At 32.8% G+C, this 71784-nt stretch overlaps 2 protein-coding genes across 5 annotated transcripts in view; one reads left to right on the top strand and one right to left on the bottom strand.

Moving 5' to 3' along the window:
• The window catches only part of LOC129952106 (vesicular inhibitory amino acid transporter), an 11744-nt gene extending 7170 nt beyond the window's left edge, over nucleotides 1-4574 (top strand). For both annotated transcript variants that reach the window (XM_056064544.1, XM_056064543.1), the window contains exon 4: nucleotides 2048-4574. In XM_056064544.1, coding sequence (XP_055920519.1) covers nucleotides 2048-3344 — 1297 coding nt within the window. In that variant the 3' untranslated portion in view covers nucleotides 3345-4574. The remainder of the gene's footprint in view (nucleotides 1-2047) is intronic.
• Nucleotides 4575-11299: 6725 nt separating this feature from the next.
• On the bottom strand, nucleotides 11300-55577 carry LOC129951445 (putative transcription factor SOX-15). 3 transcript variants are annotated; one of them, XM_056063588.1, is made up of 3 exons: nucleotides 55427-55577; nucleotides 13267-13898; nucleotides 11300-12759 (listed from the first exon to the last, which is right to left on the bottom strand). In XM_056063588.1, exons 2-3 carry the CDS (start codon nucleotides 13685-13687, stop codon nucleotides 11378-11380), a joined length of 1803 nt encoding a protein of 600 aa, XP_055919563.1. In that variant the 5' UTR covers nucleotides 13688-13898; nucleotides 55427-55577; the 3' UTR covers nucleotides 11300-11377. The 3 variants fall into 3 exon arrangements, with proteins under 3 accessions (XP_055919563.1, XP_055919562.1, XP_055919561.1); XM_056063587.1 differs by lacking the exon at nucleotides 55427-55577 and adding an exon at nucleotides 55106-55389; XM_056063586.1 differs by lacking the exon at nucleotides 55427-55577 and adding an exon at nucleotides 54737-55389.
• Between the last annotated feature and the right edge of the window lie 16207 nt (nucleotides 55578-71784).

Raw genomic sequence — 71784 nt, forward strand, 5'->3', positions numbered from 1 at the left:
TAAAACCAGTGCGCATATTGCATATCAAAACTTATCTTCCTTTCCTAATGCTTGCACTGTGTCTTTGGCATCAAAGGGTTCTAATTTAAAAAAAAAATGGCTGCATTCATTATTATTTTTAAAAAAAGCACCAAGATATTGTACTGTCACTTGTACGATACTGTTGCTTGTGCAAAACTGGGATTTAAGGAGTTATTAGTGAAAACTCGAAACCTCTTATTGGTTTGAAGCATGTTAATATGACTGTTGGATTTTTGGAAGGCCCAAGAAACTCCAAACTCCGATTTTAGCTATATATTTACATATGTATGTGCTCAAACTCAAAAAATACCCGTTTTTAATATTATTCTTATACTTTATCAATATACATATGTATGAATTCCAAAAACTTGTTTTTTTTTTAACATTTAAACTACGAATGTGTAATAAGATCAAAAATTGCTTTTATAGTGTTTATGAAATGAAATGCAATTCATGTCAGGAAAAAACTCAAAAAAACATCATACTGAACATTTATAAACAGAATATCGAAGTAAGGGATTGTAGAAATCATTAAGTATTTTAGTGAAAAAATACATAACTACTTTATACAATTATTCGAATTTGAGCTAAAGCAATCAAAAACCTTAGAAAAGACGTATGCATAATTTGATTGCCATCTTTCTTACCTTCATGACCAGGGTTATCAATATATTTATGTACATACACTTCCGGTCAAAAGTTTGAGACCACCTCTAAAAATTGAGAAACATCGAATTTTAACCCCTAAACTGAAGTTTTAAGAAAAATTTAAATCGTGAAAAAAGTGAAGAGCATGTCTATATGTAAATGATGTACTAGTTTGTTAGACCTGTATTGGACCATCATTAAAGTATGCAAAAAAATAAATACAAAATTCAATAAACATCTACAAGTATGCAACATAATTTGACTATGGATAACAGACAGAATAATTATACGATATTTGAGATTTCACCGATATTAGACGAAATTTGTTTTGTGTTAATTACGGTCTTACGAGCATCAAAAAATATGCAACACGATTCAAAACAAATTAAGACTTTCTGAAAGTATGCACTTTGAATACACTGACTAATTAGTTATCAACTTTTAGGAAATACAAATTTGCACTGGAGTTTCTTCTCAATTTGACGATTTTGACCTGATTTAAAAATGGTATAAACGAGAATTTCCAGTCATATTAAAGGAACCCTCTTTGAAAGAGATCAATTAACGTTAATTAAAAAGATTGAACTATTGGAAAATATTTTGTAGTAAAATACTATGGAAAACCATCCGGATCACAGGTTAGGTTTGAGTTCAGGTTTAAAATCCTTTCTCTAAAGTCATAAAATAACAAAAAAGTGTCCCAAACCAAGGTTAGAGAAAATATTCTCGAAAATGACGGAAATAAATCACATGTTCTATTTAAATCTGTAGAATTATGACAGTTATGAGTTGATTTATTGTATTATTAGCGTCAATACTGTAATATTCGGCTTTGTCCGACAATTAAAACTTATTCACACTTGCAAATAAAACACAATTTTACTTTTTGACACAATTAGAAATGTTCCAAAAGGACTTCAAACCGATAAGTTTTTTGCTGACGTTAAGCTTTTGTTAGACTTAGCCTCTCTGTACATTTGCATTAATTCTAAACATATAGTTTCCAACATTACTGATATTCGCATTAATTAAGCAGTTAAAATTATGTACAAAGTAAGGTTGTTTACTTAGTTCCAAAGTAGTCTCGAAAGTAGTCACCGAAAATTGCTTGATAGATAGCTTGTGCTTCCAAAATGTATGTAGCGACCACGAAAATTATTCCAATTAATTTTTCAATTTTATTAACTTTTAATCAAAATATATATCCGGCTCGAAGAACCAACTTTGATCAAGCTCAATAGCAAAAAAAGGCTTTCTTATCTAACGCCATTGAATTATTGGCATCTCAATAATTGGAACACTTTTGTAGCACTTATAGAATTTTTTGTAAAAACAACTTAAAGAAATAAATTTTGTTAATTTGTATTTTTATTTTCAGACAAAGCAGCATTGCTTCTGGAGACAGTTCATTTGTGTGTGAAGGCGAGGGAGGTTCCAGTGCTAAAATAAACGAATTTCAAGCAGCGTGGAATGTAACAAACGCGATTCAGGGCATGTTCATTGTGTCACTGCCTTTTGCTGTCTTACATGGAGGATATTGGGCAATTGTTGCCATGGTAGGCATAGCTCACATATGCTGCTACACCGGAAAAATTCTCGTGCAATGCCTTTACGAACCGGACCCAAACACAGGACAGCTTGTCCGAGTACGTGACAGTTATGTTTCCATTGCAAAAGTATGTTTCGGTCCAAAATACGGGGCGAAGGCCGTCAGTGTTGCTCAGATAATTGAACTTCTCATGACATGTATCTTATATGTCGTTGTGTGTGGTGATCTTTTGGCGGGTACCTATCCACAAGGGTCCTTAGATTCGAGGTCATGGATGATGTTGACTGGCATCTTTCTCCTGCCACTGGGATTTCTCAAATCTCTTAAGATGGTGTCACTTTTATCTTTCTGGTGCACAATGTCACATTTAGTCATCAACGCCGTTATACTTGGATATTGCTTATTGCAAATCGGAGATTGGGGTTGGTCCAAGGTCAGGTGGAGTATTGATATGGAAAAGTTTCCAATTTCTTTGGGTGTAATCGTTTTCTCCTACACTTCACAAATCTTCCTGCCAACCTTGGAGGGAAACATGGTTGACCGATCGAAATTCAACTGGATGTTAGACTGGTCCCACATTGCAGCAGCAATATTTAAGGCCACTTTTGGTTACTTATGTTTTTTGACATTTCAAAATGATACTCAACAAGTTATTACAAATAACTTACATTCGCAGGGCTTCAAAGGAATGGTTAATTTCTTCTTAGTTATCAAGGCTATTCTCAGCTATCCGTTACCATACTATGCCGCATGTGAACTATTAGAAAGAACATTCTTTCGTGGACCTCCAAAAACGAAATTCCCTTCCATTTGGCATTTAGACGGAGAACTTAAAGTATGGGGCCTTGGATTTAGAGTTGGAGTGATATTTGCCACTATTATGATGGCTATATTCATTCCACACTTCTCAATCTTAATGGGATTCATTGGAAGCTTCACAGGAACTATGTTGAGTTTTATTTGGCCTTGCTATTTCCATCTGAAGATCAAAGGACATTTATTAGACCAGAAGACCGTAGCTTATGACTACCTCATTATATTTTTAGGAGTTCTTTTTGGTGTAATTGGGGTCTATGATTCTGGAAATGCACTCATTGAAGCATTTGAAATAGGCTTACCGTTTTAAAAGTATTATCCATTACCTAGTAATAAATTATTTTACATGCCTCATCTTACATGGCGAAAATTGAAAACTTGTACACTAATCCATTCCAAATTGTTTTATTTAAATTTTATAATAGACTTTAACACTAACAAATATTCCATTACCTATATAGCCCGGTTAGTGCAGAGTTTGTATAAGATTTAATCATTAAAAACCTTCTTTTGTAGATATTTAGAAAATTTTCTTAATTTGAGTCAATATTTTACACTCTTAGTTGTTTTAAAAATACCAGGCTATTTGGCCACGAATGAACGAAATTTCCAAAAACTGGAAAATAAATACAAATTAATTTAGTTTTACTTTAAAAGACGCCCTTATGTATTTATCCTTAGTTTCGTTTAAGGTGTAGGCAGAATCAGAGGCCTGGATTGGACAGTTCCTTTCCTCTGTATTTGTTCATACATTAATATTTTAAAGATGACTTATGTATGTTTAGTTCGAAAACTTTTTATGGGAAAATAATTTTGTTTTATTTTTTAGAAAATGTGACTGATTTAATTACTTTTAAAACAGATTTTTAATGATTAGATGATAAACTATTGATCATCTTACTGGGCTACTTTGTTTTTAGTCCATTATTAAACTCATATTAAACATTTAAATAATATATGTATATATCTAAAATTAAAGTATCTATATGTTTTCAGTTTTTCGAACTGAGTTAAAATTTAAAAAAATGTTCGATTTTTTTGTCGATGTTATTCAAAATATGAATGTAAAGTTACTGCAAGTTCAAATTATTATATACAGATACAGAGTTTTAAAATGTATATCGTTGAATTAATAGTTAATTATTGTTTTTGTTTTTTTGACAGCCAATTTTTTATTTAGAATAATATTTTAAAATAATGTTAATTATATATAAAGAAAAAGATACATTTTTATTTTGGCTTTAAATTCCAAAATTTTAAATAATATACACAAATAATTATAGTTAATTTCAAAAAATAAATCAAAAAGCCAAATTTACATAATATATTATATGACGTAGCAAGCAATTAATATTAATGTTAAAAATTAACTTAAGATCAATAAGTGATATATTGATATCGATGTCTTCCAAAAAAGAAACAAGTCTTCCAATGTTTTTCTTCAAAACATATTATATCATAATATTAATAATTAAAAAAAAAACACTATAGTAACTTATGTCTTCCAACATATATTTAAATATAAACATTATATAAGCTTAAGATATACAACAGAATTAAATAATTAATATAGTTAGATAAACTATATAAAAAATAACATGTTTAGTTAAATATTATAATTTTAAATAAAGAAAACACATAAAATTTATTCTTTGTGTTTAACTCTTCAAACCATAATTTTTTGTAAAAACTACATTTATTTGATTTAGTTTTTGGTTTTCAAAACAAGAAAAAGAAAAAAGTAAGATAGTTAGAAGTAAGTGATACTTTGGGTTTTAATAATCTCATGAGTCATAGTTTTAAAATCATTAAAATATTTTCAATTTCATTAAGTTTAACGGTCTAAAGCCGCAAATTTGACTTATTAACTTACCATAAGATGGTTCCGATTTGTCAAATTAAAAATGTTGACATTTCTCGACGTTTCAAGGTCCTTAGAGTCGAAATAAAAGATTTGTAGAAAGATGTTTGTGCTTGCGTGTTTACGCGACTTGATTATTTATTCTTTATAAAAATAATCTGTTTTTAAAATTTAGTATTTCAACATGCTGTAAATAGGCTGAAAAAAAATGTATTTATTTTTATTTGTCAGCCTATTTACAGCATCTTAAAATACAGAATTTAAGTATACACAATTTTAAGATACAGAATTTTGAGCTACAGTATTTTAATCATACAGTATTTTGTACATACAGTACTTTGAAATACAGTATTTTAAGACACATTATTTTAAATACAGTATTATAACAATACAGGATTTCGAACCCAACCTCAAATACATTTCTCTTGTTTCAAAAATGATTACATTACATTTATGAAATTGATGTCAATTCCTGTTGTAAGATGATATTTATATTGAATACAATTTTGGTCGATTTTTGATAATTCGGAACTTTTCTGTGGATCAGAAAAGAATGTCCGAGCAGTTTTACTATCGTTTGATGACCCAAAGCCTTGCTTCGGTTGTTCAAAAGTTAGTCCCATTTTTGATTTGAATTTGGCTTGTATACGCTTCTTTCCAATCTGGAAAAGATTTTGTTTTCTTTTCCTTGAACCCTCCATTTTCTGAAGGGCAGCCTATAAGAGATGTGCAATAAACATTCAAATGATCTTATCCAAAGATGCAGCGTCGATAGACCGAAACGATAGTTTTCTTCATAGGGTTTTTTCTCAAAGCAATTGGCTGTGTTCATTTCACTAGGAAGTGTACCACAGATATAAAATTCAATGGACGAATTTGTTTCTGATCAAACATTACACACGCCTTTATCAAACATGGTAATGTGGAACTCATATGAAATAATGCAACTTAGGCCTGCTATGATTTCAGTATGGTCAGAAAGTCTCATAATTTTTCTTGAATAATAGTCTCCTTCCATCTTACAAGATTCGGACATTTTTTTTAAATATATATTTGATATATTAATTTTTGGCACAACAATTTTTATTATTCGTGTATTGAAAATAATGTTCTTGTTTTAAATATAAAAGTTATTAAATTTTGAGAACTTTATTTTTGGTTTTAAAATAAAAGTTTTCAAGACTTAAATAACACTTTACTCTCTTAAGTTAAAATAAAAAGTTGTTGGGCAGATTTTAACCTACATATTTTCTTGAGACAAAGTATAAAACTTTTGTCATAACAAGTTTTTTCTCTGAGTGTAGGCATACAATAAAATATAGATTTAGGACGATCACTTACCCAAAGAGAAGCGCCGGAATTAATATCAATTAATTTTAAAGGAAAAGGTACAAATGCTATTACAAATAAATATCCATCGATGTTTTCGGTATTTTCAAATCTGGGCTTGTACGCACTATGGTTACCACTGCGAACCCGAATCCCTATTTACAAATTAAATAAGCTTTTGTGTCTTTACTTATTATGACAGATTTGCAAATGCTTGTAGTTTTTCCCACAATATCCTCACTGACTTCCGCTGATGATTCAGTAGGCTTCGCATTTTGGAAGAATACCTGCCTTATAGTTTGCCGTAGTGCATAAAAACTTGGGAAGCAGTCCTTGTGCAGAAAGTTCACTTTTTTTCTTAATATTTCATATTTTCGTTCCGTTAGATCAAGGTCGAGGTATAATGCAAGGACTCCTTCCGGTGTCAAAATCTGTTTTTGTTTCTCTGAATTTAAATAACTGGATGAATTCAGTATTGACAGATCTGTAGCATATCTTAGCTCCTCAAGTGATCTTGTCCTAACCAAATCGTCAAATCTCTGTTTTCTAGTTTTTTTTTTGCAACACACTACAAATTCTTTTTTGGATCTTCCACTCTTATTTGTGACATCTTGGCTTCTAGATGCACTAATCACACTTTTTATGCTTTCGGGAATAGAGTGAAAACTGTCAAGCCAGTCCTTGTTTCTGCTCAAAAATCAATCGCGATTTCTATAGCAATATTGCCAACATTAATTAATTTCTGAGCAAATTGTTGAAGCATGTCTCGTAAATATTTTTTTATCTTCAGGTTACAAAAAAAGTACACTGTTTGAAAACATTCTGAAAAAAAATTATTCGCACAAAAAACTTACTTTGTTTAGAAGATACGACCGAGTTCTTTGTAAAAAGAAATATTTTCCTATATAGCTTACTTACTTAAGGTGGCGCTACAGTCCGGGGCGGGCCTGGGCCTCAGCTATCATGCGTCTCCAGCCAGCTCGGTCCCTAGCTAGCTGTCTCCAGTTTCGCACGCCAAGTTGGTTGAGGTCCTCTCCCACCTGGGTGCGCCACCTGAGTCGCGGTCTTCCTCTACTGCGCCGTCCCTCGGGATTGGATTTGAAGACCTTCCGGGCTGGAGCGGTTGATTTCCCTTCCTATATAGCATCACACAAAATAAATAGCTTAACACATTCAGCACTTACAGTGTAAAATGAAGCTTAGCTTTGATCTCTCCTAAATCCTAAAAACTGGCATGTAACAAACATAAAAAGCCATACAAATAACCGTATTTTCCATGCAGATAATTTTTACAAAAAAAAAAATTAAAACAAATTTTTTGATTTTTTTTTTCTTTCCACAACTAAAAAGCTACAATTAACTGCATATTCAGTTTTTTTTTTCAATTTCGAAAAATGTAGTGCTAATTTGACCGTCGTGTAATTTGCAAAATGTACGCTGTTTCTTTCCACAAAATTTTGATTAGTTTATCAAAAGTTTGCAAAGAATACGATCACCTTGCCAATTCATATTGTTATTGCTATTCTGATTGAAATCGAACGTTTTTGGTTAGAGTTAATCATTGAAAGCAAAACTGACAGATGTGGATCCCAAGAAAATAGAACGACTTTGTGGCTATGTATTAAATCAAAATTCCGCTGTTAATTGAAAAAGTAAGAATTTGGAGTTTAATTATTTTTAATATAAAAAAATGGTATACGAATAATTTCAAACATAATAAGGCCAATGTTTTTTGGGCCGAGGACGACGTTAGTTAGAGAGATTGGAATTTTTTTAAACGTTTATTTAGTCACCAATATCGCGCCGAATATTCTTTTTGAAAGTGTCAATCCTCTCGGGCTGCCTAGACAAGCGAATTCAGATAACCCCACAAAAAAAACAGAGTTGTTAAATCGAACGATCTTGGAACCCACGCCACGCGCTCTGCAAAAGTGTTCTTCAATAAATTGACTGTTTCGTTGGCATAAAGTGACAGATGTTAAAAATCACTTTCAAATTGAAAACCACACGCCTAAGAAAACACGCGTTATATCTTTTAAAACTCATTTAAAATTAAGTTAATTTACATCTTGACATTGCTACTTACGGGTGAATTTCTCTTTAACTCATGATTTTTGATCCCATAATTTTATTGGTAATACATTTTTAAACTCAGGAAAACAAATTGTTTTATTCTTTGTTTTAATTGTTAAGTATTCATTATTGGTTTAAAATTTGTCTTGCTGTCAAAAGAATTTATTATCAGCCTATTTACTATGATTCCTTATTTCTTTAAAATAAGTAAGTATTCAGGTAACAGATTAAAACGTTACTTTTTTCGAAATTAACACTCAAACTTTCAATATTTACACAAAAACTTAAAACAACTATAATTTTTATTTTTTATCCACGTTGAAAGTAATAATTATCAAATTTAATTTAACAAGAATCCCCCGAATATAGCGGTGATACACAATCCCGCTTGTTTTATTATACTTAAGGGACAATGTAAGGAAAGCGTTTAAACAAAAATGGTTTGATAACGAGTGCATGAGAGCAAGACAAAAATCATTTGCTCTTTTAAAAGCATTTAAGAGATTCGACAATTTAGAATTACGTAAATGGTACATGCAGTCGAATTCTCAGTATAAACGTCTATGCTATGAAAAGAAACTTGGTTTTAAAAATGAACAAGCACATTCACTTGGCAAAACAAAGAATACAAAGGAATTTTGGAAACTTGCAAAAAATATCAATGGTACTCAAAATATAATTGGCACAGGTGTATCCGCCGCTAATCTTTCTTCTCATTTCTCGAACCTTCTTCACACAAACTCTAACTTAATGTTTACTTATGCTGAACCTCTCATCACCAATGATATATTAGAAAATGATATATCTTTGATTGAAATATAAACAGTTTTACGAAAAGTTAAAAATAATAAAGCACCAGGTGAAGATGGTGTACCGTACGATTTTTTTAAAAATTCATCGCAAAGTTTTAAGCTGCAACTTGTTGTGCTTTTTAACAAAATTCTTACGAAAGCGGAAGTTCCTTCCTCGTACAAAAAATCGGTTATCCTCCCAATACATTAAAAAGGTTCCTTAAATGACGTCTCAAACTACAGAGGTTTATCTTTAATGAATATTAAAGCTAATGTATTTTGCGGAGTTCTTGTCGATCGTTTGGAAAAGTGGGTAGAAGAGAAAAAGATATTATCAGGCTTCCAGGCTGGATTTAGGAAAAATTACTCCACTGTTGACCAAATCTTTACTCTGTCATCGATAGTAAAAGCATTTGAGGCAAGAAATAAAAAGGTTTACTCGATGTTTGTTGACTTCAAAGCAGCGTTTGATTTGGTAAATCGCAATGCTTTAATATACAAACTTTCGCAGATGGGTGTTTCAACCAGATTTGTACATATCATCAAGAATATGTATACAAACACAGAAGCTAACGTCTGGGATGGAGCGCATTTTTCTGAATGGTTTAGTACTGATTCTGGGGTCAAACAAGGATGTCCGCTTAGTGCACTTTTATTTCCACTATTCATTAATGACATAGTTAACGACTTACCTGGAGGAATTAGAATGGCCGGAATCCGGATAAATGCTTTACTTTATGCTGACGACATGGTCATACTATCGGAATTGAAAGAAAATCTTCAATTGATGATAAACCGACTGTCTGCATACTGCGATAAATGGTTATTAGAAATCAATACAGAAAAATCAAAAATAATGATCTTTTCGCGATCCAATCGGACTGAAGTTGGAAGTAATTGGAAGTACAACGGAAGAAGTTTGGAGGTGACAAACGAATATAAATATCTTGGAGTGAACCTCAACCCACGACTGAATTTTAGTAAGCACCTTGACATTAAAGCCAAAGCATCACAAAGTCTAATAAACTTAACATGGAGAAAGATCTTTTCAAACAACCTTGTATATTTGTCTACCAAATACCAAATTTTTAATTCAGTTGTGAAGTCCACTTTATGTTATGCATCTCAAGTTTGGGGAATGGAAGAGTATGAGGAAAATGAGAAATTTCAGAGGAGTTTCATCAAAAAAATTTTCAACCTTCCAATCAACGCGCCGAACTATGCGATCTACTTGGAAACTGGCTTACCAAAATTATTTACAAGCACATTGAAACTACAAGCGGATTATATTATTAAAGTCTTAGGCTTTCCAGATGAGGCACTGACCAAAATAATGCTGCTTTACGAAATAAGGAACAAAAACTGGTGGTATGACAAATGGCAACGAATTACCACTTCATTTGGTGAAGATATGCAAATTAATACAAGTAACATTCTTGATGTTAAGGAAAAAATTTATAAAATTATCCAGCTTAATGAAGACTCTGTTCGGAATCAATTTATAAAAACAGCTATTGAATCAGAAAGTCGAATATTATATAGCCAGTTACAATTTAATCTAAATAACAATAACTATTTCAATGAATCTTTAAGCTACAAAGATATTTCTTTGATTTTCAAAGCTAGATGCGAAGTCTTATGTCTCAACGGTAGACCATACAATGGGAGTTTCAACCAGTTCTGTACACTCTGCAATCATAAATCCAAAGAAAACTGCTTCCATTTTATAAGCGTATGTCCAATTTTCAGATACAAGAGATTCTCATATTTTAAAAAATTCTCTCTCACTCTGCAAGAGGCAATTTTAATATTGAATGGACCAGATTGGAAAAATCTTGTCAACTATCTGAAGAAAATTTGCAGATTTAGAAAATTGATTATGAGTGAATATGATTAAACTAGTAGATGTATATATGTATGTAAAAATCAATATATAATTAAAACTGAAATTTAAAACAAAGTTTACCAATGTTATAAAAATTTAAGTTGCTAGTCGAGCTGACGGCAAAGCCAAAGCTTTTAAATTCAAAAACAAATGTTTATGTATTTATTTTAAAAAACTGTTAATAAATGAATTACTTACTTACTTACTTACTTAAGGGAAGCGGATATGACGCTTCATTGCGCGTTTTGTAAAAAAGGCACCTTTTTCCACAAAAATAAATTTTTTAGTAAACATTTTTTTACTTAAGTCCAAATGAAAACAAGATGTTGCTTTCGAAATGTTTGAATGGTTTTGTTTTTATTATTACTTCTGTACATTTTTACATAACCTTAAAGTACATTGGCTTAGTTACTGTAGCAGGTTTTTCTTACACCTGCCAAAATATTGCTTATTTCATCGTCCTTTCGCACTTCGAATGTTTCACCTGTTGTGGCGCTAGGGTACACTAACGATGCAATTGCTTGGGGCGCTATATTTGCCGGTGGGGGTTCCCCATTACTGCTCATAAAATAATTCGATGGCAATCCGTTGAGGCAAATTTGTTCTGGCTGATGATATGGAAAATAGTTGCACTCTACATTGTTTTGATAAGATGGTGGCGTGTGATTTAACGGTGAGCAGTTGTTCGATGGAATGTAGGTGACTTGCGGGTAATAATTGCCACCGGGACTGGAATAAACTTCATAGTTATCGTAGTTGTGATTTGTGTCGGGATATTTTGAAAATTTGTTGTCGGTATTCTGGTCTTGAATTTCCTCAGGGCTGCATTGGCCGTGAGAATTGATGTAGCGGGAATAGTTCTTTTCATGCTGAGTCATTTGCGGATGGAATCCAGTGGCTGAATCGTGCATTGGGCTGGCATTAACGGAGTACGGACTCGTTAACATTTCATTAATATTATTTTTGGTTTGTGTCCGAGTATTTGGCGAGCTATAATGCGGGGAAGAGCCAGCTTGTGTGGTGCAATGTACACTTGCGTTAATGTTGCATTGTTGAGTCTGAGAAAGATCCGTGGGATCGCTTCTTTGGTTTTCTTCCAAAGCTGACATTGGTGGAAAATAAGTTCCCTTAACTGTATGCGGTTGATCCAACATTCCTCGATTGCTGCAAGTCACATATATTCCTTTACTGGTGAGCAAAGTTGAGGAAGACAACGCTAGTGATGTATTCTGGTGAAATGGGGACTTTTTACCCGCCAAAGTGTTATCGTCGTCGAGATTATTGCAGACCCGGGATTTAGTTTTTGATTTATACATAAGTTGTTTTGTCGGTTTCTGTTTATCGCAATGGTTGCTGCTAATGTTACTCTGGACTTGTTGCTGGAATGATTGGTGTTTTTTCTCATAGTTGGGAACATTGCCATCTGCTGTGGAGCGAAAGTTACCATCATCGGAACTCCGGCTTGGATTGGAGTTTGGCGAGAAGGACATTTTTGATGGCCGATAGAAGTTCTGGGATTTTGATTGACATTGGTTTGAAATTTCACCTTGAGGCATGTTGTAGCTTGGTATCTGTGATGACTTAAGTTTTGGAAGTGGTTTGCCACTTGCCTGCATTGGAGCATGATCTTTGGCACTGCTTTGAATTGCCCTCGGTTTTGAGTGCTTTCGACGTCGCGGACGATACTTGTAGTTGGGATGCTCGGTCATGTGGATGACTCTTAAGCGTTCAGCTTCTTCGACAAAGGGTCTTCTATCCAAAGGCGTTAAGGACCTCCACTTTTTGCCTATAAATGTAAAAAACGTTTTATTTTGTGAGCCGCTTTATTTTTTTTATCTAAAAAAGATTATACTTGAAAATAAAGTTTTTAACATATGAAGATTTAGAATCATAATAAGATGAAAAGAACGTAAAAACAAAATGCAAGTTACGCTCCGTGGAGGTAAATTTGTTTCTATTTAAAATATCCAAAAGCATTGTTCCTTCTATTCAAAAGTAATTGATGAAATTTTCATACATTAATATTTATATTAGACTTTAAAGAAAAGCTGACTTCACATAAAACTAATATTTGTTTGGTAATGGTTAAAAAATATCCCAAACCAATGTGGATTATGGAACATTTTGAACAGCAGCTGTAAACTGTTATCTGTCAAAATAAAATTAAAAATGGCGATGGCTTATTGCGAAGTTTTAAGTTTATAATGAGGATATTGATATTAAATGCTTCCTTTTGATCCAGATTGTTAGTTTATTTTTATTTTCTTTGTTAATTTTTTTTTTGAATGCTTACCTAACATTTTGCTAAGATCCGCATTGTGTAAATCTGGGTTTTCATCAGCTAGCTTCTTCCTTTCTATCTTGGCCCATACCATAAAAGCGTTCATTGGTCGTCGAATTCTTGTCTCTTTGGCACATTTGGCAGAGTTGTTAACAGGTCGGAACTTAACGTCATTTCCAAGTACGTGTCGCTCCAAAAAAGCACAATTCGAAGCACACACCTCATTTTGATATTCGTATCCCCATAATGAAGCTTCTAAATGTGATGATTCTTCAACATCTGGTGACAATGACATTGGCAACATATTTGGATGTGATAAAAACTTTGTGGCCAAAAGTGGAAGATTTGAATTTAACAATGAGGAATGAGACGTTAGAAAAGGATTTCCCAACATTGAATTATGCGTTAGAATTTGCCCGCCACTGCAACGCATCGAATCACTTTCATAGCAAGACGAGTGCACTATTGGTGAATGTATTCTGGATGTCAAATTATCGTTAGGTTGTTGCCTAATATGGGATATTGTCGTATGAGTTTGATGGACATTGTTGTTAAGAGATGATGGGGCGTAAGCTTGATTTTCTGAGGTGCTATAATCATCAGTATTTATTGTGTGGTTTTGTTGAATCTGTTGCTTCTGTGAACTAAAATTAAAACAAAAAATAGGTCATTAGTGTTTTTTTAATAAAATCTACGAAGATTTAATTTATTTAACTACAATTATAATAATATTAAACGATTAGTGAAGTTTTTACAATTGTATGCATTTGACTTTAACCATAAAAGTTAAAAAAGGTATAAGTTAATGAAAACGTAATGAGAAAACAAAGTGCGTCTTGTTTAATTCGTTACTATTCAATCTCGAATATCTTTAAAAAAATGATTTAATAAAAATTAAAATACAAGACTACCAATATATTTAATTTAATACTTTTTTAATTTAATATTTAGCAGAATTTATTTCCACCTAGATATAGATACACTTATACAATTTATAAAACCTAATTTAGCTTTGGCATTTGAATAATAACGCGTATTATGTATGCCAACAGGTACGACCCTTTTTTCGGAAATTACTGAAGCACAAGTTCAAAAGTTCCGGCGGAAGTAGAAAAATTGTGTTGCTGTAAACTAAAGGATGGTATAAACCTAAAACGTCTTCAAAATTTCATAGTCTTTTTCGAGATAGAATGAAAATTGAAAATAATAGAGGAATTTGGAATTCCTTAACTGCTCGAAATTTTAGTAAAAAGAAAACTCGAATTTTTTTTATAAAAAAAAAAAAACATTTAAATAACTGCCAACATAGATTTATTTCGGGTATAGGTCTACTGTCACTAATCTGGCATGTTTTTCCTATTTTGTTATTAATTGTATCGAAAGTCAAAGTCAAGTATGTATGTTATTTACATGTTTTAGGTAAAGCTTTTAACTCAGTAAGCAACGGGTAGGTTCCAAAAGATTTAACTAGACACACTTACCCCAGGATTTAATAAATGTGCATCAGGATTTTCTTGGTCCGCTTTTTTGTATAATATTTGTGGAAACATAAAGTTCAAGTAATCCCGAACGTTTGCAACGTTTTTTTGTCGTCCATAGCTTAAGAACCAGACAAGATTTCGACTTCAAATACATTTTGTTATACAGATAATAAGGCAGAAAGATGCAGAAAGCGCATAGCAGTTTGAAAAAAAATACAAAATGATCTTATCTCTAAACAATTTTGTGCATCGAAAAATAACGTTTTTAACATGTGGTAAGATTTTGAGAAAAATTGAATTAAATTTTTTTTACAAAAAATTTGGCGGAGCAAAATCGCATCGTCACCTCCAAGTGGTGCCCGCTGGATAACCGTAAGGTGAACTAACGACGAGCGTTGGATCTATTGAATCCAAGAGCTGAGACACCTGAGCTACTTTCTCAGGAATTAGGAGCAAAAGATAAGATAATCGCTCTGAAGAACCAGTTCTGCAAGAAACCTAAATAGAAGAGGTAACTGAGCTATTTATGGAACTAAACAAAAGTTACAAAAAACAAAAACAAATATGGCAATGAGTAAAACAAATAGATATAATACCCCAGGTGGCAATCCAGATAAACTGGTAAATCCACTCTCTTCGGAGATCGGTCCTATGGATTCTGGGGAGGACCAATTATTGCTTCTAGGAAATAGACGGAGTTCAAAAACACTAAGAACTCCACCAAAAATATCACCAAGGGTTACTCTATCGAAACCCCCAACGCAAAAATCAAATGACATAGAAGTCATTAACGAAAAAGGAACCATCCATGAAAAGATCGAAACAAAAGATCAGCAGTGTTTCACAAAAAACAACGAGATCCACCAAGTTGAATCCGAAAATTATTTCGATAAATGGCAAATAGAAATCTTAGCCAGAAAACAACTTGAAGCCCTTGTTGAAAGTCTTCAGCAACAAGTGAAGAGACTCGAAGAAAAAGTCAGCTTGCTCGATAAAAAGTCCGTGAAAGACAACATATCAAGTCAAAAGTCACCAGTAGTGAAAAACCCACAAAAAACTGCTAATGAGTTTCATACTGATGAGGAAGAGCTCCTCCTTGAAACTGAAGGAAACCGAAATAAACGTAAGTCAAAGAAACGAAAAGCAGAGAGTAGCCCAGAGGCTGTTATAAAATGTCAGCAAACAGGTTCAAAATCAGATACTGCTACAAAAATGAGAGCATCCAATAAAGAAATAAGAGATTTAACCCAAACTAAGTCTCACGTTAAAGGTACCAGGCAAACTGCCCCACCCCCAATTATGATCTCCGGATTGGCAATGTTTGGCGAGCTAAAGAGCATAGTAGAAAAATGCACGAATAAGGCATGTAAATATACATCATACAATAAAGACAATTGGAAAGTCATTGTTGAAGACGCCGATGCGTATAGATCTGTCACTGAAGAATTGAACAAAAAGAAAATTCAGTGGCACTCGTACGAAAATAAAGCTACAAGATCGATAAAAGTAGTAGCAAGAGGCCTTCACTCTTCATGTGTTGCCAAAGAAATTGTCGAAGACCTTATACAAAAAGGCTTTCAAGCTCTCGATGCCAATAATCTTATTAAAAATGAGATAGTAAAAGACTCCACTGGGGTATCAACGACAAAAAAGAGATCTCTACCTTTATTTATGCTCACGTTTGAAAATAAAGAAAGTCTCGATAAGATTTACAGTATTAAATCAATTATGGGCATAGTTGTCAAAATTGAACCACTGCGAAAGTCGAAAAATGTTCCACAATGTAAGCGCTGTCAAGCCTTTGGGCATACACAAAAATACTGCAATCGCGAGTTCGCTTGTGTTAAATGTGAAGGCAGACATGCAACCAAAAACTGTCCCATGGGCAGAGAACAGAAAGCGAAATGTGTTAATTGTCAAGGCAATCATCCTGCAAGTTACAGAGGATGTCCAGTAGCAAAAAAGTTCCAAGACACAAAAAGAAAAAACAAAACTGGGAACAAGTTTAGAAACTCAACCAACACAAAACCAGTAGTTGAAAGCAAAAAAGTAACGGTCGATAACATTACTAAAAATCAACCGGGAAAAGCAATTGCACTAAGCAAAAGTGATGAAAATAAATCCTATTCCCAGATTGTAAAAAATGTGCGGAAGAATGAGGAAACTTCTATAAAAGAAATGCTGGAACTCATCCTGAAAAGGATTGACCAACAAGATTTAAACATAAAACAGCTAAGAAGAAGTCGCTCTTAAAAAACAATGATGGACAGAACACTCAAAATCGCAACATGGAATGCAAACGGTCTCTTACAGCATGTATCAGAACTAAACATCTTTTTAGACATAGAGCATATAGACATTTGTTTGGTGTCCGAAACCCACCTCGCTATTGAACAAAATCTTGATAATAAATTACCAAACTACACATGTTATCACGCTCCGCACCCAGCTGACAAAGCTAGGGGAGGATCAGCAATACTTATAAAAAAGTGCTTAACACACTTTGAAGAACCAAAGTTTACTAAAGAAAACATGCAAGTAACAACAATTAGTATTGGTATAAAAAAGAAAGAATTCAAAATAGCAGCTATATACTGCCCTCCGAGGCGCTCTCCAACTGAAGAAGACTATGCAGAACTCCTACATTTGTTAGGACATAACTTCCTTGTTGGTGGCGACTTCAATGCTAAACACACCCAATGGGGATCTAGGCTCATAACAACAAAAGGTAAACGGCTATACCAAGCAGGCCGAAAATACAACTGCGAATTTTATTCTTCTGGTTCGCCAACATATTGGCCATCTGATACTAACAAAATACCAGACCTTATAGACTTTTTCGTAGTTAAAGGTATTAAACGAAATCATATAAGTGTCGAAGGTAATTACGATTTATCATCAGATCATACTCCAGTAATTTTATCACTGAGCGAAACAGAAATAATAGAAAAAAGTAATCCCAATCTCGTGAATAACAGAACAAACTGGAACGAATTCAGAGACAAACTTGAAAATTTTATAAACCTAAGATCCCCTATGCAAACAATTGAACAAATTGATCATGAAGTAGAACAATTTATTGCTGATGTGCAGCAGGCTGCAGAAGAAAGTACTCAAACTATTTCGAATGCGAGAGAAAAAGAAATAAAATATCCTATCGAAATAAAGGAGTTGATATTGGAAAAAAGAAGAGCTAGAAGAAAATGGCAATCCACGAGATTCCCAGATGATAAGGTAGTTTTTAACCGTCTTAACAACGAATTAAAAAAAAGAATCTGTGAGTTTAAAAATGATTCACTAAGTAGATTCCTGAAAAGTCTGACGACGGATGCTTCTACAGAATACTCCTTATGGAAAGCAACTAAGCGCCTAAAAAGACCTCAGACACAAAACCCGCCGATAAAATCTCAAGATGGTAAATGGATCGGAAACCCGAAACAAAAGGCTGATCTCTTTGCTGAACATCTCGCGAATGTTTTCAAGCCATTCCCAGCAAGTACAGCTACAGATCCCTTACAGTTTGTTGACAGAAACGACGAATGTGAAATTTCTTTTGTCACGCTCAAAGAAGTAAGAAGCATGTGTCAACATAAGCTGTCAAACAAAAAATCACCAGGGTACGATCTTATAACTGCTCAGGTTCTGAAAGAAATGCCTCTTATAGCCTTCAAGAAACTCCAATTTATAATAAACGCATGCCTTAAACTAAGATATGTGCCACATCATTGGAAAATTGCGGAAGTCATTGTTATACCTAAACAAGGAAAGCCACCAACAGAAGTTACATCTTACTTATACCAATCATGGCAAAAGTTTTTGAAAAACTGCTACTTAAAAGGCTTAACAAAATAATTGAAGAAAGAAGACTAATTCCGAGCCATCAGTTTGGATTTAGAAATAAACATTCCACGTTAGACCAAGTGCATCGAATTACGGATGTTGTGGAAAAGGCACTTGAAGAAAAACAAGTATGCTCGTCTGTATTCTTAGATGTTGCTCAAGCTTTTGACAAGGTTTGGCACTTGGGACTTGAGTACAAACTGCATAGGGACTTCCCCAGGCAGTACTACGAAATACTGAAATCCTACATTACGAACCGACTCTTTAGAGTACGGTACGACCAAAATTACTCGGAACTTAAGAAAATTGAAGCCGGTGTACCACAAGGAAGTGTCCTAGGACCAACCCTGTATCTGTTATATACAAGGGATATTCCAGTGGACATCAACGCTATCACGGCCACCTTTGCTGATGATACTGCAATATTGGTGCCAGATAAATCCGTTACGAAGGCTACACAAAAATTGCAAAATGCAGTCGATAAAGTTAGTGATTGGACGCACAAATGGCGTATCAAATTAAACGAAACAAAATCGACGCATATAAACTTTACAAACAAAAACATAAACAATGTTCCAATTTTTATAAACAGTACAGAAGTACCTTACTCCAATACCGCCAAATACCTTGGAATGAATTTGGATGCAAAGCTTAAATGGAAAGAACACATCAAAAAGAAAAGAGAAGAACTAAACTTGAAGTACAGAAAAATGTACTGGTTAATAGGAAAGAACTCTGACCTATCTATCCAGAATAAACTAATGTTATATAAGCAAGTATTGAAACCCGTTTGGACATATGGCATCCAACTATGGGGCTGTACAAAGAAAACAAATGCTGAACCCATCCAAAAATTCCAAAGCAAGGTCCTTCGTGGAATAATAAATGCCCCTTGGTATATAAGAAATAGCGATCTACATCGTGACCTTCAAATTGAAATGGTTACAGAAGTGGTTAAGAAACACGCTGTATCACACAATCAGCGACTGCAAAGTCATACTAACTCTGAAATGGAGACCGTATTAAATGTACGAGACAATGTTCGGAGATTAAGAAGAACCAAGCCTCATGAGCTGATGGGCTAAAAGCTACGGGAAAGTGTTATAACCTTAAACTTCCCCCAATGCGATTTTAAAAATTAAGAAATAAAAATCATTTGTCGATCTTTCATAGATTGGTCCTGATTCACCGGTGGTTTTAGTGCGGTAAGAGTCCCACACTACTCGGTACCAATTCTTACCGAGTGTCTTTTGAAGATTTCCATCGGATATAAAAAAAAAAAAAAAAAAAAAATTAATAAAAGTTGTCAAAAATTGATTTTCGAATCAAATATCTTTTAAATACTTTGAGACTTTAGTCAACATTTTTGTACGACTCAAAAACCCTTTAAAGTTAAAAATATTGTCTTCAAACTCTTTTTATTTCACAGAAAAAAATCCAACAGTCGGTTTTTTCATAAAAAAAGTAAAATCTACAGAAAATTGTACGCAAATTTGGTAAAAATCGATGTTATGTTCTTGATATCTCTCAAATTAATTTCATTCATCCAATTTGTAGAAATTTAAGAAATGCTACTTACATGTTAACATTTGTTTTCGACTAAAAGTGAATTTAACAGAACTAGATATTCAAACTAAACTATTTCTTTATATGAAAAATATTGTTGGTAATTTAAAAATTTTTAAGAATAATTCAACTAACAAGTTTTTTAACCTGACACGGAAACCTACAAACTTTTAAGCAAGACAAATCGACAGACGGGATAGGAAGTTATCAGTGTTGGTCGCATCCTAGCCTCCTTTCTTTCTAACTAAGATATTGAGGAGCGGAGTTTTGGAAAGCAGTTGGGCTTGTAAGTGGTAAAAAAACTCATGATCTGCACATCAGTTATAAATATAGAGGAGTTAAAAATGCATTTCATGAATCTTCTCAACACAGCACAAATATCACCATCGCATACATATTTGAGGAATTATTAGATGCTCCTATCACGCTCTCTGAGGTAGAATTATTTATAGAGAAATCAAAAAATTGGAAAGTTTCGGGAGAGGATAGAATACCCTTTGAATATTTTAAAAATCTAAAACCCGAATTTTTAAACTTTCTAACCGTGTAGTACAACAGAATTTTTGAGACAGGTGATGTTCCGGGAAGTTTTCGAAGAGCAATCATTTTTCCACTACACAAGAAAGGAGACCCTGAAGATCCGAAAAGTTATTTGGAGCAATACTGTTCAAACGTTTAAGCGAGTGGGTCGAAAACAAGCAGATTTAGCATAAATTTCAAGCGGGTTTCAGGAAAAACCATTCAACGATACATCAAATTTTCTCTTTTGTAAATATTGGCGATATCTATAAAAAGAGAGGGTAATAGCTGTATGCCTTTTTCGTAGATTTCCTTGCAGCTATCGACTCAATTCCCAGAGAAGCACTTTTCTACAAACTCTACGGATACGAAATCTCTACAAAAGTGATTACTGTTATCAGAGCAATCTACAAAGATAATGTTGCAAGGGTATGGGATTGTAAACTCCTCTCAGACGAGTTTGAAACGTCAATGGGTGTTTAACAAGGTTGTGTTCTTAGTTCTATGTTTTGTTTTGTACATAAACGACATTATCGATAGTGTAAAAGGGGGAATTGTTATGAGGGGAAAAAACATCCCTGACAATATGTTTGCAGATGATTTAGTCTTCCTATCAGAGATTATAAACGGTATGCAGCTAATGATAAACCGATTCGAACGCTACTGCAGAACTTGAAATTTATCGGTTACTCTTGCCAATTCGAAAAAAATGATTATGAGAAGGGGGTGGCGGGTTTTCGAGGAGTGAAAAGTGGCCGTTTGAGGAGGAACCAACAGAGATTGTGAAAGAGTACAATTACCTAGGAGTCTTAATTGCTTCTAATCTAAACCTAAATAAGCATTTGCAATACAAACTATCTGAAGCTAAACGAACTTTGTATTCTGTGTGGAGAAGTTGTGTTGAAAGGAAAAACATATCGCATGCATTTTTTTTCGTACAGCTGAATTATCAATTCTCTTCTACGGAGCCCAAGTTTGGGGATATATTTCCTTTGAGGCTGTGGAAAAATGTCTTTGTTTTTTTATATGGAATACTTTCAAACTGCCTGGTTATACTTAGAAATAGGTATACCACCGCTATTTTTGGATACGCTAAAAATACATTTCGATTATGTGACAAGAGTAATGGCGATGGGAAAAGAAATGATTCCAAGACTGGTTCTAACGCAGCCGATACATTCTGGGGAAACTTGCGTTACTGAGTGGAGCAAATTGGTCAACGAATCTTCAGCAGATTTTACAGTATCAACCACAGATAATAATGAAGCCATAAAGTTAAAATTCAAAGATTTGCTAAGGTGAAGTTATTGGTTTGAATTATATTTCGCATCGAACAGAACTACCATTATTGTGCGATCTATGCAATTTGAAAGTGCACGAAGATGTTTTTCACTTTGTGGAAATCTGTCCAATACTCAAGGAATTTCGAAGGCGTTTCTTTGCAGTGTATAGTCTCTTGGTCTAGACGAAGTAATCAAAATTTTGAATGGAGAGAGCGGATGGGACCCTCTAGTTGGGTATATTACGAAAGCTTTTAGTTACAGAAGCCAAATTATGCAAGACAATTTCTAATAATAATGATAGATGTACATATTTAAATAAGAAAAGAGGCTGGGATGCGACCCACACTGATAACTTCCCATCCCGTCTGTCGATTTGTCTTGCTTAAAACTTTGTCTATATGTACTAGTATCAATTTTACAAATTTGCGTACTATTTTTTATAGATTTTATTTTTTATTGAAAAACGGACTGTTGGATTTTTATAAAAAGTTACTGAATATCGAAAACAATATTTTCTGTAAAATAAAATAAGTTTGAAGCCAATATTTTTAATTTTTGAAAAGCTATTTGAGTCGAAAGTAAATTTTTACCAAGTTTTAGTACCTATTGTTTTTTTTAGAGTTTTATTTTTTGTAAAAAACCGTCAATTCGATTTTCTTCAAAATTCTATCGAATGTTGAAAACAATATTTTCTATAAGATAAAATTAGTTTGAAGACAATATTTTATAGTTTTGAAAAGATATTTGAGTCGAAAATCAATTTTTACCAACTTTTGTTAATTTTTTTTTAATTTTTATTTTTTGTAAAAAAACTGTCAATTCGATTTTTCTCAAAATTTTACTGAATGTTGAAAACAATATTTCTTATAAGATAAAATAAGTTTGAAGCCTAAATTTCAAGTTTTTGAAAAGATATTTGAATCGATATTTAATTTTTACGAATTTTGAGTAATGTTTTTTTTAGATTTTTATTTTTTATAAAAAAACTGTCAATTTGATTTTTCTCAAAATTTTATCAGATTTCAAAAACATTATTCTCCGTTGCTCAAAATAGTTTTGGAGATGAAATCATATGTTAGTCGTTAAATTTAGGAGGTGACAAAATTTTTTTTTCAGTTTTTTTGATTTAGAAAAAAAACCGTTAGATAGATTTTTTTTTCAAAAAATATACTTCTTTGAGATCACGTTACAGTTTATTATATAAAATTTAATTCATGTCTCTAGCGTTTTTGGTTCGTAAGATATTTAGGGTTAACCAAAATTTTCACCTTTTTTTTAAACTGCTATGGTAAAAAAACCACCCAGGCAATTTTCTTGAGAGCCCTTTCTGCATCTTTCTGCCTTGTTACCTGTATAACAAAATTTATTTGAAGTCGATATCTCTTCTGGTTCTTGAGCTACGGACGACGAAAAAAACGTCGCGAACGTACGGACGTACGGACGTACGAACGTACGTACACACGCACGCACAGCCATCTTTCTAAAAATCTTTTATTTCGACTCTAGGGACCTTGAAACGTCGAGAAATTTCAAAATTTTCAATTTGACAAATCGGACCCATTACAATAACTTCCTATGGGAAGTTAAAAATAATAATAATAATGTAATGCTTTTTGAAAATGTACAAATTAAATTGAAATGTCCCTCTGGTAGACTGCCTTCGGCCAAACCATAAAAGACTTAGTTATATCAAAACACTGAAATGTAAATTTGTATATATTTATGAAGTCAATAAAACTAAACTAACTAACTATTGAGCAGCAAAATATTTCTTATAATTATAGATTCTAATGTGATGAACATTTGAGGTTAATCATTTTTAAAACACTTCAACAAAGAGACATAAAAGGTATCTCAATTCTTTTCGGTGGGTGGATTTATAGCTGCATCAGAGACTTCTGCACGAGAAAGCTGGATTATTACTTGCAGATTCTCAACATTTATTTTCAGCCAAAATATATTTAGATTTATAATAAGTAACCGACTTTTAAGACTTTTCCACGAAATACTGTGTAGCATGTAGCTAAAGCGCGCATTTGATTATTATAATATTTTTATTTTCATTTTGCTCTACGAAACTGGTGCATATAGCCAAGATCGGACGCTCTTTTTAGTTGTTTAACAACAGTTTTGATACAGTGACTACCGCCATTGGTTTGGCGACCGAAACCGAAACCGAAGTCGAAGTCGAACATTTATCGATTTATAAGTCTGCACAATTTATTCAGACATATTGACAGTTTCTTCTTATTCCCTTTGAAAGTTTCAAGCAACAGCTATTCACATAAAGTAGCATATGTGAAGTAAGGAGTTTGCGAATATCGATAGACATAAATGTAAATTGGGCGCGTGCAGCTATTTCGATATCAAAGCACACCGCATTCAAGGATACGACATGCACAAGTTTATGCTTATGCCACCACATTTCAAAGCAATGTGCTACCTCGTATGTCCGCGCGAAAAAAATGCTTAAAAAGGTTCGCCGAGGATGCCATACGTAAACGTAAACCTTAAATATGTCTATACCAGAGATAGACGGACAAAATGTGAAATAACTCCCAATATTCAAATTCCTTACAGTTTATAGATGAAAGGTAGCGAATGCGAATGAAACTCTATTACCTATACTATCTTGAGCTAAAAACATGATTTTAATAAGTTAAATTTAGCTTGGGAAGGATTTAGATTTAGATTTACTAAAGCTAAAGCCTCATCCTAGCACCTTATAGTCGGTTTTATATGTGCTTATGGTAATATCGTCTTAAATGTGTTCTCACATCCCTGCTGCGGATCTGAAAGTGATCTTTTTCTTTTCTTTTATGTTTTTTTTTTTTGTTTGTTAAAGTTTGTCGCAAACGGGAACGGTGGACCTTACCTTGTTCTTGGTTCGGTGGTGCATTGAGAAGAGCCGAGAACTTGATAATTTATTGGGGAACCTATATGACATTTTGTTTTCCTTTACTACGTTAAATGGGGGCCCTTTGGCAGATAAAATTTTTTCGGAGCCTGCTACACAATCGCTTTAGTTTTGATTATAAAATAGGTAGGTAAGGTTGGTATACTCGCGTAGCTAGCGTTGTTATTTTTATTTATTTATATTTGCAACACATAACGTCCAAAAGTTTATAGAGCAGAGCCCAGACACAAACGGTTCGGTGTGTCGCTACCTTTTACATAAAATATGTACATTTAAATATGTGCACTGTGCACTACCAAACTCGAGCATCATCAGAGCTCAGGAAATTCGAGTGTTTTTTTACTGTATTGTACCTACCTACTGTAACAGAGGGAAATTCGATGAATTGATGCTTTCCATTTGTAAAAGGAATTATTTTCAGCAGATAGAAATTAGCTTCAAGCTACCTCAAAACTTTTAATGTAAAATTATATTTATCACTTTCTTTAAAACAGAATTGAAAACTTTAAAAGGTATCTATTAATATTTACCTTACAAATGCTAAGAAACTTTTTTATGAAGAAGGATAATGTGTCTGTATAGGTTGTATGCATGTATACATATGTAAAGGTTGGTTAAATTTTAAGGGCCGATATTGATTTTGAATGAAACAAAAGTTATTAAGGAAATTAGTTTGGATTCTTTTTATTATGATAAAATTGTTTTGGTTCAGTTATGTGTATGGAACAAAATATTGGCCAAATAGCCGTCGCGACCTCGGCGGCACACTTTCATCCGATGTTCCAAATTTTTAGATATGATATGAAGATAGCGAACACCATTCACAGTCTTCACAGGGGACTTCGTAGCAAGACTACTGACATTTTTCGTAACTCCCAATCATTTCCACACGACGTATTCGTTTTGACAGAAACGTGACTTAATTCAAGCTTTTCCGACACAGAACTTTTTAGTCAGGAGTTCGAAGTTTACAGAAACGATCGTCATGTTGGTAATGCAAAGGTTTTAGGTGGAGGTGTTCTCATAGCGGTAAAAAATACATATTTCTCTTCTTCTGTATCTTTTCCATTTGTATTATCAATTGAACTTGTATGTGTAAAGATAATGGTACAGACTAAGACTTTTTTCATTTTAAACGTTTACATTCCTCCAAAAAGTTTGGAGTCTGTTTATAACGATATCTCCTTGGCATTAGATTATCTTATAAATTTGTCCAGCTCTGACACCAATATCTTACTTTTAGGTGATTTTAATTTACCACACATTGACTGGATTCCATCCGAAGACGAATCCTGCCTTGAAGCCTCTCCTTCTACTTCACAAATGGAACTTTCTCTTCTCGATAAAGTCCTTCTTACTGACTTACAGCAAACAAGCTGTATTAAACACTCAAAAAATCGAATTCTCGATTTAGTCTTTTCTTCTGACGCTATTAGTACTCTTGTTCTAGAATCTAGATCAGGAATCACTAATATTGAAATTTTTTTTGACTTAAGTAATCACCTTACTAATCACAGTAATTCTTTTGATTGCTTATATAATTTTGATTTCAGAAGAGCTAATTTCCAGCAGTTGTCTGAAGATTTAACCATTTCTGGAATTGCTGATACACTAGCATTTTCTAACATTGACGAAGCAGTTTCAACTTTTTATAGGATCCTTAATTGTTGTTTTGAAAAAAATGTACCGATAAAGAAATCAAGAAATACAAACTTTAGCCATCCTTGGTACACGAAAGAATTGCGTTTACTGCGTAACAAAAGAAATAAGGCATGGAAAACGTATCTCAAAACTCTGTCTCCAGTCAACTTCTCTTTTTATGTTGAACTCTTTAACCAATTTAAATCTCTTTCTAATTATTTATATGCTTGTTATGTTACTGATATGGGCTCCTCTTTGAAAGAGAATCCTAAAAAAATTTGAAATTTTGTAAACTCAAAGAAAAAATCCGATATGGCTTTCCAGTTATCTTCAATTACAAGAACCTTTCGTTAGATAAAAATTTTGATATCTGTAACGCTTTCGCGACGAATTTCCGTGAGTCATTTGTTAATAGCCCTCAAGAAGTTGATGAAGTATATTTTCATAATAATCACACTTTTTCGCAAACTAGCTGTAGTCACATACCTGTGCTACAGAGTACGGTCCTTGATCTTTTATCTGCGTTGAATGATGACTGCTCAGCCGGTTCTGATGGTATTCCTCCAATAGTACTAAAAAAGTGTTGTAATGCTTTAGTTGAACCCCTTACGTATTTATTCAAACTTTCTCTAAAACAGGCAAATTTCCCAGTATATGGAAGAAGTCATTTCTAACACCAATTTTCAAGAAAGGTAACAAGTCGGATATAAGCAACTACAGGCCCATTGCAAAGCTTTCTTGCATTCCTAAAGTATTTGAACAAGTTGTTTGTGAAAGCGTAGCATATTTTAGTAAAAATATCATTTGCGAACAGCAACATGGTTTTGTGAAAAAAAGATCAACCGTTACTAATCTCCTCACATTCTCAAACATATGTTCAAACACTTTAGAACAAGGTTATGAAGTTGACTGTGTATACATACACTGACTTTTCTGAAGCTTTTGACTAGCTTAGCCACGGAATTATTTTATTTAAACTTAAGGCTCTTGGTTTTCCACCATTTTTCTTAACTTGGATTAAGTCATACCTTGAATACAGATCCTACGAGGTTTAATTTAGAAATTGTCATTCTGAACCTTTTGTTCCTCAATCTGGTGTTCCCCAGGGAAGCCTCTTGGCCCTTTTTTGTTCATCCTGTCTATGTATCGTCATGTCTACGCTCAAGTGAACTTCTCATTTTTGCTGACGATATGAAGATTTTCAAAATAATAAAGTCCAACCATGATCGTATTCTTTTACAAGCCGACATTGATAGTTTCACATTTTGGTGTGGGAAAAATAGCCTTTTACTCAACCCTTTAAAATGCCAGACTATAACTTTCACTAAAAAACTAATCAGTAACGTATTTGACTACTGTATATCACAGCAAAAACTCTGTCGTGTCTCCACATTTAAAGATTTAGGTGTACATTTCTGTTCCAACTTAGAGTTTACACATCACATTAATGTTATTGTTAATAAGGCAAGTTCTAGGCTTGGTTTTATAAAACGCTGGGCAAAGGAGTTCAATGATCCCTATGTTACTCTTTCTTTATACAATTGCCATGTTCGTCCTCATCTTGAATATGCTTCGCAGGTATGGACTCCCTATTACGAAATTCATAGAAAACGTATTGAATCAATTCAACATAATTTCATTCGCTTTGCCCTAAAAGGTCTTCCTTGGGAAGATCCCTATGATCTGCCTCCCTATGAACATCGTATTCTACTTCTTCAAATACAATCTCTCCATCAAAGGCGTGTTAATAATGACTTAGTATTTTTTCATCAACTCATTAATGGTGAAATTGATGCACCTTATTTGCTATCTTGTGTACATTTGAATTAGGGGGGAGGAACTCATCACCTTTGATTTTATACATATTGACTTCCATAGAACTAACTATGGCAAAAATGAAGCTTTAAGTCGAATGAGCATTTTATATAACTTAAACTGTTCATCGATAGATTTAAATTTAAATAAGGTGGGATTAAAATCATTGTTTAGAACCAGTGCTCCACTATCGTAAACGTTCTTATTTTATTTTTTGTTCTGTAATAGTTAAATGCTAATTTTGTTTTGTATTTTGTGCGTGTGTTAGGCTATATTTGTATTATATTTTACTAACAACTAACACATGCACTAGCCTCTGATCGTAGTTTGACGCTTGCTATAAGCTTACTATTTTCTGAAATTCTGAAGTGTAATAAAAAAAAGTCTGCTTTACCGGCCTCATTTTAGAAAAAAAACGGCTAGATGAACCCGCCAGCCCAAAAACCGCACCAAACTCTCTTAAACTGTCATTCGACCAAATGCCACAATTCTGCCTATTGATTATTATTATTTTATCTTATTATTCAAAGGTATCTTTTTTACTAAATTTTTCTAATTTAAAATCAATAAAAAAGCGAAACTCAGGCCAAAATGTGGCGCTTATATAGTTCCTCATCAAAAAGTCATTTTCGAAAAAATGTCGCTCAATACATTCTTCCGCATTCTTCCGGGAAAGCATCGATATGTATTTATCAAAGACAGGGTAAAACAAGATGTGTGTTCATAAATGTAAATACACTGCATTACTGCTGTCGGTAATTCTGTTCAAAAAAACAGTCTGACTGTTGAAATGCGATCGAACCAGCAGTCATTTTATTTCTGGTGCCACTCTTCAGGAAAATGTCAGATCAAGATGAATAGGTAAAATAATTGAATATTTACTAAATTTTTGGCCAAAAAATAAAATGATTTCTTATTAATAAGGTTAAATATAATATTTATACTTCATAGAAATGAATGAATTAATCTATTTGTTCCATTCCAAACATTTCAAATTAGTCCTAATAAAACGATTTTATTGGACATTTTGAAAGAATTTTGTTAAGACACTAAAAAACCAAAACCCGCGTAACTCAAAGAAAAAACTTAATTATTTCTGTCATACTTTTCTATAGGCTCCTAATTTGATGACATTTATGAACTGGTTGTATATCTGCATCATTCTTGCAGTAGTTTTTCTGTTCATAAATGCATTCCATGAATTTTGTCGGTATGGCTTGTGCAACTAGTTACATTTTTGAACTCAGCCACACTCTATATAAAGACCGAAAACCAATTCACCACTGCTAAAGTCAATTCACCACGAATTGATGAGAAAATTGTATAGTGCTTACCTGACCTTAAATGGACAATTTTGTTTTCTTAAATCTAATGCAGAATATAGGGATAATAAATTAAATCGGGTGGGCTGAAAACTGTGTTGTATTTTGTAATATGTATGTTTTTTGTAGGTAATAAACTTGAAAAAAAATCTGATGTAATGCTTATAAGACTAAATGAGTCACTAAAATATCATGTTTTTAAATTGTTTCAAAATGTATAATTATATAATGTTAACTTATAAAAATAAATAGTCTGCCTTTCTTATTCTTTTTAATTTGTTTAAATTTATTCTTTAGTTAAAAGAAGAATAAAATAATATTGGCGAATTATTTCGGACGCCGTTATAGCTACCATACGTTTTTAAAAAAATTAATTTTTAGCGTAAAATAACCTTACAAGTAAACTTCTTTCCGATACAAAAATGCTTGTTGGGAATAAAAAACAAGGGATGGCGTTTAAAAAATAAATAAAATTTGTTCCACCAAACCAAGCATACATACTTTATAAGGTGGAATCTTTGGATATAAAACCTATAGTACTATTTTCGTGTTTCTTAAGGGAGTGGCACCTAGTGGCCTAGAGGTCTTTATGAGTGTCAAGAAATTGTTAATTAGTAACTTCACTACATTTAAAAGTAGAATACACTTTAAAATTCAATAAAAAGTAAAGAAAACTTGAACGAATGTAAAACATTGTTTTTTTTTAATTTTATAAGTACATAATATAAAAAAATGAAGTTGGGATCTAGGTAAAATTATAAGTTCCAAAAATTATCTTTTTGAATGTTCTAATAATTCTTTTTTTTTAAATTAAAAACGATAACTACTTCATAAAATTATTTTGATAATTATAAAAAAAGTGAACAAGTTTTAACAATTTCACTATAATTTAAGTTTTTCAAACTAAAAGTTAATACATAAAAGTGTGACATCACCTAAATTAAGAAAATCTAAAATCCTCACCACACAACTTAATTAAAACAACAACAACATCTGTCAAAACAAGTAAATACACCGCATCGAATTGTTGTTGAACTTTCATTATTCATGGACCTAATGTAAAAATTACAAATACAGCAATCTAAACAAATGGGTGTTCGAGGGTAAAACGTATGAAAGATTCCGGTATATTATGTTCGTTGGCGAACGTTACCTTTTTAAAATTTAGAGTACACCAACAGCGCTGGTGAAATCTGACTAGTTGCAATTAAATCATTTGCAAAAATCATAAAATTTTTTTTAAAACATTTGGTTGACCCCAAATATCACACAAACCAATAACGATATCAACTGTGAAAGATGAGGTCAAAGGTCCAATATTTATTTCCTGAAATTTTATGATTGGAAAGGTAGACAAAATCCCCCTATTGCCTTTTTGTAAAATGACATTGAAACATTTTTCAAAAGTTATAGCCCTTTTTATAAAACAACAAGTTGACCTGAAATGTAAATCACTTCCCAATCATAATTAAATTTCTAGGCCTCACAGCCCCGTCCAGGATTCAACTCGGGTTTTGGGGGACTTTTGACATTTTCCTTAGGATTGCGCCGATTGCGTCTATTGAAATCATAAAATATCATGGATTAATTATTTGGAGATTTCAGTTATACTTAAGCTAGAAATCCAACACTACATATATTGAAAATTGGTCATAATTGACTTACGCTTCAAATATCTTATATGAGAAGAAAGAAAGTTATTAAATTTTGTTGTAAAAATAAAAGTCCTAATAAAAGTTTGGCTTTTGATGTGCGCTTTACAAACTTTTCACTTAACATTTTCTAAACGAATCTTTGTTTAAAGTTATAAATAATAATTATAATTAATAATATTAAGATTAAAAGACAACTCAAAGATTCAAAATAAATGAAGGTTTGTATATTGTTTTTTAAGGTAATTCATAATTGAATAAAAACGTTAAATGTTTAAATGAAAATTGAATTTTAAGCTGATTTTTGTATTTTTTTTTTCTTAAAATCCCTCATTTCTTCATTGAAATGCACACTCCGAGAATTGAAAAGTTCTTTTTTTGGTCAAAAATACACTTCTTTCTTACCCTTCATATTCTATCTTCGTTTGTCTGGCACTAAACGGTCGTATCAATTTTACTAGTCAACAATTATAGAAGTCTGTTAGCCGTCGGCATCATCTGCTTATGATCGATTATAGTATAGTATAGTAGGATTTTTCACGAATAACAAAAACAATACATACCGATAAAAGTTAAAGTAGAATCCTACAACGGACGGGTTTTTCACATTTATACGAGTCTCGAATGGATCTTATGTGATTTCGTTCTCAAATGTTGGTACGATTGATATTGCATTTTTATCTCGATGGCAGTATTCGTTAAGTAGTTGTGCATTTAGGATCTTGTGTTTTCCATTTGCAAACAAATCAATCTGTTACTTTTGATATTATTTAGGTCTGTTAATGAAAATGGACTAAATGGAATTATTTTGCAAGAGAAAACAATAGAAAAGATAATTAAGTCTTGCTATGTTTCCACCACAATTTTGAAACGCTTAAGTTTGACAGCACTTTCTAAAATGCAAATGGTGTTTGTTCCTTATGCAGTGCAAGTGGGAAAGGTTGATTCGTGCTTAAGCAATGAAGAACTGAATAGTTCAGCATGTTCAATTTTTTTTTATTTGATTAAAGCAAAACTATATTTTTTGTACACAAACATGCAAATAAGCAGACCATAATGCATTATCTGTAAAACCAACTCCTCCACACATTATTTTCTTTACAAATTTTGACTCGATTCCGGTCGAGGAAACAAGCTCATTTCAACTCGATTTAGGTATATAAAGAATTTAGGAGAGCTTCAAGCTCGCTTCAGCACCACATGTTAATGTAGTAGTCTACGAAGAAACCCCCTTCTTAAAGTTTTTATTTTATATCAAATTGTTTCGTTAAAACTCTGAAATCGACTATTACCTTACACATACGTATTTTCTTGATTTTGATATTTTTTTGAATGTTTTTTATAAATTATTCTGGAAAATATTTAATTGTATCCACTTTCAAATATAAAAACTGGACTACTTCTGACCATTTTTTGGCAATTTCTCACTGTACTATATATGGAATACCAAAAAAAAACACGGCTGTTAATTGCTAGGTACTTCTTAAAACGTCAATTTCAGATGTCAAACTCAACTCGAAACTACATTTTCCTTATAGAAATTGGACTTTCACCACCGTACCTTTCATCTCTAAACCTTGATTTTAAGCTGGAAGGATTGCAGTCTCGATATAAAAACCTAGAACATTGCGGTTTAAATAATGGATGAGTTTAGCTGAAAAGCGTGACCTTCGTTTCAACCTTACTTTGCAAAACCAGGCAGAGTTGAAACCAATTTAAACAACCTAATTGAAAAGCTAGATTATAAGCTCAGACATAATTATGTGGAAAAGCAAGGAACTCACTTTACACAGAGACACATTAAAATCTTCCGCATGATCTAGGCGAAAACAATTACTTCAAAGACAGTTTCAAAATGGACACAATATCTATAATTTTAAAAACATATAATTTTTAAACCGCATCTTAACACTAGAGAAAGAGAAATCTTGACATACTCGTATTTCATTGCACGATGCCCAATCCTGGCAGAGATACGGCCACAAATTTGGCCATAAAACACTTTGGAGCAAAACGAAAAAACATCAATCTTGAACGGAAAGGATTGGCTAAATTTGGAACATTTTATCAAACTATCCCTTGCATATAGAAACAAAATTACACGTGAAGACTTTTAATCTTAAAATAAATAAAAAAATAATATAATACAAAAAATTAAAAAGAAAACCAAAAATATTTCAAACTCAATTTATCTAACAATCTGAAAAATGTAAATTACTCAAGCTGGGCTATCAAGTGGCTGACAGCCTTAAAAGATTTATGTTAAAAAGTTGTACACACGTTACAGTTTGAAAAGTTTAATAAATCTTTTTATATATTAATCTTATTAATTGGTTTGAATGATATAAATATTGATCGCTGAGGGCTTGTGTTTTCTCAAGGACGGGCTACCGGCGGCTATTAAATATAAATAAATTAGGTGGCGCACAGTCCGTAGACAACTAAGGCCTAGTGACTTACAACTCTAGACCATTCCTGTGTGCCAGGGATGGAGGGGACATACACCGTCCATATTCGATGGACCAAATTTTTACATGACCTAAAATTACGGCAAAAAATACTGAAGTGTCCCAAAGGCAGTAAAAATGTTTGGTCATTTAAAAAATAAAAAAATATTAGGAATTCTCTCAAAATCATATACGTCGCTTGAACATCGTCGAAATGTTTCTTGTCTCCCCCTTTTTTACCGTTATTTCAACGGTTTATGTTCTAGAGAAATAGCCAGTTGAATTCTTCCTCTTTAAACAGTTCAACCGTAATACTCGCGCTTCTAAGAATGTTCATCAATATACCCTCGAGCCCAACATCGGTCGTACTGTCAAGTACAGAGATTCGTTCTTTAGCCATACTACGCGAATGTGGAATGCCTTACCACACTCTATTTTTCCTAGTCATTGCAATATTCAGGAATTCAAAACCAATGTGCACCGACATCTCCTATCAAACTTACTCTCCTTTTCCTAGTACTCACACTGTGTCTGCATAATAAGCGTAGTAATATCCACTTGAGTGTAGCTTATTATAAACAAAAAGGATTTGTCAATTCCTTGGAAAAGAAACTTTAGGGGGTAGACAAAGATTTAACACAAGACCTCTGGCAAGACAGTCTTGCTTTATCTCAAGGGCGTTTTCAGTGAGCGATTCGGAAAAACTACGTGATTATGCATACAAATCACTTTTATCCTTATTTTTTTTCAGTGGTCAATTCATTCCTCAAGAAATGTAAAGGATTTAAAATTTCTGGTAAGGATTTTCTTAACTTTCGTAGTTTTTTTTTAGAAACCTCGAATTCTTAAATTAAAGAACGACTTTGAACTAAAAATCATCACAAAAATGCACAGAATATAACATAAATTCTGAGTAAACGAACAACCCTAATTAATTTTCCTTTTTAGGAGATAATGGCAGTTATTCGAAATGCAAACATTTTTGAACATCAAGGAATATGTATTAAATTTATTTATTTATTTATTTATCAAGCAGACTAATATGATATAATTAACAAATAAAATATAATCTTACAGACGACAGAAAAAAGGTTTATAAATTTAGCAATGAAAAAGTGAAATATAAATAAATATACCTAATTATGTAAGGATAAACCTTGAACCACCAGTGTAGGAGTTAAGTAATAAATATAATACATGTTTTTTTTAAAGTTTTTCGACTTTGGTAGGAAAAGAGGTCAACATGATAACAAATGATATCAGATTCACTAATACATCTAGTTAGAGGCTCCTTGAAACCATAGTTTACTCTATGATAGGATTCATGAAATAGAATGCAAGACTGCAAGAGAAAGATAAAGATTGGCATTTAGCAACATTTAAGAAAAGCTGTTTAGCAATGCACCATACAGATAAGCACTGAAAGTCACTTTGAAGTAACAGTGATATGTCATTGATTAATATCAGGAATAGAAGGGGTCCCAAATGACTTCCTTGAGGAACACCAGAGGTTACTTCAGAAAATAAATCATTAACACGGACAAACTGTGTTTTACCTGTAAGATAGGACGCAAACCATTTTAAACTATTTAAATTTAATCCGATAGATTCCATGTTTTTTAATAATATTAAATAGTTGACCCTATCGAAAGTCTTAGAAAAGCCCGTAAAGACTACATTAGTTTGAAAACCGTTTTCGAGATTTCTAGTGATTTGGTTACAAAAAATAGCTAGGTTTGCTGTAGTGGATCTTCCAATAAATCCATGCTGAGATGGTGCAATTGTTTCTTTAAAAATAAAGGTTAGTTTTTCATAAACTATTTTCTCGAAAAATTTTGGAATTCGTAGACAACTTACTTATAGGACGGTAATTAGACACATCTTGTTTAGAGCCAGATTTATGTATAGGAATTATAAAGGAAAATTTCCAATCGTCAAGAAAAAGGCCCTTTTCGAGAGAAACATTGAACAGTAGAGTTAATGGCCCTGAAAGAGCAACAACACAGGTCCCATTGAGATCCCTTAGAGCTGACTCAACATCTTTGCAGCTTAAGTTTAAGCTTACTATATTGATGGAATTGTCACTTATAACTGATGAATAATTTTGAGGAACACATTGAGGAAAGTTAACCGATTGAAAAAATTTGCAAAGAGGTTGCATATGGTATTTATGTTAGTTGATGTAGTCCCTAAATACTTCATGCAATTTGGTATCCCGTTAGAGCATTTTTTGTTGTTTATGTACAACCAAAAATGTTTCCTATTTTGTTTCAAAGAAGATTCAGTACAACACAGATAATCCTTGTACAAAAATGTATGTACAAAATCAAATTCTTTTTGAAGAAGTACATAGATAGTTACTGCGGAGTGAAATCTCGATATAATTTATACGATTTATTCTTATGGTTTTTAAGTTTGATAAACGTTTATTCCACCAATGAGGCTTTGAATTATTAAAGACAACAAGTTAAGGTACAAACAAGTTTATTGTTTATTCAATTGTTGCAATAAATTATACGCATCCGCGACCTAATAATTATGAACGATATAGTTCCAAGAAACCGAATTTAAATGATTAATTAATCCTTCAAAATTAGATTTTTTGAAATCATATTTGACTACTTTTCCCATTACAGGTCGTTCAGTCATCTTTTTCAAAAACGATTCTGTGGGTCCCCGTTAATTTGAAGCATTTTTAAAAGGAATTAACCGAAAAATTCAAATTTTCAATCAGTAGTAGAACAAACTGAAATATGTACATATGTATATATTCAAATCACAAATTGTTTAACTTTTTTATATTCATCTGAATTTACTGTATACATATGTAACTCTCAATAAAAGAAACATAACTTTTTATTATACATATACGATAATATCCTTCTATATGTCAACATGTATGTACATACATATGTAAATAGGTAAAGTTCAACATCTAAACGCCTTTATATGTAGCCTGATTCTTGAAAGTTAAATAAAATATTTCTGACGCGAACATCTCACGTTATGAACAACATTTAAAAACACAGATTATAACGTTGTACACAGAAAACAAAGGTTATCAAAAAATATAGAAAAATTGAAGATTCTTAATTCCAAATTGTGAACCCCAATAATTAACGACCATTTTTTCAAACGCTACTTGATATAAACTAAATTAACAAAATTAAAGTACACATACGCCACCGTGTACAAATTTGAAAGTTTGTTTTTTTGTTTGTATGCATTTTTATTATAAATGCATGAGATCGAAAAATGTTCAGTCATTGAAAATTATTATAAGTAACCTCATTGCAATTAACATGTTGCCTTGAATTGTTATTTCCCAAGGCACAATGATCCTTATTCTATGCATTCACCATTGACACATCTTTAATTGAATTATTACTGAAGAATTTTTCATGGACGATTGATGCTGCTATGGAGCTATGAGTAGTGCTATTAATCAATTCGAATTGAAATACCATTGCACTTTTGAAGAATAAAGACGATTAAATGCCGCCGGCTAATATAACACACTAAAAAATGACTTCTTTTAGTAATCCATGTCCTTATATTATCATAAGACACCATACAACTTTGTAACTTCACTGTGAAATGTTTTGATATGGAAAATTTAAACTTGTGACCCGAATAAGAATATATTAACAATACTCTTGTAAATTATTGTAAATTCTCAATCCTGCTTCATTGAAATATTATAGAGTGGTCAGGGGTAAAATAGTTCTTAATTTAAATATTAGGTTATTTTTTTTTAAAGAATGCTGGACCAAATTATTTATTTCTCTTGCTTAATTTTAAAACATAGTAATTATTTATTTATTTATAATTCGTTAAACACTAACGTTTACAATTCTTTATATATACTTAAATTCTAAAAACTTAAACTAGTGTCGAAAAATATTAATTTGCAATTTTTACTTTTTATATTATCATTTGATGAATTAATACAGGAGTAAAATTATTATAGATTTTAATTAATTGATTTAAGGGATTTATGTACACCATAGTTTAATCTGATAAAATTAACATTCAATGGTTTCTGGAGTCTTATACTTGAATGACTAAAACTAAAGTCTTAACTACCAAGAACTGATGGTGATGAAATTCGTCCGTTTATTATTCCAACAATAAAACAAAACTGCAAGTACATCCTATGATTTGTCAAAGAAGAAAGATTTATGAGAAAAAGTCTTTGTGAATAAGGCTGTATTGTATGAATACATGGAAGGGATCGTAGACAAAAATTCAAAAATATTGTCTGAATGGCTTCGAGTTTTGTGACGTGTAAGGTGACCATACTGTACAAGCATATTGAAGGACTGGTCTCTCAAACGAAACAAAAAGTAATTTTAAAACACATGGGTCACGAAAATCACGACCAAATCTCTTAATGAAACCCAGAACTCTATTTACTTTTTTAGCTATGAAGTTTATATGTTCATTAAATTTTAGTTTAGAATCTAAGACAACACCCAAGTCAGAAAATACATATTCTCTACCTTAAGGACAAGAATCAAACATGTAACTAAAAACCATACGAACTATTTTACGTTTAAAACTCATGGTTTTACATTTAAGATTTATATTCAATATTAAGTCTTCTTGCAAGAGAAGACAGTCAGATGTAGAGGTAATTTTTTTGTATTTGAATGTCATCAGCATATATTAGGATGGACGAATTTTGTATAGTCGAAACCAAGTCATTTACAAATAAAACAAATAGAATAAGACCAAGGTGGCTACTCTGGAGGACACCAGAATTCACAACAAATGAACTTAAACACTCAGTACGAAATTTAACACTATAACGTATATCTTGCAAATATGAGGAGATCCAGTTTATGAAACAGTCGTTAAAACCTTGCTGTGATAGTTTTAAAAGTAATGTTTTATGACACAATTTGTCAAAGGCCTTGCTGAAATCAGTAAAGATACAATCTACTTGTTAAAGTTTTTCAAAAATATCTAAACAAAAGGACGCAAAGTGAAACAGATTAGTAACAGTTGAACAATTTTTAACAAAACCATGCTGGTTATCACAGATAATTGAACTGCAGTGAAAAGAAAGGACTCTACGTACGATTGACTCAAACAGTTTAGGTATAAAAGATATTTTAGCAATAGGTCGGTAGTTATTTAGTTTTTAGGACCCTTTTTGTGTACTGGTATTATGAAGGAGCTCTTCTAGATCTAGGAAACAGCAAGTTACTCAAAGACGTGTTGAAAAGAACACATAACGGGTGTGCTTAATACGCAGCACAGTACAGGGTTTCGGTGAAAAATACCAGATGGAGTGTTTTTTCAAAATGGTTCTTCACACCGTTGAGTTGACTTAAGCCACATGTAGACATACCAACTGTTGATAAAAGCTCATAAGAAGATGACGTGTTTATTGGAACGTAAAAGTTATCGTCGTCAATTTGAATCCAATTGAGATTAGGTAAATTAAAATCTGAGTTATTACGATAACGGCTTAAGATTTGATAAGAAGAGTCAAAAAGCTCCGAGTCCGAGAAAGAGTTGTTCAGCCATGTTTCCGTCAATATTATGACATCGTGTGGATGATTATTAATGTTTTTGTAAACCATGTTTACCTTTTAAGCTACTTTCACGGTGGTTGTCCGATACTGACGAAAAGACTTGTTCGACTTATTCATAAATTCACGAACTATTACTCCTATAGGACAAAACGATGGTGAATTTAAAACATGGAAAATTGAGTCAGGTGCACGTATTTTAAAGGACAAATACTTATTATGGTTACGATGTAAAATTTTCTCAATATTAAACCTAAATTTTCATTTAATTACAAATTGTATTTATAATAATAAATAATTTTTTCAACGAAAAGGCCATTATTTTAAACTAATATTTAAGTTATAAAAAAAAAACAAAATGTTAAAATATAAAGTATTTTGTATAGTTTTTATTTGCGTATCGGTTTGTTAATAACATATTTTGCAAACCATAATATATATTAAAATAAATAAATTGGGTGGCGCAACAGTCCGTTGGGAACCAGGGCCTAGTGACTTACAACTCTCAACCATTCCTGTTTGCAAGTACTATTGTCAGGAATGGAAGGGACCTACAATTTTAGGCCGAATCCGAACGGCTAGTTTGAGAAAGCATTTTTTCATGACAAGAATTACTCTTGAAGGATTTGTCAATTCCTCGCAAGAGGCAGTACCCACGAAAATTATTAAATTAAATTATTTTTTTTAAATTAAGGTGGCACAGGCAGGCATTGAACCCAAGCGACCCATTGCATGACAGTCCAACGCACTAACCATCATACCACGGGTACTATATTTATTTATTACCCATCATGAAAATTATAGCATTGATTTTAACATCCATAATATTAATGTTCTAATAAAATTAATGAAAGGAGTTACAAATTATAATTAAAAAAAAAAAAAACAAGTATACGCATTAGTGCACCAAATAATATTCACTATTTTATAATAATCAAGTTATTATAATGACTGATTTTAAAACTATTATGACACTTTAAACGGTTGTGTTACCAAATGAAGTATAAGTTCCAAATAAATAAATAAAGGTGTATATAAATGACTCCTCTTTCACATACATTTCATTAACTTTTTCAGTTAAATAAAAGTAAATATAAGTAATTTTATGATAACGAAAAACAACAAGTTGAAGCTTATTATACCGTCTTTATCGGTTCATACGCTTAAGTTGTAAGCGTCTGAATACAGGATATTTTTTTGTGAGATCGTATAAAACTGTCGGTTTAGTGACAATTTATTTATACAATTTCTTATCATGGCTTAACAAGTTTTATTGAAATATTACACCATTATTTTCTTTTAATTTATTAATTTTATTTTAATTTTTCCTCTTTCACAATAGATGAAAATATACTTAAAAAAAAGAATTAATTTTTTGATTTATTTAATTAATAAACACAAAAAAGGTGCAAGTATTTGCTATGAGAACCCTAAACAAACTAAATCTTAGTTAAATAGTTTTATTGACTTCAAAAAATACAAAAATAAAACATTATATTCTTAATTGTAAGATTACACAAGTCTTTAAATGGTTTGGCTGAAGGCCTTCTACCAGATGGACCAGACCAAACGTATATTTTATATATACGAAAAAAAGCTAATTAGATACAATTCAATAAAATAATCTTTATAATTTTCAAACTTTAAAACCTTACACATTTTCCTCTACTATTCTGGTTCTATAGCGAAGAGCGTTCAATGAGTATCCATGCAGAACCTATTTCTCCATTCAAGATGTTGATCGTTTCTTCTAAACCGAGTATATCTATCCCAAAATAGCGCTTTCAGAACTTCTTGAGTATTGGACAAACTCCCAGGAAATAAAATACATATCCGCGTTCTTTTAGAATGCATAAATCGCACAATATTGGCAATTCTGGACGGTGAAGAATGTAGTTCAAATTGATGAGTTCACCTCTTACTTTAAATAACAAGCTGATTTTTGTGTACTGTTTTGGCCAAGTTGTAGTTCAAGAAATAGTTGACTTTAGTGTAGTAAGATCTGTAAATAGATGCTTTAGCTTTACTCATAAACTTATCGTACATGATGTTGCCGACTTTCTTCAGCAATTCATCAAAATTAAACTCAAGCACCTCCATACTTTCGTCTGCTGATATTGAAAAAGTATTTGAGCATTCACTTGCTGTTTCTTCCTCTCTTTAACACACGAAACTTCAGAATTGATAGCGAAATTCTTTCATCACACATCGCTTAAACTCTTAACACGTAGTTGAAATGTAGTTTAAGTGTGTCAAAAAAGTGGGGTCCTATTTCTGTTTCAAGATGTAAAATTTAGTTGGGCGTCATACTTGGCAACTTAAAAGTACTTTTAATAAAAAAAAACGGAGGAACTTTTCCACAGCTTCAAACGATTGATTCCCACATACTTGCGCTCCGTAAAACAGTTTGCAATTGCGGTAGCTCGAAATACTTTGTGTTTAGCTATGTGCGAAACGCTATTTCTTAGAATGCAACTTCTCTACCCAGAACACTTAGCACGCTTTGTTTTTGATAATTTGGATTGTTAATGTTTTTCTAGATTCAAGTTAGATGCAATCAAAACTCCCAGATACTTGTATTCTTTTACTATTTCTATCGGTTCCTCGTCAAACGTCCACATCTCCCTCCTGGAATATCTCCCACCACCGTTTTTGAATATCATCATTTTTGATTTAGAATGATTAACTTCCACATTCCGTGTTTTGCAATAAAGTTGACGCCTATTTATCATTAGCTGCATCCCCTCTATAGTTTCAGCTAAGAAAACTATATCGTCTGCGAACATCAGTCCTGGAATATTCTTTCCTCTTATATCAATACCACCTTTTACCGAATCAGTTATGTTATTTATGTATAAGATACAGAGAAGAGTACTTAAAACGCATTCCTGCTTAAAGCCCATTGACGTACCAAACTCATCTGAAAGAGAATTTCCATCCCAAACTCGTGCGACATTTTCTTCGTACATGGTTCAAATGACAGATATAAGTTTAGTTGAGATTCCATATTTATAAAGCTTGTAAAAACGTGCTTCCCGGGGAATTGAATCGAAAGCTGCTCGAAAATCCACAAAAAAGTTTTTTCCTTTACTTTTATAAATATCAGCAATATTTATTTATTTACAATTAGGTCAATTGTGGAGTAATTTTTCCTACAGCCAGCTCGAAATTAGTTTAATATTTACTCAGATTCAAGTCAAGGATCTTTACTGCTGTATTTAAAAATGATATGCCTCTATAATTTGATGAATCTTCAAAATTTCCTTTTTTATGTAGCGGAAAAATAATTGCTATTCGAAAACAAAAATCTGTAGCTTGACGATTTTATAAAAAAGTGGTATGTAGTGTTGGGTTGATGTCAAGTTAGCACTTCACTTTTTGCTTTTATTAAAACTAAGTACGCATTTAGTTGACATTTATTTGTTGTAAATTAGTTATGGAAAGAAAAAAATTCCAAACATTTTTTAAAAAAGGGGGTATGTAGTGCTAACTTGACATCGTGGGTCCAGGCATAAAACAAGGATATTTGAAAATGTAACGAAGCATTAATTGTAGATTTCTTGTTTTAAATTAGTTAAGGATAGAAAAAAAAATCCAAACTTTTGTTTTACTTTCATTTTTTTAAAAAAGGAGTAGGTAGTGAGTGCGTCAATTTAGCCCCCTTTTTCGATTTTCCTATTTTAGAAAGGTGTTCCGATTGGTTCCAAAGTTTCAAAAAATGAGGGTCTTAGATCCAAAAAACAGTTTTTGATCTAGCCCCTTTTTTCCCAAATCGTTCTTCTGACAGTTATTCTAATTTGTTTTGAACATTGTTCCAAAATTTGACCTCTATGATCAAAGTTTTAAAAGATAAAGGCAAAATTTGAAAACAAAATTCTAGCCCTCCTTTTTTCGAAATTCTAACTTGTAAAACGTCTAAAGTTTCTGACATTATTGAAGAACTTGCTGAGTGTTTCTCAACACAAGCAACGAAGATTGTACACGTATGCAATGCTAAAACATCAAGACAGCCTTGTCAACAACGACTTCAATCAATATTATGTAGAAGAAGCTGATGAAATCGAATTAAATTAAACAAGTTTATTGAAAAACACTGCTTGCTGCAATCCAATCAATATGGTTTTCAAAAAGGTAAAAATACGGGAAGACTTCTTGGCGAATTCTGTAATACTATTAACATGAGTCTCAATAAAAACCATCACGTATTGCTTATGTTCGTCGACTTCAGCAAGGCATTTGACACGTTGAGTCACACTAAGCTTTTGGATGTCCTTTACAGAATTGGCTTTAGGGGAACTCTTTATAAATGGATGGAGAGCTATCTCATAGGAAAAACATTTAGAGTAAAAGTTGGAAGTTCATGGAGCAAAGAAAGAAGTTGCGCACATGGTGTACCACAAGGGTCAAAACTGGGTCCGGTCCTTTTTATACTTTTTACGGATGCACTCCTACGGATTTTTAAGAAAAGCACAGCATTCGCTTATGCAGACGATATAGCTATTGTTGTCAGACACATGTGTCTTGAAACCGCGATTTCTACGATGCAACAGGAGTTTGATGAAGTCACGCGATGGTGCCAAGATTTTGGATTAGTCATCAACGCAACCAAAATGAAAATTATGCACATTTGTGCACCAAGCAAACGAAAAGAGATAGTCAACATTTTTTTTCAAAACCCTGAATGTCCGACTTCAAGAAAAAGTGATGCCATTGAATTAGTTCAATCAATCAAATACCTCGGAGTTACAATAGATGACCACTTTCTGTGGCACGAGCATATTACAATTGTAAGGAAAAGTATGAGGAGTACTATGTTTGCGTTATTTCATCTGGAAAGATATTCAACAAAAGATGTTCAAAAACAGGTTTACTATTCATTTGTTGAATCTCGATTAAGATATGGAGTATTAGCTTGGGGAAATGCCGTAAAAACTCATACAGATAAACTTCTTAATCTACAGAGGAGAATTGTAAACATGATTAATAAAAACCATCTACATTTGAAGTGCCTGAATATCGAAAATATATTTAGGATGACAGCAGTTCTTGAATACTACGATGATTTAAGATTCCAGCGACCTATTTCACATGGTGTAAACACGAGAAGACGAGCGCAAGGTCTGCTTGAAATACCGATGATATACAACAACCATGGAAAACGACAACTTAACTATACGATACCATCAATTATGAACCAACTTCCTACAAATCTTAAAAATATTCGTGACTTTAAAAAACGTAAAAAAAAATTAAAATGTTTCTATTTAAATTAAATTTTAAACACCATGCACTGATAAAAGTAAATTAAAAATTAGTTATGTATCTTTTGTAAACTAAACCACTAATGAATTTATATATTTTTTTCTTTTTTCTTTAATTAATATAAATTATGTTTAATATTCAAATCCAATCAATTCAAATACTTTGTAACTTCAACCACCTACAGATAAGCAAAAGCGTCGTGGGTAACACAACTAATATTGTTAAACTTTTGAAATATGATCAAATAAAAATCTAAATCTAAAAATGTGTTCCCTCCTTAGTGCCCCCCTTGAAAGAATTTAAAATTGTAAGCCAAAGCTAAGTATTCTTTCAGCAAAACCAAAAGGTCTTTCAGATTCCGACTCTATGAAATAAATAACGATTATGCCTATATTCAAAAACCCACATAAAACAATATTTGTATATGCATAATCACTCAGATCAAATTGTTCCAAGGATTCATTCAAACATGTTCAAAAGAAGAAAGGCTTTAAGCTATATGCACATTGTATCTTACATCATCCTGGAAAAACATTCTTATCAGAGCAGCGGATGAAATTGTCAAGTCTGTATTGAGAACATCAATTAATATAGGTCCGTTTCAGATTAGTTAGTTTGTTTATTATCACAAACTGTCACAGTTTATACAAAAGTTTACTAGCTATCAAACCGAAAATAAAGGTTAATTTAATATATTGGATTTGCTAGTAAATTGCTTAATATTTACCAAAATTCTAGTTAGTAAAATGGTAAGCCTTTAAAAAAGGTTGTTTGAAAAGGTGCCGTGAAATAAGGCCAAGTGAATTAAGGCTTTAAGGGCAATATAACCAACTGCTGAGAATTGGCCTTATTTGACTTTTGTGGTATGCAGGTATTAATTAAGAGGTTTGCACATCAATTCTCGAAGTGATATCCTGGCAAAACTTTCTAAGACTTTATGTTGGATTTTATTTAGATATACATCTTGTTGATGTACCTTGGGTTGAAACAAACCACAAAATAATTTGTTTTCAGGCTCTCTACAGTTGATCAAATTTTTACTCTAACTAATGTCGCTAAACGTTTTTTGAATAATGAAACTAATCTGTATGCTTTTTGGTAGATTTCAAACCTGCCTTTCGTACTATAAAAAGAAAACTCAAACTAGCAGGTGTTGCATTATCAACAAAATTTTTAAAAATATATGAGAACTTTCTTTCAAATACAACAAAGGTAATTTCTAATGGTATAACCTCTTCGCAGCAATTTAAGACAGAAATGGGTATCGCGTAATGTTGTATTTTGAGTCCTTTGCTCTTCTCAATTTTTATTTACAACATTGGAGACGCTGCTTATTAAGGTGCTTTTATATGCGGATGACCTTGTCATTCTTACTGATGACCCTTAATCAGTATTGTAACTTTTGGGATCTTCAAATAAATACTTCAAAGTCGAAGATTATGGTTTTTAAATCTCATAATCATAATGTCAGAAATTACCGTTCTTGGAATATTAATGGTGAAAGAGGAGAGATAGTTAAAAAATTTAAATACTTAGGTTTTACAATAACACAAAATTCAAACATCGGATCTCATGTAAAAGATAAAACATCAGTTGCGAAATCTGCCATTTACTGCATTTGGTCAAGTTTTTTTTTTAATAACAAATGTATCGAACCGATAGTAAAATTCAAAGTATTTGATGCAACAATTAAAAGTACACTCTGTTATGCTAATAAAGTGTATGGTTACGAAGTATGTGAAGACTTTGAAACTATCCAGAGATATTTCTTCAAACATGTATTTAAGGTCCCTTTAAACACATCTAACTATGCAATATATGTCGAATCTAGACTACCTCCAATTTTCTTAAAAAAGCTTAAGGCAAATGCGGACTATATTGTCAAAGTTTTAAAGAGATGTGATAATAATCTTCAAAGAAAAGTACTCATGGTTGCATTTCAGCGTTTGTTACACGCCGTTCAAAGATTGGCAAGAATTGGCTGCTAAATATAAAACGACATTGAATTTAGCCTTGAATAACTTTGGTTCATGGAAGGATATTTTAAGATTCTCTGAACCATGCTTAAGAGTCCATGTCAAGAACGATATGCAGCAAACTGAATCACTGTTTGGCGGAATCTAATTATTTTCGAAAAGAATTCGCAGTTAATGAGATGAGTTTAATTTTAAAGATTCAAAAGAAATGCTAGAGCTAAATTGCAGACCCCATAGGGTTGATATAAATCTTATTTGTAATCCTTGCAACCTTAAACAAGATGTCCAATACTCCAAGAAATTCGACGTTTATACTTTAGAAAAAGCTTTCTTTCGAGAGAAGAGAGTAACTCAAACAATTTTAAATGGTGATTGTGGTTGGAAAGTTCTTATCCGGTTTGTTACTGAAGCTATCACTTGCAGAAACACTTATGTAAATCTCTTTTAGAATCAATCTTTTATTTTGCTTTAGCTAAACTAAAAGCGCATCTTTCAGTTAATATTAAATCCCATATGCCTAATTTCATAAACAACATTTAAACATTTAACAGGATTTTAAATTGTAAGATGGGCTATTTTGGTTTCTCCAAGCGTTTTTAAAGTAAACAAGCTTTTAAACACCTTTTAAAACTAAATGCCCATTTTTGGCTCACTAAAAAGTGTCATTAAAAAATGAATATGACAGATTGAATGCTCAATATTTGAAGATACAGAATGAATAGGTAAAAAAATCAATTCATTACTATTTGTAATATCATTTTTATGATTTTAATTTTTAATTAGAATATTAGATTAGTCAAGAGTTCAAGAGTATTCCGCGTTCACAAGAATCCATTTTCAGACTATGACTTCAAAATGAGGTTTCGAATTTCCAAAGCATCTGTGGATCAGTTATTAAGTTTGTTTGGTCATCATTTGGAGCATAAAACTAAATGAAATAAACCCGTCAGTGCATTAAATCAAGTGCTTATTACTTTAAGATTTTATGCCACGGGATCTTTCCAAATCTGCGTCGGAGATATGTTTAATATCTCAAAATCAACTGTTTGCCGCATCGTGTGAAAAGGACCCACTGTATAGCATTAATGAGATCGCAATTTATCACACTTCCTACCGATCGTCATGATATGATGAACGTTCAAAACAAATTCTACGGCTTGGCTAGATTTCCGAAAGCTCTTGGTGCAATCGATTGCACACGCATTAGGTTAGGAAAGGTTGGGTTGAGGGGCTGACAGTTGATGCCTTTACCGTCACACTTAGATCAATACAGATCCATTGTGATACCGGTGAGTACTGCTACTCAAACTAATAAGAAAAACCTAAGTGTTCAGTTAGTCAAGCCATTTAGAGGCTTTCACGAAGAATGTTAGTACCTGGCGTACTAGAGAGTTCTTCTAAATACCTGAAGGAATAGTTGCCAAGCAGTTTTTTTCTTGGTGAGAGAGTGCCCGACAGTGACACAGAAAGTGTGGAGTGTCTTCATGCACCTCCTCGTCACCGCATCCTGTGTATAGATCGTTTGAACTAATTCATGGGCTTTCCCGTTGCCTAGTATATCGCTGTGGCCTGGGATCCATCAGAGTCTGAAGTTGTGTTGTGCGCCAAGAACATTAAGCTCTTCGCGGCAGCATGAAACAAGCTTTGATTTTACCTCAGTTGCAGTAATCGCTTTTATTGCCGCTTGGCTATCAATGTAAAAGGTGATATCAGCTCGTGGTATCGCCATCATTGATACCTTTTTAGCAGGTGTTGTCACTGCCAGGACCTCCGCTTGGAAGACCCTACTGTAGTTTGGAAGCCTAAGCAATGCGGTTAACTGGAGAGCTTCAGAATAGAAGCCTGCTCCTACACCAGTGTCTATTTTAGAGCTATCAGTATAGATAGCTATTGACGACTCACTGCAGTATGGTATATTATCTAACCATTCCTCTCTGCTTAAGATGGCAGCCTGGAATGGCTTATGAAAATCAAGTTCGGGTATTTTTTAGTCTGTTGTAGTACTATGACCCATAACTTTATGAAGGATCTGGGCATGTCCTATGGAACTGTTTATCCAGACTTTAGTTTGACTAAGTCTCAGGGCACTTTTGGCCGCAGATTCTTGAACAAGGAGGTCTAGGGGAATTAGATTGAGCATAACTTCCAATCCCGCAGTTGGAGTGGATCTCATTGCTCCCGTAATGGCAGTGCACGCAATTCTTTGATTTTTTGTCAAAGTTTTCAGGTTTGTGCACACGCATTAGAATTCAGTCACCTGGTGGAGCAGAAGCAGAAGTTTATAAGAACAGAAAAGGAAGGTTTTCAGTTAACGTGTAAAAATTACTTATAGACCCCAATGCGAAATCCTAATACTACAGCTTAGATTGCCTACAAAAAATCTTAAATAAAAACTAGAAATGTAATTGAAAGAGTTTTTGGGGTTTGGAAAAAGCGTTTCCTTGCCTTTTTATCGGTATGCTCAAGTTTGGCTCAAGTTTCGAGAGTTGAATTTCTTTTGGTTCTTACATTATGAGTGAACACTTTTTTCTTGGTCTTATGTTTCAAGGACCCATACATGCTTCTTAACTGCACAAAACTCCTTTCGCCCGAGGTTAAAGTGGAGTTAAAGATATTTCCTGCCAAGATTTTTTTTTATCCACAGTCACCCTATCTGTGGCTTTATTTTCCAATATATATTTAAATTGGGCAAGAATATCTATTAACCAATTTTGATTTTTTTAAGTTCTCTTTTTTATAAAAATTGGTTTTCATATTTTATTTTTGAACGACACGATAACTGATACGGTTTTGAAGAAGTTTACACTATTGTATATTGCGATTCTTGTCATTTATTGCAACATATAATGCTTTCTCATTTTTTACATATAATTCGCTTAATAGAAAGAAAAAAGGGGTTATATTTTTACAGGGATGTGAAGAGGGCTCTATTTTAACTAAAATATCCATGAAATTTGCCATTTTAAGCTTAGCGAAACTGACAAAATTTAAAGGCCTGATAAAATTTAAAAGGCTTTGTTGTGTTTGTGTTTGTTTATGAAATCGGGCATTAGTCTACTATTTCTCTTTAATCGATTAATTCATCAATCTTTTAAATTTAAATACACTAGTTTAAATGTTTTCCTTTTATTTAATGCAACTTTTGCAATGTTACAGTAAAAACGGTTTTTTTAAATACATGGCTGTTCATAAAAATAGCAATGCATGACAAGTTATATGAAAGTATACAAATAATGTTAGCTTACAATTAGTTCTTTGTTGCATAACCATTGTTTTTTTATGCTTCGCATCTACGTGGCTCCGAGACCACTAAAACCTGACACCTCCCGACTGATGGCATTGCGTTCCACGAATCACGCACTCGGTTGCATCCATTATACCCCCGAGGGGATAAATAAGCCCGACCCCGTAATATTTATTTATTTATTATTATTATCATTTTTATTTTTCGTTTCAAAAATTTACAAACTTAAAACTAAAGATTACAAGCATGGCGCATGGGCCGTCTGCCGGTATATTTTTATAAACTAAACATTTTTTGAGAGAAAGTACAAACATTTGGTTATATAAAGAAAATAGCAATTGAAAAAAGAAAAAGAATAATGCCAGAGGGAAAAAAATATTCGTTTTAATGGTGTACCTAATTTAATAGATAAATAAATTTATAAAAAAAAATATAAACAAAATCTGATTCGGGCTTTTAGTTCAGCTAAAACAAAATTATTAAGTTTTTCAAAAACAGCAATCATTTAATTATGGCAATATGTGTTAAACAATTGATTAGAATGTTCTAAGGGCTTTTAGTTTGGCTAAAACAAAAGAAAGGATACATAGATCATAAAGAATTTTCAATTTCAAATGCGGTTTGGGCTTTTAGCTTGGCGAAAACGAAAAAAAAAGAAAGATATCTCAAGGAATTTAATGATTAGCAATTTTTCAAATGTGATTTAGGCTTTTAGTTTAGCTAAAACAAAATTGTAATAGAATTATTATTATATTAATGTACATGTTTCTATATGAAACTGCATCTAATAAAAACTGAATGAGTAGACGCCAACCGTTATCTCCATTCAGAACACCTAGACATTCTTCAAGTGACAGAAAACTCTTGTTAAAATAAAGCCGACGAATTTCCTGCAAGATTGGCCACAATGCAACAAAGTGGAAAATGTTTTCAACTTGATTAAGGTTGCACAAAGTGCAGTTTGGGTTGTTACCAGTTCTGTGCGGTCTGTGATTAAGCTCTAACATCTCTGTGCGTGCTTTAAATATGATGCTCATTTCTATTACAGTAAATTTATCACTGAAGTAATTAGAAGACCCGAGTCTGAAGTTAAGTTTACTGTAAATTGATCTCGACACAGACTCCCTCGCCCTATCTATATAGCTTTGGAATGAGTGATCATCAATGGTAGATATACAGTCGTAGAGAGCGCTTCTCCACGTATCTAAACTATCAACAGATAGAGATAGAGGAAAGTTGTGTGCCGAGGCCAAATCATTCCAGTCTTTAAATGGAGTATACCGGCATCTAAAACACACTGATAGGACCCTCTTTTGCAAATTGTTGGCCGACCTTTGCATTACCCTCAATATATAATCAGTGTTTGCTTTTAAATTCATAATAAATATTGGAGCAAGTCCCGATTCGATATGTATAGCATAATTGGGCGTGTTAGTTGGGAGTCTAAAGAAACGCTTGAAAAAATTACTCATATCATAATTTTTCCTCCACCATGCTTCACTGTTTTTAAAGTGTACCGTGGATAGTATGCTGCATTTTAGGGTCTTCTCACATATTCCCAAAAAGGACGACTTTGCTTTCATCGCTTCACAGAACATTCCTCCATGCCTTTTTGTCAAGAATGGTACCTTGCGGGACTTCGGGCTGGTAACTTAGCTTCTAAAAGTCGTCTTCGTATTGTGACAGCGCTAACAGACAGTTGTAGTCCATTTCTTATTTTTCTGGAGCCTATGAAAGGGTTCTGTTTTGCTAACTGAACAATTTTTCTGTCACTTCTTTCAGTAGTCATCCTTCTTGGGCCTCGCGTTTTCGGTAACCATTGTAAGGCGTTACGGACCATTTTAGCAGAGCAGCCTTGGATGTGTTGAATATTTTGGTAGGTTTTTCCCTCCAAACGCAGTTTTCTAATAAGTTTTCGATTTTCTTCGGCGCAGTGTCTTGATAGTCTGATTGTTTATTTTTGAGAAATACTTAAAACTTTATGTAGTAAAATATTTATTTACCGAAAAATAAAAAAAAATAATTTTTAACACTTTTAAATTATAACATCAAAACCACTGCTATTTTTTTGAACACTCTGTATCCAGAGAGTTTGAAATAGTGATTGTTCACCGTCAAAAGTAGAGTATACCTTGGAGCTAAAAGTCTGTAATATGAAAACGAAAAACCGTTAGATGCAAGTAACATGTTAATTTTTTGTAAGAATTTTCGTTCTCTAAATAATAATTGCCAATCTAATAAAATGTGACCAGCACTGCTAATTTTATGAAAACAACTGTATGTACATTAGCTTCTTTTAGTTATAATTAGATCTGGTTAAAATAAAGTCTTAAACTTTAATGGTATTTTGTTAAAATATGTCTATGTTAAAATTATATTTAATGTTAAAATGCTCTACACTTTTCCATTTTCAATTTTCTTGCTGTGTTTTAAATTTATAAATGTACATTTTAATGTTATAATTTTAGATATAATCGGCAGGAAAAATAAATATAATAATAGTTATAATTTGATAGACAAATCAAATTCCTTGTTTTTTACTTACTAAAAAGGTTACCTACATTTTATCAAAAATAAGTCAAATCAAAAAATATTCCTAGATTTTTTATCTTGTGCAGAGATATTGTAGAAACTTTAAAAAAAATTTACTACAAACTTTTAGTTTATTGATTAATCCTTACTCCGATCAAAATCAATTCAATTTATTTTTCAATCTTCTCTGCACGGGACTAAAAATGAGTGAGTATAACTGATGTTGTCCATATTTGCTAATAAAAATTAGATCATGTAAGATCAATTTAAAACCAGAACTACTTTCTCCTTTTTGGAATAACTAAATGCTTTGCTATAATTGAAATTATGTCTTTTATAATATTCAAGTCGATATCAGTATTTAAATTAAGATACATAAGATAAGTGGGTGTGTCCAAATATGTCGGCCACAATAATGGTGACATCCCCAGAATTATATTCATACACGGTGTCTTATAGGCAGGTAGGTATACAGGGTATGGTATACCTAATTTGTTGACCAATAGACTCTTAATATAGCCATCAATCAAATAAATCTCTGAACTGAAATCTCTAGTGATGCCAAGATGATTTATTTTTTTGAATTTATAATCTTTTTAATTTAATCTTAAAATAAAAAAAAAAACAAAATGTAACACACACACACACATACAAATAAAATAATCCGAAATAAATAGATACGCAATGCTACAACAGTATACTGTATTATGTATCTAGAGATTACAATTTGTTACTTTTTTCGCCATTCTGTTGACCTAAAATTCCTCTTCACATCACTTTAGACCTAATTCACATAGTTAATGATTGTATATATCCACTTAGAAGGTAGAATACAGTTAAGAGTTAATTATATGTACATGCATTTTCGAGCTTAAACTATAGATACATTGGAGCTTAAACTATAGATACATAACCGCAAACACACACACACTAACACTCGTGCAATTGGCCTATATGTTAACGTTTTTATTCTCTTACTTCTTCTTAGTATACAGTAGGGTGGATCAAATGTCAGTTTTTTTTCTAGATTTTTAAAAAAGCTCAATGATAAAATGGGTTTTAATGAGACATTACGTATAAGTTGTACATTTTTATTAGATAATTTTTAGTTAAAAAATAAACTGATGTTTTCGGTTACAATAAACATACATTCTTTAGGAAAGTTTTAGTTTTAAATTGTCAATGAGGACAAATAACAAAAAAAGTGTAAAAAAAATAGTGCTCGTATTTCAAAAACTGAATAAAAGGTATTAATGTTAAAATAATAAGAATGTTATATTCCTGAAATTAGTCGGCACAACAGTCCGTTTAGAACAAGAACCCAGTGCCTTACAACTCTCAACCATTCCTGTGTGTAAGTTGGTTCGGATATGGGGGGACCTACAGTTTTATGCCGATTGCGAAACGCTTATTCAAAAAGCATTTTTCATATGAAAAGAATTACTCATGAAGGATTAGTCAATTCCTCGCAAGAAGCGATACCCGTGAAAAAGGAACATTAGGTGGTACAGGTAGAGATTAAACCCAAGGGATCTATAGTATAACAGTCCTACTTACTAACCATCACGCTACGGGTACTACTATTCCTGATTAAATACATGACCAACAAAAATCTTGGAGTGCTTTAATTTAATAAGATGGCAGACAGCTCGTAGAGAGTCTGGGTCTAGTGACTTCCAACTCTTAAGTGTGCGAGTAATGTTAGGGACGGAGGGGACCTACAGTTTTATTCCGAATTCAAACGACTAATTTGAGAAAGCACTTTTCATGAGAAGAATTACTTTTGGACGATTTGTCAAATCGCAAGAGGCAGTACTCGTGGAAAAACTTTATGATTGAAGCCAAGACCTCTAGCATGATAATACGCACTAAACATCACAACACCGCGGTTACAACGTGGAGTGCTTGATGTTACTAAAAAGGAGACTTTTATTTGTCACGCCTTTCTTTTTAGACTCAAATTGTTGGAGAGGTAGTGAAAGCTGTGTCTGAAGCTACAGTTACAGGATTCAAAAACCCAGATAAAAATAAGAAATGTCAAACTACATTAATTCAAAACTATTCTTAGTTATTTTTTTGTTATAATATATTATTTTAAATGTTAGTTTAAATAAAATAAATATTTTTAACGATGTTGCTCAACCTATCTGTCCTGATGTAACTGTAGTTTTTGCACGATTCTGGAAAATTTTAACATAAAATTGGAACCAGAAAATAAAGTCTGATTACTATAAATCTTTAGAAAAAAAGTAGTTTTGTATCCATTCATATTATGTGATCCACCCTACTTTATACAACCACTAGCACTATGACTATTATATTAGGTAGGAGGTTTGGGTAAACTTAAGTAGATAGTCTCTACAGACAAATACTAAAGTAAGCTTTATCTTAGTTGATGAATCTCGACTTGAAAAATATAATTAAAATGTGTGAGAAAAATATTACTTGTAATTTGTCAGAAGATTTTCGTGATCATATGAGGGTTCCATCTTTGGTTGCGTGGCTTAATAAAACCATTTTTTTCTTTATCCAGTATAAATATGATGATGGGTTCGAATCCCGTATACACGGGTAGTCACAGGTAAGTATATATTAAGCTTAAAACTTAGTTTTATTATTACACATAAATCGATGCAATCTTAAGCAATATCCAACTTAAAAAAAACCTTGAGAATAGGCTTGAATTAAATTTGTCGGTATGATGTTAAATTTATTCACTTTCAAGATATAGTATTAAAAACTTAATTTAATCAAAATGTTGCATTATTGTATAACTTTGATGGCTTTTTATTCAAGCCGTAAGCTTATTTTAACCTTTTCATTCAAAGTTGAATTAGATTTAGCACAATTTTTTTAAGAATTTTTAGCACATCCGTTCATGAAAAATCTTAAAAAATTACAAAATACGTATTTTTAAAAATATTGATGCATCACAAACTTTTGAATACAAGAAAACACACACATAACACAAAGAAAGGTTAACCAAAAAGACAAGACCATAAACGAGTAAAAACAACAAAGGTGTTCGAATTAGATTACCGCGGTTTAACTACGCGTGAACGATCGCGGAATGCCTTCCCATGACTAAAGTTTTTTCCCGATGGACGAAATCAAGGGCTATTAGAATTTACATACCATCATCTATCTACCTGAAGAAAGAGTGTCTAGCGAATAAACGAATACCTGCGATGCATAATAAGAAAAGGAATAAAAAAGCAGTGCCTTTGGTCAACGTAGGTGGAAGGGAAAGAAGCGACAGTGACAGCGACAGCAACAGCAACACCAAGACAGCAACGGCTATACACAGGGCTATACAGAAAACAGAACAAGCACTTGCTTCAGCTTGCCGCTTGCCGCTTGGGCCAACTCCGCTCCGATCCGATCCGACTGTGAGATCAGTTCACATGGCCGAACCCGAACCCGAACGACAAACATAAGATGCAAACTGTATATGTACTGAAATGGTGTTTTGTGTACCTACTCAGGCGCATAGGAGGTGCATCTAGAAGAAGATAGATAGTGTTTCTTACAGATTTGCCATTCCATCTGACTGAGAGAGTTAATCTCGGGCGTCTTTGTGACATCAGTTGGAGTGAACAGATAAAAGTTCGACTCGCATCTGGTAGGGGAAAACATATTAAGGCTCCCAATTGGCCGTGGTGTGTTATGTAGAGATAAGAAATAAAAGCAAACAACTAACGAACTCGTTTGGCTCAAGGCAGTATTAGTATGATAATTTCAAGTACCTAATTAATACAACGGGTGCATAAGACTGTTTAAGTTAGGTTTTTTTTTTTAATTTTGTCCTATATAATTCATCTAACGTATGCTGCGAGTCTCAAGCCATAAAAGCATAATAGGTAGGTATGAAACATTTCTAGGAAAAGCTTATATAGATAGGTAGATCTGAACTAGTTTTGTTTTTAGTTTATCACCTTCCTGGCACAAATGAAAAGCGTTTATTAACATTGCTTCGACTTCGAAGTCCCACTATTTTTGTTCGAATAAATTTGCAAACATAGACGTTACACTTTCAATTAGTCATATGATTTTTGTTATGAGGTTTTTCGATCAATTCTACTTAGAAATGCATACATGTTGACATTTAATATATCTCAGAACATGAAATGGTAAGAAAGTGTTTTGATTGCGAGTGTTCTATGATCTTCAGAACCTCCGAATCGGTTAAGCTAAAAAAAATTAGAACACTGTTGATTTCTAAACTGGGCGTTGAGAACTAGGGCTTAGTGTCTTATAACTTTCAACCATTCCTGTGTGCGAGTACTTTTGTCAGGGATGGAGGATACCTAGAATTTTATAGGCTTTTCACACCAAGTCCAAAACCCGGTTGGCAGAAAACCTACATCAAAAACTCAAGTTTTCCCGTACATTTTTGGTAAACCACGAGTTTTATATAAAACCTCTCAAAACTAGAAGCAATTCAAAGTTGAACTAAACAAACAAACCTTTCGAAACATTCAGCGCTCAAATTAATGTAAACAAAACAGCTGATGGTTGCTGTCAAAACAAATATTTCATTTTGAAATAAGTTTGGTCGTGCTAAGTAATATTATTTATACAATTTTCTTACAAAATAAGAATTATTGCGTGTTTTTATTATTTACAGAATATGGAAGAGACAAAAAAGGAAACTTTGGGAAGCTGCGTGGCAACAAAAAAGTCGAGAATAAAAACCCGGTGACCTTTTTGGCGCATTGGCGGTTCTTTTATGATCCTCAAGAGTTTCAAACGCTCTTTGTTAAGCGAAGAACCGGAATTCACTATATGGTTACTGGCGTGACGACCCCGAGGACGAGGAAGATTTGGTCATAGTTCCTAATAACGTTGCCAAGGGATACGTCTTGGAACTCATCGCCACAAATATGTTCGACTTTCCGGACTCCGTTCAATTACAAGGGTTTGGGAGATATGAGAAAGGCGATAAGTTAATTTGTTGAGGAGAATAACTATATGAAGAAAATCTCTGATGGTGGCTATGTCGCAGCGGGCTAGGAAAATGTACGCCACAATGTGGGAATCGTTGTTCCAGTAAATCGTTGTTGTTTCAATGATATATTTCCTAGACCATTGGCTTCTCCTTAGTGAATTGTTCGTCCCCAGAACATCAGTTGAAACTCTTCTTCGAGTTAAAATCAATTTGAATTATCTGGAATTAGTTTTATTTTCACAAATAGTTTGAGAAGAACAAAACTTTTTACTCACAAATTGTTTCATCAATACAAAATTTGACAGTCCCTGTTAAATGAATTTATATTTCAAATGAAAATGTGTAAATGTTGGGTGTGAACGATTTTCGGGTTTCCGTAAACTTTTTGCCAAAAACCCGGTTTGAGGTTTGGTGTGAAAAGAATATTAAGCCGAATCCAAACGGATAATTTGAGAAAATGCAAGAATTACTATTGAATAATTTGTCAAGAGGCAATACCCCTGAAAAAAAAAACTTTAGATGGCGCAGGAAGGGATTGCACTCAAGACCTCTGGCATGACTGTCTTACGCACTAACCATCATGCCACGGGTACTACTGGGCCTTGTCAATAAACAAAATCTTAGATAAGTAAACTCTTTGATTAAAAAAAAAACAGTATTCTATAGCCAAAGCTTTTTCAAAATAGTTTGATCTTATTTTTCAGCTTAAAGCTTGGATTTATGTCAATAAAAAAAACTTCAGTTTGAATAATTAATTAAATGCTACCAAAATATCAAGAGTCTGTCTTATAATGCATTGACTGTAGTTCTCAGTTTTGAATTATAATTACGAGTACGTTCATTGGAGCGTAGAAAAGGTGCACTGTTCTATGAGCAGAAGATACAAATGTGTTTGAGATATCTGAGTGAATGTGAATTTAAGTTCGGGATAAGACAAGGTTTTGGTTTAGGTACAAGGTACTACAGTGTGCTTAAAACATTGCCAACTCTCAATATGGAATCATAATTAACCTAGATTAAATGTAGTTTTTCAAATCAAGGGGTGGAATCGGCTAAGGTGATTTTTGATTGTTGACAGTCAAAATAATCGAATTTGATCTGTGCAAGGTGATAGTCAAATTGATACCTTAATAGCTGTCACTAGAAATATTTGATAGTCGTTTTCATACAAATATTTCTTTTCTGAATAAGGCTACCAGGCGCTTACAAAAAACGAATGGAAATTTTTTTCAGCTACTCTTTTAGGTACAAAAACGCATTCTTTTGACCGACGAAGCTTACGTAATTCGAAAAAACACAAGAAAAGTAAGAATGTTATTTAAACACAGCCAATTTGATACTTTTATTTAGATATTTTAAAGAAATCATTTTAAAACTTCACCATAGCAACAATGAATTGTGACAATTATATTCTGAAATTGTTCAATCGAATTGAATTAAATTGAATCAGCTTACACAGACGGAAAAGTAGGTGATAGTAAATTTGACTATCAAAAATTTGATAGTCAACTATCACTTTAGCCGATTCCGCCCAAGGCTTCACTGGTACAGATTGTTTACATTACCCGTGTTTTGTTGGAAAATCTATCAATAGTATAGTAGGATTTTACACGAATAACAAAAACAATATCCGGTAGTATGAATACTACCGATAAAAGTTAAAGTAGAATCTTACAACAAATGGATTTTTGACATTTATACGAGTCTCAAATGTTGGTACGATTGATATTGCATTTGTATCTAGATGGCAGAGTTCGTTGAGTAGTTGTGCATTTGGAATCATGTGTTTTCTATTGGGGAAAAAATCAATCTTTTACTGTTGATAATATTTAGTTTCGTTTATTAAAATGGACTAACTGGGCTTATTTTGCAAGAGAAAACAGTAGAAAAGGAAATTAAGTTTTGCTATGTTTCCGCAAAAGGTTTATCTCAGACTAGATTAAATAAATCTTTTTGGTGTTTTCACCGCACAAGAAAATTTAAAAATGATTAAGTTAGACAGCACATTCTTAAATTCAAATGGTGTTTCAATATTTCTTATGAAGTGCAAGTGAGATAGTTTGATTCTAGTTAAACAATGAAGAACTGAATCGTTGAGCACCATATAAGAATATGCGCCAACCCCATGTGCAATTTTTTTTAATTTGATTAAAACAAAACTATATTTTTTGTACACAAAAATGCAAAAAAAAAACAGACCATAATCTAAACTCCTCTACACAGGTTTTTCTTCACAAATTTTGATTCGATTCCGGTCGTAGAATGAAGCTCGTTTCAACTCAATTCAGATATATATAGAATTTAGGCGAGCTCCAAGCTCGTTTCATGTTATTGTAATAGTCTACAAACAAACCCCCTTCTTGAAGTTTTTATTTTATGTCAAATAAATACACAGACGTATTTTCTTGATTTTGATAATCAACTTTGACAATTCTGCTTACACAATTTTACATCTGGTCTGAGTTTCGCTATTTCTTTGGAATTTTTTGATAAATTGTTCTGGCAAATATTCAATTGTTTCAACTTTTAAATATAAAAACAGGGTAGTCATTCCGTAATTTTCAAAACGATTATCATTTACGATATCTTCAATAATTTGCTTCACGTAACTTTGTGACTATGGTCTCGTCTATCGTTTTCAGTATAAGATAACAGAAATGTCAAAATAAAATCAACGAAACATAACGCTTGTTCGTTCAATAACTAGAAATTGTTATTAAACTTGAAGTTGTAAAAATTTGCAACAAATTGGTTTTTACCAAACTTACCAACTATTTTGTGGGGTTTATTGTTATTGTTACTCTTACCGTTTTTACTTTTTGCAGCCGACGATGTTACTATAATTTATTTAAGTCTGATATTATTGAAATTATAAAGGCTTCCTTTGAAAAACTTTGAACAAAACTTTAATGGTTTAGATTATTTTAGAAGTGAGAAAGAAAAAAACAAAAATTCTTAAATACATAGGTTGGAAGATTTTCATTTTCACTTTGTAACAAAATTTAATTACACCGAAACGTTTTTATTTTAATTTGCTTACTTGACGATTATCGTCTTACGTGAAGTGAGACTATCGTCAAAACGCTATCGTTTGGCGATAATCGTTTTACGGAATGACCCCCCTGGACTACTGTGGATCGTTATTTTGGCAATTTCTTACTGTACTATATATTATGGAATACCAAAAAACACGTCTATTATTTACAATATAGGTCTTTTATTCTAAGTTAAAAATAAAATATTTATCTACTTATAATGGTGCCTAAAATAATAAGAGTGAATCAATATATTTTCTTCACTTTATAAATTCTATCGTAATAACCTTCCATTTTTTATAATGCATTATTATTTTTAAATTTGATGTCAAAATTTTCTAGTTACTGAAAAATGTCCACAAGTATTTATCAAAGCACCGTTACTTTTATTCACGAAACTTATTTTTCAACGGATAAAATAATAAGAGTGTAAGTTCGCAATATTTCTGGTAAATTATTGTAGGTTCTTCTTTTTAATATCCAATTTACTAAAACAATAATTTTTTAGGTTTGAAAGTAAACAAAATGAGACGCACGCAGCTTAATTTTGCAACTAAAAGATGAATATAACGCTTCCAATTTTATTAAAAATGCATTTCATCATTCTCTGTCTGTTAAGGTTCGAGTATGAAAGGATCGATATACTCGTTAAATAAAAAAACCAGCGGAAAAAAGAGAAAGTCCATAGAAAGCTTCAACTTCGCTAGAAAAATTGTTAGAAAAGCTCTTACGGATCAATTTGCAATGTTAGCTCCCTAACGATTCGCTGACATTTGCATAGAATAAATTACATGGAAGATTAGATAGATAAGATCAGAAGGATAATGACAATGACCTTCACAACCGCCAGATCTATAAATCCCCTAGAAAATCTAAATATTTGAAAATAGAACATCGTGTAAGAAGACCAAAAATAAGAAACCACTATTTAAAGAAATCCAAGAAAAATGGTACACAACACCTGTGGAAAAATGTCAAAATCTAATTGACTCTATGGCAAGAAGGTGTGAAGCTGTTCTTAAGGACAAAAGCCATCCCACCAATTTTTGTTTATAATAAGCGCACACTTAAGGGGAAAATACTACCCCTATTATGTAGACACAGTGTGAGCAATAGGAAAGGAAGAGAGGGGTTGAAAGGAGGTGTCGGTGCATATTGGTTTTGAATTCCTGAATATTGCAATGGCTGGGAAAGAGAGAGTGTGGAAAGGCATTCCACATTCGCGTAGTATGGCTAAAAAATGAATCTCTGTACTTAACAGTAAGACCGAAGTTAGGCTCGAGGGTATATTGGTGAGCATTCTTAGAAGCGGCAGTATTACGGTTGAACTGTTTAAAAGAAGGAATGCTGCTGGCTATTTTTATAGAGCACCTTTAAAATAACGGTAAAAGACGTGAGAAAATAAACATTTCGACGATGTTCAAGCAACGTAAATGATCTTATGTTGGTAATATCACCAATCAATTTAAAGAGGCTTAAATAAGTTGCAGAAGCACCAACTCAGTTATGGGAGTTATACTCAAGCTTTGGACGTATATAAGCCTTGTAGATAACAGCCAGATCAGACGAGTGGAAAAACTTCTTGCATCGCCTTGAAAAACCGAAACATCTTGCAGCATTTTTGGCGACATCACGTATGTGACCGTTTTACAAAAGGTGGTTGGTGATACACATACCTAGAATATCGAAATGTTCAGTATCCTCGATACAAGTGCCAAACGGTTTCTTATTCTACATTGTACAATAACGTTTAGGTCGTAATTTAGTGAGCTTATCATATTTTGTCGTTGCAGTTCCACATCCAAAGAAGAGGGATTTGAATCTGAAAACGAATATGAAAAGCTAAGAGTACTATCGTCAGCGAAACAATGTATTGGATTAGAAGTTGTAGACAGAAGATCGTTAATAAAAATGAAAAAAAAGTGCTGGAGATAGAACAGAGCCCTGGGGAAGCCCAGCATTTATTTTGTGGTTTTCAGACTTGAATCTATCCAATACAACCTGTATTAAACGATTAGAAAGGTAATTATTAATCCAATGAAGGAGGGATTCATGAAAACGAAAGCACTTATTTCGATAAGAGAGCCTGATGCCAAACCCTATCAAATGCTTTTGAAATATCAAGTGCAATAATCTTATACTTTCTCCAAAGCGATGTAAGGATTTGCTCCACCACTGTTAGTTGAAATGAGCCATGAGATCACCAGTGGACCTATTGCTACGAAAGCCGTACTGTCGGTCATTAAGAAGCTTTCGATTTTCAAAATATTTCTTGAGCTGATAATTAATCAGCGATTCCATGACCTTGGAAAGAAGGGACGCAATCGGTCGACAATTAGATCGTGAGGAAGGCTAGCCTTTTTGGGAATAGGCTGGACAAATGTAGATTTCCATCCGCACGGAACGACACTTGAGGAGTATAGGACAGATGAAAAAGTTTACGTAGTGGTTTTTCCAGCGTTGAGAATACCTCTTCAGAACAATTAGTCATTTTCCTTGAAAAATCGAATTTTACCTGATTTTTCCCTTATCATCAGAAAATAATCTGATTCACTCTTATTTTTTATCTATATTTTAGGTTTAAAAATTGTTTTTTTTTTTGGAAATATCAATATTTACATACAATACTTGTGCTCATTTTAATACTTTCTTTTTTAAAAATACGTTTGTGATAAATTGTAGTAACAGCATTTTTGAAACTATCATAATATTCGTTCACTTTATTTTTTTAACAAAACAAAAATCAAAGTTAATCCGTAATGTGTGAATAAAGAAAATTAAGCTAAATTCAGCCAAGACTATTTAGCACAAAAAGCTTAATCTGGACCTTTTTAGCTTCTAGTTAAAGCTATTACTGTCTATAGCTCATTAAATATGTTTACATTCGTTTCTATTCACAAAACTCACTATTTCCAGTAAGCCTAACGAAGCTTAAAAACCCGAAAACCTTAAATAAACTTTGAGTTTCTGTTTTTTTTCACAAGTATTTTCAAAATTTTTACGAAACTCAGTATAATGCAGAAAAAGTTAATTAGAAATTGCATACAGAAAGTCTTTAAAGTAGAAATACAAAAAAAAGCATCTAGATTTCAAATTTTGTTTTTGAAAGATTATCTTTGGAGGATAATATAAATAAGTTTAATTGACTTTTTAGTATAGACTATAAGTCACTATAAATCGCGGGCTTATACAACTGGCACATTGGGCCGTATACGTACTTTTTTATTCAGTTGAATTTTAATAATTTTTTTTCTGTTTACATGTAACTTGTACATTTGCTAATTAATTTAGTTTAATATTAAAACATATAATAAAAATTTACATTACATAAATCTGTCCCTCGCAAATTTATTATCTTGAAACAAATTATATTTAAATACTATAATAACAAATAATATCAATAGTTAATAAATATCTTCTGTATGTAAATAATATTTGAAATAAAAAAAAGTATGTTTGTGCGTTTGACTGATAAATAACAATGATCTTAACGAGACGAACCCTTCTCGCCATTTAATCGTATAAGCGCCAAAATAAATTGTATAGTAAACGACAAATCAGAAGCTTACTGCTGGTCCTGGAAACAACTTATACCCACAGTCAGTATTGGAAGTTATTAATTAAAATTATGCTTCAGTTAAGACATGTTAATAGGCTTCGAGGCTCTATGTGTTACTAGCAAATTTTAATAATTAAGTTGTCTTTTTTATCGAAAATGTCGCTTACGATAAAACGGCGGGAAGGGTTCGTTAAAATTTTTTCAGAGCCATATTTCACCAAACGCTTTTCACTTTGCAATTTCGCCTTTTGACTTTGCAAATTACTTTTCACGAAACTCAAATTTGCAATGTGCAAAGTTTTTTCTTTTCTAAAAAGTGAACAGTTTTGTTATTTTGCAAAGTATTTGTTCTTTTTGTTTCACCAAACAATATGCTTTGCAAATTATATTTAGAATTTTGAAGGTCAACGCCTTGATTCATTTTATAAATGTCTGATTTTGTAGAAATTTTTCAACATCGACATTGCAGCCATCCTCCAATAGAATTTGACAATTTATTGCAAAAAATCGTTTCTTTTAAAAAGCTGATGTAAAATAATTTATAATAACACTAGCTGACCCGACGCACGTTGTTTTGTTATATAAATAATTTCTAGAAATTATTTTGCTAGAAATAAATTACTTATTGTAAGTGTGTAAGGGTGTGGGAGAGATAAAGCTTCTGTAGCATCACAAATTGTATCAATAGATTTGTATGACACCAAGTCCCCTGAGATTGTTGAGTGGCCAAGGATGATTGCATTTATTATACTGCACACCGCGTTTGGGTTGCTTTGAATATTTACTGGCAGTTTAAATACTGAATGAGCTGTTCTGCCTCCATCCACTAAAGTTGCCGCAATACCAAAAAATGCTACAGCCAATGGCGATACCATTATATGATCGTATTTTAGCAAGAATTAGCAAAATAAGGAATATTCTGCCAGTTTGACCTGGTGCATCCAAAAAAAAATTAACCACCTTGGCCTGCCGAAACTGCGAGATTTTTGGATAACAGTTGGTGAAAATGGATTTTCGAATCAAATATCTTTTCAAAACTTTGAGATATTGGCTTTAAACTACTCTTATCTTTTAAAAAATATTGTTGTTAACATGCAATAAAATTTTGAGAAAAATCAAATTGACAGATTTTTTACAAAAAATAAGAACTTAAAAGCAAATTTAACAAAAGTTGATAAAAATTGATTTTCGACTCAAATATCTTCCAACTAATTTTAACTTATAAGAAACATTGTTTTCAACATTCTGAAAAGTTTTGAGAAAAATTGAATTGACAGTTTTTTTTACAAAAAATAAAAACCTAAACAAGATAATTAATAAAAGTTGGTAAAAATTTACTTTCGACTCAAATAGCTTTTCAAAAATTAAAAATTTTGTCTTCAAACTCTTTTTATTTCACAGAAAATATTGTTTTCGATATTCAGTTTTTTTTTGTTAATTAAAATCCAACAGCATGAAGGGCCGATCCTTGCCTGGCTAGCTCGTCAGCCCGTTCATTTCCCACGATACTACTATGGCCCGGAACCCAGATCAGGGTGACACCGAGGTTAATATTCAGGCTCGCAAGCTCATCGCGACATTGCTGGACCAATTTAGATGAGGATATTTAGATGAGGATATGGCCGAGTTAATGGCTTTGACAGCTGCCTGACTGTCTGTAAAGATAGCCGCATTTCGGTTTTGGTTTTGTTTAAGTATCTTACATGCTTCCCTTATTGCCAGCAGTTCAGTCTGAAAAACGCTAGCAAAGTCAGGAAGCCTAAAGGATTTGGCAAAATTAAGGGACTCAGAAAATATCCCAGAACCACTCCATTTTTGAGCCGTCAGTAAAGATGGTTGTGTCGAAACCTATCGACACGATGTCATCCTCCCAATCTTCTCTCGATGGGAAAATAACCTTAAAACACTTACTAAGGTTCAAAGTAGGAGTGCAGTAGTCAGTGTCTACCAAGATAATATCTGAGGGAATCAATTTCGTAGTGTTGCTGTGACCATAAGGTTTTGACAACCAGCTATTTGATTCCTTCAGCCTAATAGCGCTGCAGGAAACTATGTATTTAATAAAAAGGTCGATTGGTAGAAGATCCAAAATAACGTTTAAGGCGTCCGTTGGGCAAGTACGCATGGCCCCTGTGGTGCCCACGTAAGCTGTTCTCTGAGTCTTAAAATATAGTGGGGGTAATTTTAAAATGTGTAACAAATCGACAGACGGGATGGGAAATTATCAGTGTGGGTCGCCCAGCATTATCAATTATGGTACGCATAATATAAATATGTTGAACCATATTGTTGAAACCACAGCTTCTGCACACCATTGTTGTTTACTTGTTGAACGAAAAAGTCAGTAAAAATGGTTCTATATAGCGCTTCTGTCCAATATCTTTTTTAAGGAATTACGGAACAATTGTTCCACGAAAACGCAGAAAGTACACCAAAAAGTAAGTTTATGTGGATTTAACGGTTGGAGTTTCAACATACACTTGAGGATCATCATCATCCCGAATACGGCAGTTTTGAATAACGACCTCTCTGCTCAACTAAAACTGAGCTTAACAAAATTCAAGTGTATAGTGAAATAATATGGTTTTCAAAATAAATGGGTGCAATTTGGAAGTGTTGTTTAGGCGTCATCCAAAAAATCACTTGACAGGTGAAAAAATGGCAGCCATTTAAAATAGGGTTGCCAACTTAGAATTTTAGAGCTCTAAAAAAAACACCCGTTACATAAAATTCCAAGCATTTTCAGGAGTTTGTAGCTTGTATACAAATACAATTTTTTGCATGAAAGTAATGTATGATCTTTTCTGATATGATTTTCTTTTTCTTATCAGGGATAAATTAATTAAATAAGAATATTGGCTAAAAAAAAAAACTAATTAATATTTCCTTTACACCATCATAAGACCTTTAAAAATCTGTTTGAAGAAACATGCTAACACCACTTAAGTATAGATGCATAATATAATATGTAAATATACAACATGCCTCAAGCGATTTTCCTGCTCACCGGGGCGTGAAAAGTATCAGAATAATTGTTTGCTGACACTGCCACTGCCACATCAAAATTTAAAGCATGAGTATAACGAAGATACTCGTTTAGTAAACAGTCTTTTACTAAAGGTAAGGTAGGTACTATCAAAAGTGTATCAATAAAAATAATACTAAACACTAGCCCACAAGCAAATGTTCATTCAAATAAAAATTATAAGAAACTAAGAAGTTTTGGTCAAAAAGTCTTCTAAGACATTATCACAAAGTCTTAAGTCAAAGTGTAGTTGCTGTTGATGTTGAGTCTTGAGTATTTAAAGTAAAAGTCTCCGTGCAAAGGGGTTTCCATTTCCACATAGTTTCATAAAATAAAGTAATTCAAGCGTGAATTGAAGAAGGGTTCATCATCAGAATCGTGCAGGTCTTTTGCTCCCATATAAATAAACTTCCCACAGAGAGAAAACCACGCTGGTGGCTATAAGCTACAGTATACAGAATACAGATGGGGAAAATGACCTAAAAACACATATAAAATATAAAACGGCTATCTGTACACGGAGAGGGAGCATTTGAAGAAAAAATATTCTCTCATATTTTGGTTCACTGAACTGCAGGCTTGAGATACCTTGCTTTGCTAAGTTCTTAATACTTTCTGTTTCTTTATTTTTTTTCCGTTCGACAAAAAAATAAGGTATGGTATTCAGACATTTTACCAGTGCAAAATAATATACACAATCCAACTAGTTAAAATGAGAAAAAATATTTATTAGGATATGTAAGAATTAATGTCTATTTCTTGCATCTAAAATTGAACAATTGACAAAAATATGTAGGAAGGAGAACGGTGTCTCGCAACATTCTTAGGAGTGATGGAACAAAAATTAAACTTCTTGGGTCTGACTTCGGAAGAAATTTAAGTTGTCCTCAAGGAAAGGAGTTTCACTTTGGTTATACACTGAAAACGCAGAATCGCGGAAGTTATTAGCATCATGGTGTGGGGTTACTTGGCTTAAGCAGTATTCACATGAGCGCAACCAACGAAAGACAAATGAATTAAAAAATGTGAGTTTATATACGTTTGAAGATATATTTCGACACAAATTCTTAACAAAACGATAGCAATATAGTTCCTATTTGATTTATGATGAATACTTTTACTTTTCAATATCATATTTAATTAAATTTAAGAAAAAAAAATGTATTCTTCGCGAAAGAAATTCTAGTTGATACGAACTGTCAAACTTTATTCGCGTCCCACATTATCCACATTCGCAACGAATAAAATAATCGCGCGTACTTAACCTAAAAAATCATTCTTGTTTTGGTTTCGGTGGTGAATGGTGTTCTGCTGTGGCTCATTGAAATTTGTGTGGCTGGAATATTCAGTATTGTAGGATTATTGAGCAATGCGTTGCCAAAAGGAATTCAACTGAAAACTGTCGAATCCGCGGTACTGCCAAAAGCTACGTTGTTAACCATTAAAAATCAATATTTTGCTTCTACAACTGCCATCAGGTTGTAAGACAATGTTTTTTTTATAATTGAAATAAAAACGTCCACTTTCTTTGGAGCAAACGTTAAAATATGTTTGCCGTCTACAGCAACTAGGCAGTTCGGAAAGTTCCAGCGCTCAAAAAAATTCTAATGACATTAATTTGTTTCCAATCGTCTTTTGAAAGACAACTAGGTTTGACAATTTCTAAGCAATTGGCGTTGATAGCCTCAAGGGTAGTATCTATTGCTTTTTTAAGGTGGACACTCCCATTCAAAATCTGTAGGCAAGGTCGACAAAGCTTGCACCAGTAGCTAGCAATCTAGAAAAATTATAATACTTTAACAAAATTGAAACAACTATATATTGTATATGGACAATAGCTCTTACCTCAAAGTAGTTACTAACTTATCCTAGGCGCAAATAATGACGTTTCTAAAGCTTGTAAGTTTCGCAACCAAGTTGTTCTTTACCAAGCTCAAAATGTAGTAAAATGTTTCCTTTGACATCCTAAAATATGTAAAGAACTTTTCTGGATATTTTTCCAGCAGTCTTATTAAGGAAACATATTCTCCTTCAATTTTCCGATTTGTATTAAATGGATGTACATGAAATCTTTTTCTTGTTTTGTTTATTAACAAGGACACCACATTTTTTTTTTAACAAATATAGCTTCGACCGCATTGTCTCAATCGTTTGTTTTTAAACAAAACACAATAATGATAAACACAAAAAAAAAAAACAATTGTCAAACTCAAATTTCATTCGCGACGAATAAATAACTCTCATGTGAATGAAATGTCAAAATCGACGAATATTAGTTCATTCGTTGGTCGTGCTCATGTGAAAAGTACTTTATTGTGAGAACGTCCTTCCAAGCTCATGCAAATCATGACCAACGAAACATCCCCTGATATTTTGACAGTGGTTTTGCTTTTGTATGCTAAGGGCAATATGCCACTTAAATGACATTTATAACATCAAGATAACGATCCCAACCAGTCTTCAAAATTCGTGAGTTTCGTGAACTCTAATCATCTCAGTCCGCTGATCTCAACCCGATTATGAATTAATGAGTGCATCTAAAAACTCTTTAGCCACTATGGTTTCCATCAATAATCACCAACAATGTTTTTTTAGGTTAACATATTTTGTATAGAATTTTATTTTGAATAATTGTTTTAATTTAAAATATAGTGCCTCATTATTAAATCAAATACTCTACTTAATCGATACTCAATCTTATAATAATCACATGATCAGCCCACCTCCCTCACTCTTTTTAATGGAACTGTAAATGATCCAAAAACTTTTTACAAAATTTGGCTACTTACTTGCTTACTTAAGGTGGCGCTAGAGTCCGGGGCGGACATGGGCCTCAACCAACATGCTTCTCCAGCCAGATCGGTCCCTAGCTAGCTGTCTCCAGTTTCGCACGCCAAGTTGGTTGAGGTCTTCTCCCACCTGCGTGCGCCACCTGAGTCGCGGTCTTCTTCTCTTGCGCCGTCCCTCGAGTTTGGATCCGAAGACCAACTGGGCTGGAGCGTTGATGTTCTTTCGCTCTACATGACCTAGCCATCTTGACTTTAATTCTGTTAACTAGGTCAGTGTCGCTGTACAGCCCGTGCAGTTCGTCGTTATATCTTCTCTTCCTTTCTCCATCTATGCATACAAACCGAAAATCACCCGAACAATTTTTTTCTAGAAGCTTCCTAAGACGCTCTCATCTTTTTTTGACATGGTTCAGGCCTCAGCGCCATAAATGAGAACCGGGATGATGAGAGGACTTTACTATTCAATTGCCTTCTAAGTCCAAAGAAGCAGCGCAAGAGTTATTATTCGTTTGATTTCAGCACTGGTGTCGTTTTCTGTGTTTATAGCGGTGCCTATAGGTAGACAAAGTCCTTAACTACCTCGAAGTTATAGCTGTCCATGGTGACGTTTTGTCCAAGGCGTCGTTGTTCAATGTCCTTTTTTGATGACAGCATATACTTGGTCTTGCCCTCATTGACCACTAAACCCATCTTCTTCGCTTCCGTCGCAATGTTCAAAAACGCTCCACAGACATCACGCTTTGATCTTCCAATTATGTCAATATCATCTGCGTATCCGAGTAGTTGGATAGACCTTTGGAAGATTGTGCCTCTAGTGTTGACGGTTGAGTTTTGCACAATTCTTTCCAGAACGATGTTGAAGAAGTCGCATGACAGTGCATCGCCTTGTCTAAAACCTTTTTTGACATCAAATGCATCGGTAAAATCTTTTCCGACCTTGATAGAGCAGCGTGCATTCTGCACAAACGGATAAGTTTGACAGGGATGCCAAAACTAGACATTGCTCGGTAGAGCTCTTCCCTATAGATGCTGTCATACGCGGCTTTAAAATCGATAAAGAGATGGTGGGTATCGATTTGGAGCTATTGGGTTTTTTCCAAGATCTGCCATAGTGTGAATATTTGGTCGATAGTGGACTTTCCTGGTCTGAAGCCACACTGATAAGGACCTATCAGGTTGTTGACGAACGGCTTCAGACGTATAATATGGCAGAGAGGATCTTATATGCAATGTTAAGGAGACTGATGCCTCTGTAGTTGCCGCAATTTAGTGGGTCTCCTTTTTTATGTATCGGGCAAACTATGCTGAGATTCCATTCACCAGGCATACTTTCATCCGACCATATTTTGCAGATGAGTTTTTTGAATATCAGTCTATTTTTCTTTGGATCCACTACTTCCTGGAAAAATTGACCTTGATTAGATTAAATTTAAGTTAAGTCAACTTAATGGCGAATTCTCACAAGGGTCTGATGGTCTCTCTGCTACACTTCTAGAAAAGTGTTCTATCTTTGCTTGTATCACTATAGTTTTTAGTCTATGTTAAACTCAAGAGAAATGTCCACAATGAGGTTATTTCTCCCGCCCAATTTCTGATTTCTTCCATAAGCAGTTGAAAGAGTTTGGAAGCTCTCTATCAAAAATGATTCATTTGATATCAAGAAAGGGGCTGGGATACGACCCACACTGATAACTTTCCATACCGTTTGTCGATTTGTCTTGCCTAAAAGGTTGTAGATTTTCATGTTGGGTTAAAAAAGTTGTCAGTTGAATTATTCTTAAAAAATTAAAAATTACTAACAATATTTTTCACACCAAGAATTGTTTAATTTTAAAATCTAACTTTGTTAAATAGATTTTTAGTCGAAAACAAATTTTTACCAATTTTGGTAGTATTAATTTCAGGGATATCAAAACCGCAAATCACACGGAATGTTGGATTTTAAAAAAAAAATTTGGAGACAATATTTTTAATTTTTGAAAAGCTATTTGAGTTGAAAGTACATTTTTAGCATGTTTTAGTATTTTTTTTTTTAGGTTTTAATTGTTTGTAAATGTCAATTCGGTTTTTCTCAAAATTTTACTGAATGTTGACAAAAATATTTATTAAAAGATAAAAGTAGTTTAAAGCCAATATC

The sequence above is a fragment of the Eupeodes corollae genome, chromosome 3 (genome assembly GCF_945859685.1).
Source record: "Eupeodes corollae chromosome 3, idEupCoro1.1, whole genome shotgun sequence".
NCBI classification, from domain to species: domain Eukaryota; kingdom Metazoa; phylum Arthropoda; class Insecta; order Diptera; family Syrphidae; genus Eupeodes; species Eupeodes corollae.

Coding starts and splice junctions, on each gene's coding strand:
- LOC129951445 (XM_056063586.1), bottom strand. CDS start 54,780: ATGGAACCCTCATATGATCACGAAAATCTTCTGACAAATTACAA. Junction 13,899..54,736: donor AATCTTCTGACAAATTACAA/GTAATATTTTTC, acceptor TTTTAATTTTAG/TTCACAGAAGCAACAGATTC. Junction 12,760..13,266: donor GGATCTTAGCAAAATGTTAG/GTAAGCATTCAA, acceptor TTACATTTATAG/GCAAAAAGTGGAGGTCCTTA.